Source organism: Paramisgurnus dabryanus, chromosome 4 (genome assembly GCF_030506205.2).
Source record: "Paramisgurnus dabryanus chromosome 4, PD_genome_1.1, whole genome shotgun sequence".
NCBI classification, from domain to species: Eukaryota; Metazoa; Chordata; class Actinopteri; order Cypriniformes; family Cobitidae; genus Paramisgurnus; species Paramisgurnus dabryanus.
This window is the reverse complement of record NC_133340.1, coordinates 11,007,727-11,072,344: the sequence shown is the minus strand read 5'-3', so window position 1 is coordinate 11,072,344 and position 64,618 is coordinate 11,007,727. Positions and strand designations below refer to the sequence as shown.

At 38.0% G+C, this 64,618-nt stretch overlaps 2 protein-coding genes and 1 long non-coding RNA gene across 18 annotated transcripts in view; 1 reads left to right on the top strand and 2 right to left on the bottom strand.

Annotated features, from left to right (window-relative positions):
- Window positions 1-9,077: 9,077 nt before the first annotated feature.
- Window positions 9,078-49,052, top strand: frem3 (Fras1 related extracellular matrix 3). The gene is made up of 24 exons (XM_065295735.2): window positions 9,078-14,230; window positions 14,368-14,457; window positions 23,186-23,332; window positions 34,173-34,403; window positions 34,561-34,686; window positions 34,991-35,242; window positions 36,882-37,031; window positions 37,179-37,388; window positions 37,468-37,665; window positions 37,774-37,938; window positions 38,054-38,236; window positions 38,443-38,573; window positions 39,251-39,409; window positions 39,499-39,802; window positions 39,995-40,126; window positions 40,236-40,567; window positions 42,332-42,524; window positions 42,725-42,829; window positions 44,986-45,113; window positions 45,222-45,356; window positions 45,486-45,612; window positions 45,708-45,895; window positions 46,100-46,246; window positions 46,353-49,052. Exons 1-24 carry the CDS (start codon window positions 9,202-9,204, stop codon window positions 46,878-46,880), a joined length of 9,390 nt encoding a protein of 3,129 aa, XP_065151807.1. The 5' UTR covers window positions 9,078-9,201; the 3' UTR covers window positions 46,881-49,052.
- Window positions 25,514-27,213, bottom strand: LOC135786219 (uncharacterized). Its single transcript, XR_010546907.2, has 5 exons — window positions 27,169-27,213; window positions 27,024-27,076; window positions 26,870-26,943; window positions 26,727-26,790; window positions 25,514-26,589 (listed from the first exon to the last, which is right to left on the bottom strand). It is a non-coding gene; the product is annotated as an uncharacterized lncRNA (long non-coding RNA).
- Window positions 49,053-51,560: 2,508 nt separating the features above from the next.
- The window catches only part of gab1 (GRB2-associated binding protein 1), a 165,140-nt gene continuing 152,082 nt past the window's right edge, over window positions 51,561-64,618 (bottom strand). For 13 of the 16 annotated variants that reach the window (XM_065295743.2, XM_065295742.1, XM_065295744.2 and 10 more), the window contains 4 exons: window positions 60,145-60,238; window positions 59,563-59,680; window positions 53,705-53,833; window positions 51,561-53,433 (listed from right to left, as the gene is read on the bottom strand). In XM_065295743.2, coding sequence (XP_065151815.1) covers window positions 53,275-53,433; window positions 53,705-53,833; window positions 59,563-59,680; window positions 60,145-60,238 — 500 coding nt within the window. In that variant the 3' untranslated portion in view covers window positions 51,561-53,274. Of the gene's footprint in view, window positions 53,434-53,704; window positions 53,834-54,621; window positions 54,698-59,562; window positions 59,681-60,144; window positions 60,239-64,618 lie in introns of all 16 variants that reach the window. The other 3 variants (XM_065295739.1, XM_065295745.1, XR_010546774.1) reach the window with 2 other exon arrangements.

Sequence of the window (64,618 nt, the reverse complement as noted above, 5' to 3'; positions counted from 1 at the left end):
AATAATATATGCTTATGTTAAACTTTATTCTTGTAAAAACAGATGCTGTAAGCCTCTTCAGTTCCACTCATGCTCATACATGGACATTTAAAACAGTATAATTCACTTTTTATGTTGTTCACATCTTACAAATCATGTTTCCTGTGATAAAGCAAGCAAACGCCACGTGATCCGCCATGCCTGACATAAATGCAGCAAACTACGGGAACCAGCATGTCCAACTTCACGTCTCCGTTTTCAGCTCCTCCCCACCTGCACGCAGCTAATCTCGCCGATTGATTACATCCAGCCGCAGCCGATTTCGAACACACCTACAGTTAAGTTAAGATTTAAACAGGGGTGGTGGGGGCATGTTGGTTTGGATTTTGTTTTCCCTTCATAATAAAAACATTCATTTAAAAACTGAATCTTGTTCTCACTTGTGTTAGCTTTTTACTAATATTTAAGTTTGTTTAATGATCTGAAACATTAAAGTGTGACAAATATGCAAAAAAATCTGGAAGGGGCCATTACTTTTTAACATCACTGTATTTTAAGGAAGGTTTGTAACCAAACCAATCAGAATCCCCATTGACATCCATATTAGGAAAAACAATACTGTGGAAGTCAATGGGGCTTCTGATTGGTTTGGTTACAAACATTACTCCAAAAATCTTCCTTTGTGTTAAGCAGAACTATGGTAGAGAAATGTTGAGTGTGTTATCTTACAGATTAGTATTATGTTTTATATAGTATGCTTTTAATATGTTTCATGGTTAAGGTCTACATGAATTAAGTTTTAAGTTGTCTCTCTGTTGCTTGAACATAATTGTGTAGGTCCATAGCTGGGCCTGGAGGAGAGAAGGGTGTCCTTGGTAAGGATAGCGAAATAGTTGTATGATGTGTTAGAGAACAAAGACACTGAGTTTTACCACCCATGGGAGGATTTATGTACCAGCTTGGAATGTTATAGAGATAAAGTCACAGCATCACCAGGTTGTCATGAGTTATGAGAAGGAGCTAAGGGGGCTAAAGGCAGGAGTCTGCTGAGCATTGGGACAGTACAGAGTGAAAGAAAGGCAGGGCTACTGGACCACTATTGGACCACTATATAATATACTGAAAAACTCAGAACGGGGTCATTGTCATTATCATTTTACCAGGTGTACACCCTATGACCAGTACTGTGTTTCAAGCTGTCTGACACAATTCTTTAATAAAATACTTTGAAGAGAATTTTACATCTCTACCGTCTGTGATTCTCCTGAAAAAATCCACGACAGAACAAAGAAATGTGTATGGGTTTGTAACAACATGATAGTGAGTAAATTATTAATACTGCATGTACTCCATTTCTTTCTAATCTGTTGTAAATATTAAAACCTCTTATATACAGTATTTCCACCAGGTGCACAGTAAAACAAACCCTGTGTGCTAAAAGACAGGAATAAGTTGTCACCACAGAAAATTCTTTTCAAACACCTAAACATCAGAGGCCCCTGACTTGACATCTCTATAAAAACAAAATGAAAAGGTTATTTTTATCATTCATCAAAATCATGAGTTGAACATGAAATGTTTTGAGGCAAAAATGGATACCGGTAAGTGCAAAACTCACAGTAATTTATTTCGTGGAACATAAAAAATATTTTTGGGACATTTGGCAGATGCTTTTATCCAGAGTGACTTACAATACAGCACATTACAAGGTATACATTTAATTAGTTTGTTAATGTAGTGCTTTAACCAATTATGTTACAGGAACAGACATGCAGAAAAGAGATGCAAGCCTTATTCAAAAAGATGCTTTAAAAGTAAAAGGTGACTCAGGATAACATTATATTGAGATGAAATTTGATGTTACAGGAGAGAATGAATAAATATCCATTTTTTTCCATGATTCTTGTATTCTTTTTAAGTGTTACTGTGATATTAAAAAAGTACAATAAACAATATAACTTTTAGAAATTATAATTTCCTGTACTGAACATGTTAATGAAAGAGCCCCCATGGTGGGATTCACGATTTTACATTTCCTTTGGTGTATTAGTACATGTGTTACTGAGTTATCGTAAATCCAAAATAAATCTCTTCTCTTGGACTACAACAAACACACGGTTTGTAGGCAACAGTTTACTTGCTGGGATTGGTGATGTAGACAAGACTGACATTATCATATGTCGACCACATACGTCAATGAAGGTTATTATTTCATGTTCAATTTCAGAAAAGCAACCATTACATTTTAAAGGTGACATAGAATGATTGAACACAGTATTTATCCTTGTTCTGTGATGTGACATGTAGACAAAAAAATTTTTGTTTGGGTCTGTAATGCCTTAGAAGTGTCACCACCAGGGGCTGGCTATGTTAACTTAAAGCCACGCCCCTTTGCAACTCCCACCTCGAGGAGGTCCCCAAAGCCAACCCAATGACCAGACAAACACGGGAACAGGTAAGTAAAATTTAAAACAAGCTTTATTTGATTTAAATACTTAAAAGAACTGGGGAATTGGGGAAAGGGGAAATTAAAACTAATGGGCTTCTTCTCCTCCCTCCAGGGAGACTACAGCCACGGGCAGACAGGGGCAAGGGCAACAGGGGGGCCAACCACCATAAGCCGGGGGAAAAAGGGAAACGTCAGGCTCCGGCCTGGACCCTGCTAACCGTGGCGCCCTCCTTCTTCTTTCCTGGAGGCAGAAACAATTTCGGTGTGGCTGGTAGGAGTTTTTCCACTGTCTGTGTACCTTTCTTCGTTTCGGCAGGGGGTCCTCGCCCCGCGTGCCTTCACGTTCCCCGTCGTACGTCCACCCTCGTTCTTCTTGTTCTCCACAGGTGGTCACTGCGACACAGAAGCACTGTTAGCTTGGACTTTATGTATTCCTCACCGGCTCTGCTGTTTACAGCTCTCGGGGTAGGTAGCACGTTACACAGTCTGTTCTCCAATTGTTCACTCTCGTCTTCCTTTCTCTCCACAGGCGGCCACTAAGACACAAAGACACTGTTACTTGGACTTCGAGTATTCCTCACCGGCTCTGCTGCTTACAGCTCTCTGGGTAGGTATCACATTACACAGTCTGTTCTCCAATTGTTCACTCTCGTTTTCCTTTCTCTCCACAGGCGGCCACTAGGACACAAAGACACTGTCACTTGGACTTCAAGTATTTCTCACCGGCTCTGCTGCTTACAGCTCTCTGGGTAGGTATCACGTTACACAGTCTGTTCTCCAATTGTTCACTCTCGTTTTCCTTTCTCTCCACAGGCGGCCACTAGGACACAAAGACACTGTTACTTGGACTTCGAGTATTTCTCACCGGCTCTGCTGTTTACAGCTTTCTGGGTAGGTATCACGATCACAGTCTGTTCTTCAGTTATTCACTCTCGTTCTTCTCTCTCTCCACAGGTGGCCGCTAGGACACAAAGACACTGTTACTGGACTTCGAGTATTTCTCACCGGTTCTGCTGTTTACAGCTCTCTCTGGGTAGGTATGGTTTCCTCCGTCGGTCAGCAGAGGGGCGAAGGTCACACACCACCTCACCGGGTCGAGCGCTGCCCTATCTCCACTGCCCGTAGGGCGATCGAATCCCGGACAGGGGCGCCCCTTCGTAGAGACCGCGGGGGCGGCGGACCCTTTCGCCTCTGACTCTGCGACAAAGACAGACACAGGTAAGTTTACACCACGAATATTTCCAATATTTTACTCACAGTCACTGACAGCTCTTGGTCTGCGTTCCTTCGTACTCCGAAATAGCACACTACGTATGGTAGCAGTAATTTCTGAGGTCGTTAGCCTCTCCGTCCTCTGCCCAGTAGAAGAAATGGATGATGCGGGGCTTCGTCTAATAAGACACACAGCAACCCACAGCAAATACACAGCACCACTCCAACGTGAAAAGCTTATTAATTGCAAGTCTCACTCACCACACTATAAGTGCAACACAACAAAGGAAGCGCCCGGTGTCCTCCACTGCGCTTGGGCTGAGATAGGGGCGATGGAAAATACGACCAAAATAAAGTCTCGTTGCTGTGGCTGTTTGGATTTACACTTCTAACGGCTCGCCCACCACACTATTGTAGGGGTAGGGCCGCCCTCCTTCTCCTGGAGGTTTCCAACGGTTACACAGGTTAATTTTTGCAAGTTACTCCACACCAAAAGGGTATACTCACAGCGGATAGCCTTTGTTTACGTTGTACAACAAGGTCAATTTTCTTCCTGCTTTACTCCTTCAAAAGTACTGGTTAGACCAAGGTTCCTTTTTACCCATAGGATTTTCCGTTTTCTCCAGCAGGTCCACCGTAAACTACAACGAGGGAGGGAGAGAGAGAGAAATACAGACAGCCACCACGTCTAACAATGAGCACAGCTCCGTTCCTCAGCACACACTACGACCCTCAACTGTGATCTAACTGTGCTTTTTATACTCCTCTCTGTACTCCAGTTGTCCAATCGCCCGGCGATCTCTTTAACTAGGCACAGCTGTGCCCAATCGGCTGATTACAGCCTTCGCGAAGCTGCCGGATGTCCGGTGTTTCTGTTCTCCGGTCTGGACGGAAACATCCGGGCGGAACCAAACTTCCTCAACTTTTGGTTCCGCCCTGAAAGATCGTCACCCCGTGACAGAAGCTTCCTAAAAACCGGTGGCGGATTTTAAACAAGTGGTTTTGCACCTATTTGGCTCCCCCTACTGGCTTAACTTGCAATCTCATTACTGATTGGCTGACTTTGCTACCACTCAAAAAATGTAGCCAATTATTTTAAAGTGGAGGGGCAGTGAGATGCCTGTGATGTCATAAGCATCAGTTTTTCAGATTGGGCTGTTTTCTGGCTGACATTTCTAAAAGAGGAATTTCTATGAGACTGAGATGTTTAGCATGTCTAGCACTTTTTGTATGTTTGTGAATGGGTGTAGACTACCATTATTCAACAAAGACAAGGTAAAAATGGTTTTTCATTCTCTGTCCCCTTTAAGGTAAGAATGAAACTACGATTGTATGTCTTGTGTTTTAACTGAAATGTGAGAACCTTGATGACGTGTGCGGTCGGCAAATACAACTGCTGGAAAATGCACCCGAAATCCTGGCGAGGACGCGTCCAGAAAGAATGGCACGTATGGTCACCCTATTCACATTCTAAAAAATATTGGCTTGTTTTTAACCCAGGGCTGGGAAACTATTGGACAGAACACATTTCTGGGTTAAAATTCCCCAAATAATTGGTTGTTAACCCAACTTAAATCAATGGGTAAAAACAATGCATTATTTGTGTAGTTTTGTACAAAATCTGTGCATTTTAGGAAGAGCTGGAAATCTGGAGCTACAAAAATGTACAGCAAAATAATGTTTTTGAACCATAAACCGCACAAACACACTGTATTATACCAAATACACAAAATAACGTTGTTTTTTAAGCAATGAAATAGGTGTCTTTTGAGACATTAGTCAGCAGAGACAGTGTGGTCCATCAGTAAACCAGCATATCACTGTATGGTTTCTGTGGTCAGGTGCTTGATCCAGGGGGGTAAATTATCCCATGACCCTCTATTTATATGATGTGTATATTTACTGTGGTGGATGATTGGGATGCTGCAATGTGCGAAAGCAATGTGAATATGTTAGTGTCCATTCTGGGAAGAAGTTATTCTAAGACAGAGAAAGTTGGCAAAAGCTGGTGAAGCTGAATAGCATAACTGCCATGACTTTGAGTACCGTATTTTCCGGATTATAAGTGGCTCTGGAGTATATTTCGCATCAGTCAAAAATGCGTCATGAAGACGGAAAAACATACATAAGTCGCACTTGACTATAATTCGCATTTATTTAGAACATTATTTCACACAATCCAAGCCCAAAAACAGACATTTAATCTGAAAAGGCAAGTTATTCAAATAAACAATAGCACAGAACAGCAGGCTGAATAGGTGTCTATACATGTTAAAGTAATATTAACAGTTATATACACAAAACACAATAGCATACTAAACATACCTAGGAGGCTGAATAGGCTAAATTAACATCATAAGCCAAATCAAGTACACCAACCTCCCAAAGTCATTCCACGTCACTGAATCCATTGAATTACATAAATACAGGAGCAGTATATAACAGACTCTCGGGGCTCTAGACTATAATAGTTTTTTCTTGGTTTATAAGAATTAATTTTGACATATAAGTTGCACCTCATTTATCAGTCGCAGGACCAGCCAAACTACGAAAAAGTGTGATTTATAATCCAGAAAATACAGTACTTGTTCCACTGAACCTGCCTTGAACTAAACCAACCAAAGTTTATATAATGTATAATGATTACTTCTGAAAAAAAGTTTAGGGACGAGGTTGTCCCTTGACAATAAAATCATAATGTACTAGGGTGTACTTCACCATACTACAATACAATGTACAGAACAGCAAATTGTTTAAAACTCTCAGGTTATATAACCTTGTTATAAAACAAATCGTTGTACTAAAGATTGTTTGCTTTGCTTTAAAATGACAGAATTTATATAAGTGCTGAGTGAGATGCATGTGTCTGTCAACATTTCTATTTTATGGGGAGACATGTGGAGGCACCCTTCTTGTGTTTGCCTGTGACAGTATTGACATAGTAGCAGGTTGTCTGTTAGCATGCTTGACTTACACTATGGCTGAAGAGGTGAAGGGTTGAGTGCTGGTAGCGTTGTTTGTAATTTATGTATCTTGATATATGATATATGGTCACAACTGCTGTGTGCAGCCGGATGTAGCTATATATATATGGTAATATTTATTGCATACTGTAAAGCTGTAAAATGTTCAATATAGGATCTTAATGATTTCTCTTAATAATGATTATATGACTTTTGCCTCACAAAAGATTGATATTTAACATTAGAATATTTTTAAATAAACTGTGCATACATTTTATTTCAATTGCTAAGTTTAAATTTATAATGCAGAAGGCTGATTTCCACAAACCCTACTAGAGTCCACTTTAGGTGCTAGAGTATATGTCAGTTATGAGCACACCAGCGTTTATTTTAGCAAAGCGACAAAATAGAAACATACTCATCAAACACCCATGGTATGCTGGGTATTCAGCGTATACTAACAGGGGTTTTTCACAAGCGTTGCTAAGAATGGTTTAGTGTTGTTCAAAACATGTATCGGAATAAACAGAGGGCCTTCATTTTGGTTTGTGTTATTGAAGGCATCATTCAATTCATTAGCGGAATGGTAGTTTTACAACTTGCATTGTTACTGTAAATGTGTATATTTATACTTTGTGAAGATTTGTAAGCTTTGTGTTCTCCAAGGGATTTCTGATGCACAATGTACTGAAAGGCTCCGGTCATATAAATTATACAAACCCCTGCATGGGTGGGATTTCAGAACACTTCCTATACATCTAGACCTGGCGAGGGTCAGAGTACAATATTAAATCTTAACACGTATTGGTAAAGGATATTAAATTCATACAGTACAGTATGTGAATAGTCATGCCTTTAGTCGCATATATTGTTTCTAGGTGTATTATTTTGAAAATTATTTTGGATACTGTGATGAACTCTGTCCAGGAGCATAGTTAACCATCAAAACACATGTATATATCTTGTTGTGTGTAAATGACGTGTTAAGACTTATGTATAGTTCATTTAAATGTATCTGTTCTAATAAACTAGGAATTGTCAGGTATTTGAGAAAACGATGAGCAAAACAAAAATATTATTGGTGATTCAATCGGATATGTGAGGTGGTATCAATTGCCATATATCCATTTGAAACACTGCTCCATAAATGGAAAGAGGGTATTTATATCCAGATGCGGCCACAAGGTTTCCATACACAGTATGTATTCTCAAGTATCTACCATGATTCTCACTTCAGCTAGGTCATGCTAAGCTAGGACACAACATATAAATGTAAAATAAAGAATCATTTCAAAAGCTCACCTTTTTGAAGTTGGCAATTCTGTAAGAAGAGAAATAAAATAAAATAAAATCATAAATAATTAATATCCTTTTTTTTTCAATTTATGGCTGCTTGAATTTGTGTGTTAAATCATATGTCATATTTAGGGATACACTTAATGCATTCATGACATGGGGGATTTCCATCCTCATCCGCTGAAGATATTTAAAATCTCATCCCCAGTTACTGCAATCGCAAAAATATATTTTTGGACTCTCTGGAAATAAAATTATATGAGGGGATTTTTTTAGACCGGCAGCAGGACATCACGCCTATTAGGATGATCAAGCCACATGTCACACTATGTTGATGGTTGAAAAATTAAGTGGCATATCTTTCAACAGCTTAGCGCTGCAGATAATATACAAGGATGCTTGTATAACTGGAAAAATGAAAGATTACTTAAAAAGTAAGACCCTGCAGAATTTATTGTTTTTAATACATGGTCCTTGGGTGCCCTCTGTCCACCTGTTTAACCAACTGGACTGAGAAGTGTGTTGCTTAACCTTTTAGCAGTCCCATAAGATGACCCCCCCCCAAGTTACAGGCATGTGACCAGACGATAGTAAGTACCTCAAACACATAAATTTATCAAAAAAAAGCATTAGACTATAAACTGCATAAACAAATCTATTCTGAAGTCTCTGTGAATCCAACAGAAGGCACTGTCGCTGCTTTGTCAGCAATATCTTCAGGTTTTAATATTTATTAAAATAATATTAATAAATACCAGAGTAAATGGTTCATGAAAAACTGTTTATGAAAACCAAAGTTCATATAAATTGACAAAAGAATCACTGGGCAATCATATTTCTAAAAATATCTGTCTCAAAGAGCATCACACATACATGTTTTTCCTATTTTTCCTTTACCTTTCAATTAGTCTTCAATTTTAGTTCTCTTTAAGATATCTAGATATCTTGTCAGTAATCCTTTTATAAACAATTTTTAGGTGCTGTCTTTGTTGGGTTAAAGGGAGAAAAAGGGGGAGGGTTATAGTGAATGCAATGCTTTGGGAGGCTGTCCAATGTACTGCCTTAAATTAGCAATGAGAGAGGTTGGACTTAGGGTGGAGCTTCGCACTGTCACTATCTCTCTTGTTAAGTATTACCTGCAGAGCTTCAGTAGGCTGGCAGCACTGTGCTGTGTGTGAGGGGGACTACAAGAGCAGAAAACACCAGGCATTGGGAAATCAAGGGGACCATCTTAAATTTTTATACCAGGACATTGTAGTGCATCTGTTTTCCTTTCCAAGTGCAGTGCAACTAGCTATAAATATGGCTGGTTGTCTGCAAAAAGAGAGGCTGAGTACAGCAAGAGCACTTCTGAAGTGCCTTTTTGCATTGTTTTCATTAGGATGTTGTCTCTCTACAGTGAATGCAGATCCTTTTGACAGAGTTTTTCATCATAGGCACCAATCTGGACCTAGTGCTGAAACAATCTTGGTAGCCAACGATGGAATTAGGGTTCCCTTTGGACGCTCTGTGTATCTGGACCCTGTCAATGACCTTGTGACTGAAGTGCATACAGGAGACCGCTGTCACATTACAGTGCTGGACAATGACCCACTTGCACAGAGACCTGGAATGTTAACACCTAAGAAGTTCCCTTGTGCTTTTGGAGCAGAAGAAGTAAAATACACGCACTTTGGTTCCCGGAGCCCCAGCAAGGACCACATAAAACTACAGTTGAGGTATGACTCCCACACAGACACTGTGGTGGTTCCTTTCATTCTTGAAGTAGAGGTGGTTTTTCAGCAACTGGAGATTCTCACACGTAACATACCTTTAGTTGTGGACAAGCTTAATGGGCTAAGCAACCCGATTGACAAAAAAACCTTGGAGTTTGCTTTTGAAGATGGTGTCACAAAATGCAAGGTGACCACACTAGCTGGTGCTGGCAAACTTCCCAGGTATGGCACTCTTACTGATAACTCAATTAATGGCCAGATGATTGATTGTGATGATTTTCTCAAGAAGGGAATTCAATATCAACACACTGCCACCACCAATTCTCCTAACAGAGACTACATTCCAATGCTAGTGGAGGTACAAGACAATGATGGTAATACAATTCAACAGGAGCATTTTCAGATAATGGTTAGAATCAAAGAGGGTACTGAAAATACACCACCGAAGCCTAGCTTTATATCTATGATGATGATGGAGATTGACCAATTTGTGATGACAGCTATTACTTTTGATATGCTGGCAGCTGAGGACATTGAATCAAAATCTGATCAGTTAATTTTTAACATAACTTCTCCCCTTGGCTATGAGCAGGGCTATATCATCAGCACAGATGATCAAAATCAGCCGATCACATCTTTTTATCAGAGAGACATTAAAGACCTGAAAATCGCTTATAAGCCTCCCTCTGAGGATTCAGATATAGAACGGATTTTCCAGATTGAATTTAAAATTGTTGATACTGATGGAGCTGTTTCTGATCCTTTTGCTTTCATGATTGTTGTAAAACCAATGAACACTTTAGCCCCAGTGGTAACAAAAAATACGGGGCAGCTGCTTTTTGAGGGTCAATCAAGATCCCTATCCAGCTCGCAAAATTTAGAGATTAGTGACGAGGACAATCTTGATAATGTGAAGATTACTGTAGTTGATGGATTAAAACACGGGGAGCTGACAGTGTTGGGGTCTCAAAGAAAATTTTTCACACCTGCTGATCTGGATGCCGGCATTGTGGTATACCAGCATGATGGAAGTGATACATACAGTGATAACATTATATTCAGAATGACTGATGGCAGTAATGAGGTAGAGTTTTTATTCCCCATTACAATTGCCCCCACCGATGATGAACCCCCCATTATAAATGCCAATACTGGGATTGTCCTTTTTAAAAATGAAGTGATGCAGATTTCCCCCTTTATCCTGAGTGCTACTGACATTGACTCAGAAGATTCAACTATTAAATTTAAATTAGAAGAGCCATACTCTGCAATTGGCGAGCTGATCCTCAAGCAGGCGGAGCCTCCACTAGACCCATCTGCATGGAAATTCAGTGCAACAGATGAGATGTTTGAACAGGTAGTGACAGAATGGTTCCAGCAGGACATTCTGGATGGAAAGCTGTTTTATCGTCACAAAGGACCTCACAGTACAACCACTGTGATTGACCAGTTTGTCTTTAGAGTCCAGGATGACAATGACCCACCAAATCAATCAGGAGAGCACGCATTCACCATTAAAATCCACCCAGTGGATGACATACCTCCAGAACTTTACCCTGGCACAACACTACACATGACAGTCAAAGAATATGAGCTGACATTTTTTAAGAAGACGTTTCTACGTTACACAGATCTAGACTGTGACGACAGGGACCTTAAGTACACAATTATCAAACCTCCTACTGACACAGATGAAAACAACCCGATTCCTCTTGGTGCCATTGTACTGACTGACAGCCCAGACATTATCATTAGTGAGTTTACGCAAGCTCAGGTCAACCACCATAAAGTGGCATACAAACCCCCAGACCAAGAGCTTGGTATTACTCCAAAAATGGTCCAGTTTACATTCAGTGTGGAGGACACTGCTAGCAATTCTGTTGATGGAATTTTTACAATCATTTTACAGCCTGTTGACAACAAACCCCCTGTAATTATCAACACTGGTTTCACTGTTCTGGAGCGAAATACCTTTATAATTACCAAAAATGAATTAGATGCCTCTGACCAGGACACTGAGGGTGAACATATTAAATTCACAGTGACCCAGATTCCAAGGTTTGGACAGCTGCAATATTTGGGAATTGACATGTCTAATGAAGAGACGTTTGTGCTGGAGGACATTGAAAACAGTCGACTGGCCTACATCCACAGTGGTGAAGAATCTCTCAGTGATGTCATTAAGCTGGACATTAGCGATGGCTTCCATGAAGTGCCAATTGTTATTAAGATTAGCATCAAACCTGTCGATGATGAATCCCCAACCATTAAGTTACCAGCCGGTTTGTTAGGGGCCTCCATTGATGTACTTGAGAACGGTGCAACAGAAATTACCAGCAATGTCATCCAGGGTCATGATGAAGACACAGATGACCTCATGCTCACATTCATAGTTGAGGAGCATCCTAAGTTGGGAGAAATAATGGTGAGGGGAGCTCGTGCTGAGCGATTCACTCAACAAGACATAATTAATGGTGCGGTCGTCTATGTTCACACAAGCGGTGAAATCGGCCCTATAAAAGAGCATGACTCCTTCAACCTCACTATATCTGACATGTCTGATGAATGGGTTGTTGGTGGCAACAAAGTCCAAGGCGTTCGTGTCCATGTCACCATCTTACCTTTAGACAGTATTCCACCTATTGTTAGTGTGGGCAGCCAGTATGTAGTAGTAGAAGGAGAAAAAAATGTTATTACATTAGAGCACATTCAAGCTGAGGATATTGACACTGATAACGATGATATCTTGTGCACTATTATTGTTCAGTCCACATCTGGCTATGTAGAGAACATTTCCCCAGCTCCAGGGTCTGAAAAATCTAGATCAGGCACTGCTATCACTGCTTTTACTATTAAGGATGTTGGTCTCAACCACATCTATTACGTCCAAAGCATTCACAAGGGTGTGGAGCCAGTGGAGGACAGATTCACTTTCCACTGCTCTGATGGTATTAACTTTTCAGAGAGGCACTTTTTTCCCATTGTCATCATCCCAGCCAACGATGAAAAGCCAGAGATATTCATCGGTGAGTTTGTCGTCATGGAGGGAATGAGCTTGGTAATTGACACTCCTATTTTAAATGCTGCTGATGCTGACATCCCAGGTGATGAATTATCTTTTGAAATAATAAAAAATCCCAAACATGGAAACATAGTCCAGCAGTTGAGCACTGGGACAGTTCCAATAGTGAAATTTTCCTTAGAGCAGATCAATGAGGCATCTAATATTGTTTATGAGCATGATGACTCTGAAACCAAGGAAGACATTTTTGAAATTAGGCTCACTGATGGAAAACATACTGTTGAGGAAAAGGTTGTAATAATTGTGATTCCTGTTGATGATGAAACCCCAAGAATGGCAATCAATGATGGCCTGGAAGTAGAAATCGGAGAAACCAAGGTAATTAGCAACAAAGTCCTGAAGGCCACAGATTTAGATTCCGAGGACAAAGATCTTACTTACGTTGTCCGCTATGGCCCCGGCCAGGGCTACCTCCAGCGAATAACCAAACATGGAGTTGTCATCGGCAATATTAGCATTGGAATGAATTTTACTCAGGATGAACTAGACAGACAGTTGATTCAGTATGTTCACACAGGCCAGGAAGGTATACGCGACCTGCTAAAGTTTGATGTAACTGATGGAATTAATCCACTCATAGATCGTTATTTCTACATTAATATTGGCAGCATTGATATGGTATTCCCTGATGTTATCAACAAGGGAGTGACCCTTAAAGAGGGTGGTAAAGTCACCCTAACCACAGACCTTCTCAGCACAACTGATATCAACAGTCCAGATGAATATTTAAGTTTTAGCATTACTCGTGCTCCAAGTAGAGGCCATCTGGAATGTACCGATCTCCCAGGTGTGCCTATTTCCACCTTTACTCAGCTGCAGCTAGCCGGCAACAAAATTTACTACATTCACACATCTGATGATGAAGTAAAGATGGACAGCTTTGAGTTTGAGGTAACGGATGGCTACAACCCTGTGTTCCGCACCTTCCGTGTATCCATTACTGATGTTGACAACAAAAAGCCAGTCCTAACCATCAACAATCTGCTGCTGGAGGAAGGAGAAAGCAAGCTGATCACACCCTTTGAACTGACAGTGGAGGATCGTGATACACCAGACAACTTCTTGAGGTTTATAGTGACTCAAGTGCCAGTTCATGGTCAACTTTTGTTTAACAGAACTCAAGTCATTACATCCTTCACCAAGCAGGACCTAAATGAGAATCTCATTACCTACAATCACGATGGGACAGAGACAAATGAAGACAGCTTCTCCTTCACAGTCACAGATGGAACTCACACTGACTTTTATGTCTTCCCCAATACTGTATATGAAACTCGTAAGCCTCAGATGATGAAAATTCATATCAACACAGTGGACAATGGAGTGCCTCAAATTGTTGTTAACAAAGCAGCACCCACTCTCAGAGTCCTTCACACTGGGCACCTTGGATTTATGATTACCAGCAAAGCTCTAAAGGCTGTGGACAGAGACAGCCCAAACAAAGTGCTTAAGTATGTGGTGACCGAGAGCCCTCTCCATGGCTTTATCATGAATAGTGCTTCGGGCAATGACAGCATCAAGTCCTTCTCACAGGGTAAGAGCTTACTGTATGTAATTTTTGTCATCTAAATATATAATGCAAAACATGTCACTTATATATTAAATATAATACAATAGGGAATTGTGTCTTAAAGAATTAATCTCCAACTTATCTTTTCCCTTTGTTATTAGCTGATATTGATGATATGAAGATTTGTTATGTGCTTCTGGATGGGTCCAATGCCACAAGTGACATATTCTACTTTGTAGTGGAAGATAATGGTAAGAATTTATTTTTCTTGTCCCTCTAACTGAAAGTGTCATGTGTCATTATAGCTGTGTTGGAATTCCAAAGCTTTTAGTTGCTCATTTAAGTCAATTGCGCTGACGGCAATTCCGTTTGCAGTTATTTAGGAGACTGTTTCTTTGTCAGACATCATAAAGTAAATAAAACTTTACCACTTTCTGAGTTCCTAGAACCTAAGCTTCTAAGTCTTATTTAAACTCCATGAAGAATGTTTAGACAAGTGATATGTCTAAAAAATACTGTCTGGTTTTCCTGACAATTCCACCATTACCCATGACTATAATCATTCTTTGTAATAAATTTTTCTCATTGCAAACAAATATGGAGGGAGTCTTTTTAGCAGGAGACACAAAAATAAGATCCTAGTGCATGATGTAGGACAGCGACTCAAAGAGAGTTTATTTAATCTAAGTGTACATAGTAAAATATTTTTTGTATTAGGTGGTCATTTGTTTTTGTGTAACGTGTTTGCATAGGTTTGGTTGTACTTGTGAGTTACAATTTTTGTCCTAATAGAAGGGCCAAAAACAATGGGTTGAGGTTTGAATTTAGGAGATAGAAGCGCTATGAGATGTCTCCCTGATATAGTAAAACAAATGTGTGTGTTTAATAGTTTGACCAATATTGTGAGGTAATTGGATGTAGAAAGATTTTGGAAAGCCTTAAAATGTTGGAAAGCCTGACATTTGCTAAATTAAGTAAAGAAAATATTATTAACTCCGTATTAAAGCGAAACTGTAATGTCAAAGTCAATATAAAGTCCTTGTAATTATAGAAATACCAATGTGTGTGTAAGAGAGAGATTTGGGCATTTTTACACCTGGTCACTCCATGTGTTTTCTTTGATCAGATACAGTAGCTATCTGATTTGTTCCATTTACATTTTTCCCACATAAATGCGTCTTGGCAAAACGGATATGAATCTGATCTTCTACTCCCATGCAAAATGCAAATACACTATTCATTACTCCGCCTTAAAAAACTTAAGACAACGCTTTAGTGGTCAGCAGCATGCAGTATAAACATATGGATTAAAGGAATAGTTCACCTAAATATGAAAAATCCATAATAATTTACTTAATTTACCATAATGCCATCTCAGATTTTTATGACTCAACAAATAATATCATACAATCTAATATTGGAGCCAACATGCAAAGCTAAAAAAGCAATTAAATTCACCAAGTAATCCAAATGACTCCAGTGGATTAGGATATGTTTTTGAAGAAAAACAATACTTTAAATAGAGAAAACTATTAATATTAGGTTAGTAAGAAAATAATGCTAAGGTTTTTTAGCAAAAAAATGAGTTATTGTAAACAAACAGATTGGTGCAGTAATTTTGAAAATGGCAGCATGTCAATAACATTGAATCTCTTTAGTTCTTATGTGATTTTGTGTGTCATATGCATGTTAAGTTATGAGACATGCAAGAAAGAGTGAGATTCGACGTTGCTGACATGCCACCGTTTTGAACTTATCACAGTACTCTGTATGTTTACATAATATGCAACACACTGATAACTAAATAAGCAGAACATATTAACTGATTATCATCACAAATGTATTAATCCACTTTAATGTAGTTTGAATAAAAGCTAATATTTTAAAAATGCTTTTAAACCAATTAAAATATGCTGATACAAATAGAGGTTATACAGTACATTTAGGATAAAATACTGTAAATAAGCCGTTTTTAATGCATTTGTGATTTTTATGAAAGAGACTCAGATATTGTTTCTTGAAGGTCATGTTAGATCCTAAATCTAATATTTTAAAGCATCTGAAATACCCATAGGCTATAGTGAATGCATAATAACAGAGCGGGTTTATTTAGTGAAGTCTGTCATTTAGTCTATACACTAATACGGCACTTAAATGACATTGACATTATTTTGAATACACAGTTAAATAAACCATAAAGCCCTACCATTTCATAATCTTTTCTGTACTATATTTTTAAGCAAGTATTGCCATCCACTTGTATAAGCAGCAGACAATATCAGACAGAGCACAACTGGGGGTGTATTTCGTCATGAGTCATTTTGTAACCACCACTAGTTTTAACTTTTTCGACTGTTTTCAGGGGTTATGAAGAGCAATATGAGAGAGAAAACCTAACAAAAATCCATTATAATATTATTATTATTATTTGTTTATATATTTCTAATTAAAATATTTCTAACATTCAGAAATGCGCTCTCCGCTCACGAGCTCTGATCGGAACAAACCGTCTGCTGAACTTGCGCAGAAACATCAAAATATAACCAGCTTTTTAAAATGGTTTTAAAACTAAACATTTAGACTATTTTAGCACAAATTATGAGCTTATTGACGATTTTTTATAATTCTTGACATAATGCGTCTCTGTCCACAGCACATTTCAAAACATTTTAATTCATAAAACTAAATAATGAGAACATGAACTTCATCACTGCATTTGCAGGAATTGTAAAATCTTTTTTCTTATTAACTCATGAAGCAGCCGTACGCAATATTTTTACTCCCGACATTTTATATCTTTCCTGCACAACGAAAAAACACGCAAGAATTAAATCTTGAATGGCAAAACTATATGGCACAACATTTCAACTTAAACATAAATATGAACAATGGATTGATTGCAAAGTTAAACCATTACAGTAGAAACCGTTTTACTGCTGCTTTTAAAGTAATAACATTAACTTTACACCGCGATGCTGAGCTACAGTGAAATGATAGAAAAGACAGATGCATTATGTGTTAGGCACTTAGCCTCATTTGCGCAAACTGACGCGCCCGCGCCTTGCTAAACGCCATCGGCATTTATCATGTGTAACTTCTGTCATTCTCAGTGGTGTGACTGAGACACTAACTCTGCTTGTCATCATAAACAGATAATCAGATTGTTATGTTTATTCCCGCTTTATTAATATGCGGCTGAATATGCTGCCTTCCATCGTTTCGACACATAGCTCCATAACCATCTTGCATGTCTTGATAGGCTTTTACTCGTGAGGAGTAACCAGGTCTGTAACCAATCAGATAGCGCAGTGGGCGGGACATTGAGCAAGGCTGCGTCCGAAACCGCATACTGTATAGTAGGTACTGAAAAATATGAAGTACCTACTTACTTGGCGTTAAAACAGTAGGTACTGTATAGTATGAATCCGGGTAGTATGAATGAGATTCGGACGTACTACATTCGCCATGTTGCTACATCACGTGACATACGTCGTCATCACGTCATGTCATTTCAGCGCGAAAACAGCCGCGTGCCTCTTCTTCTTCGTTGGATAACTCCTCGTCCGGGGCATCATGGGATAGTGAAGCGTCCATCGTATGCACACTGCAAAATCTAACCGGAAGTAGTAGGTCATCCGGGTACTTTTCGCATACTGTTTTTCGAATACTATGTATTCGGACATACTACTCGCCTCGCCTATGTATTCGGACATACTACTCGCCTCGCCTACTGCTTTTCGCGTACTATATAGTATGTTGTAGGCAGTTTCAGACGCAGCACAAGTCTGCAGAGTGGTGAATACAGAAAGGCTGCGCGGCAGCTGTATCAGAGCCAGCCAAAGTAGCGCATTTTGAAACAAAATTTACTTTAATCAAACCACGGGTCCGTGATAAGTTTTGTGATCCGTCTCGCCACTAGTGTAGTAGCACTAATCACTTTGAGGGGGGGGGTAAATTTATCCCCACCGGGGATAAAAATAATTAAGCAGAGGCAGGGATGCATTGACCAGAAAGGGGGAAATCCCACGCATCCCCCCGGCAAATCGCACCCTGGGTGTATGAATATGCAAATCCTCTTTACCTTAAGTGATGAAAACACTAACTATGTTGTAGTATTATGGTGCTATGATACAAACCAGTAACGATTCCTAGTGATATTCTGGTGTTATATCTGCACTCCTGGAATATCTCTCTTCCAATCAGATTTCAGTACTACAAACTAATTGGAGTATAAAATTATATACAGATTTTATGTTCTTAAATAAAAAATTTAAATGAGTTAAATTTCCTTTGGTTTAAAAATAGTTTAGGCCTATAAAAACAATCTCAGTGTAGATATTAGGAAGTTAGATATGCTGTTCATTAGGGACATGAGGAGCTATGTTACATGATCATTAATTTAATGGTGATATGCATTTCCTCTGAGTTTTACAGCTCCAGCTACACTGACACAGTGTGTCTGTGGAAATCATTGCAGACAGGTATGTGTGTTTTAAGGAGCAGAGATCTGCTGACAGATCTGCTTTCAAAGCTTCCTTTATGCCTGTCTGTAACCCAAAGCCATCACAAGACATGCTGAACACCCAAGGGCTTCCCTTTTCCTAGTTCTTCTTTAAAGATTCAGAAGATATTGTAGATATACTCATGCACGGTGCCAGTGGCCACCACAGCCACACTAAACACTGGAGCCACCTTTCTATTGCCCTAGTCCCTCCGGCTTGGAGATTTATGGGATTTTGTATAAGTGCTGGAGGATATGATGTATCTAAGGTTATTCTTATCGCTCACAGATGGCAAAGTTTTTCATGTGCCCTGCGATCTGAGCTTTGAGATAACCCTATGGTGCCTCTCCGTAAGAGTACTTTCTCTTGATCTCTCACTGCCGACCATAGACAACTTGGATGACTGGTGTCAAAAAGGATGTGCCAGGTCTGTCGTGCCATAATTCATCACCCTGCATTTTGGGGATCAGATGCCTGGCTACCGCAGATGTCACGTGGACAAGTACAGTACCTGCCAGTGTCCAGTTGTCAAATATCCCCTTGTGGAATGCCTGGAATTACATGAGGCGCCTAACATAGACTTTCAAGCTTGGGGCATGTGAGAAGCCATTATTAGATGCAGAGGAAATGGCCAAAGCTCCTAAGGTCCTACAGATGACCCATATTTGAATTTAAACTGTGATGATCTGAACTCCAGTGCATTGTTATGAATTTTAAAGTTTGGAATATTTAACAGGGATCTGATACTGAAAAGTATAAAATGAAAAAGACATCAGTAATAATTAGGATTGCTATTTGTGTATAGACAGTTTCATCGGACACACGTGTGTTGTCGGAGTTAAGCGCCAGAACCGAAGTGAACTTCCGGTCGATATATATTTATCGGTCCGGCTATTGATTAAACTGATCTCTGAAACAAATGCCTTAATTAAATGTTTTGGTTTGCCAAAGACGAGTGGAGACGACGAGCATAGGACACAACTTTGCGGAGAGGTTTGGCAGCCAGGCCAGAAATCAAAGACCTGTAGCTAATTGTATACATTAATATTAGGGTTAGGGTTACTAATGTAATTTACTTGTCATTAATTTCCCTTGTTATCAGAAATAAACTACTGTAAAGGACCCTGTTGATATTGATTCCATGTGGAAGTCTACCGGAAGTTGTGTTCTGTCCACAAAAGCCGTTTGTTGTTGCTGCTAAAACCATCTATATACCGGGCCAGTTTAGTCTTGCAATAAATCTCTAGCAGTGAATTTTGATATTCTCTAAGCAATCCCTCCCATGCCTCAGGCTCTAAACATACAGCTACTGTGTTGAGCAGTGGTGCTGAGGTGAAGATAAGCAGAACTACAAGATCATGACCACTAATTTTTTTATAGGGAGCTAATAAAATGGTTACATTTATCCCGCTATGGTAATGCTAAACTAATTTTGCTTTGAAAACAGCTGAAATTTTGACCGTTGTATCCACATTTCGAATTTAGTTGGTTTATGTTTTTAGTGGGTCAACAAAGTTGCATTCTAATGTATAATTAATTAGCTAATTCGTTGGAAAAAAATATTAGTAGCAAAAATGTCAGTTGGAACACATTATTTTCGGAATTGTTTTATTACTGCTAGTTCTGCCTTTTTAACTTATTGTCTGCAAAATCAAAGCCTGAGCTGCCCTGAGTAAGTGGGAATGTGACCATTACTTTGCCCTATACATTCTTTGTGTAATTGCAGTCATAAATGCCTTCAGAGCTTCCCTGTAATGCATGAACCTATTAGCACCACTCACTGATGCATAAAATCTTATTTTAAAGGAGGAAATGAGCTTCAGATTTGGTTATAAAAATCCACACCAGCGGGTTTGTAATTTGCAGACAACAAAAAAACATTGCCATCGTAAAAATGAGTAGATAAACGTATGTTTTCCATCGTCAGTTGCACTCCTGTATGAGTCTGGCAACCTAGAACGGGGGCAGGGAAAAACATATCCAATATTTTGAGTTTCGGTACCAAGTTTTCTACAAGTCAATGTTACAAACAGCTCCTTTAAATTAGATAAAGTATAATAAAATTGCTGTGTTATCCCAAATTCTCATAAATAATATTAAAATGTAAAGGCCATTCAGATAAAAAATAAAACACTCATGAGAAAACATTCTGGTTTCAGAGGGATGCATTTTGTGTTGATTGTTCGTTGTAGACACAAGTGTAGAAAGAAACCACGACAGTGGGTTTGGGCCACCCAGACTGTGCCTGCTGTCTGTCTCAGTTGTTGCTCCCATGCATAGATAAAAGCTGACAAAGGTAGAACAAGGGAGGGTATAAGTGCTGGGAGTGGGACTACAGCTGTCAGTCCCCTCTCTTTGTATCTAAAAACTATTAGAAACGGTGTGAGAAAAATGTGAAAAAGTGCAGAGTCAAAAGCCTGAGGTAGTCGCTCTTGAACAGCACCAGCCTTTTAATGGCCACTTCACACTGGTCAGACAGACTCCAACAGACGCGTCTGTTGGAGTCTGTCTGACCAGTGTGAAACCCCTGTTGGCAGTTGTTGGATCAAAGTAAATGAGACTTTAGAATGTGGTTGTCTGTTGGTGTCTGTTGGTATCTGTTGGTGTCTGTTGGAGTTGGTAGTTGTCTGACCAGTGTGAACTGGCCTTAAAGCAATAGCAATAAAACTATTTAGTAAATGGCCCCAGGTTAGTTTCAGCTTTGATGGCAAAATTTTCTCTGGAAACGGCATCTGTGTTAATTGTTTAGACATCAGTTATCTTTATATTTAACATGTCATTTAGAATTATTCGATTATAATTTGTATAAGAACAATAACTAATAAAGAATAAGGCGTTGTCCACACTAAAAAAAAAAAAAACGGGTGAAACTGGGGTGGACTGTGAAAACAAGAGGCTTTTCGAAAACGATGATGTGTTTTTAGTCAGGTGAAACAGCTACAGAATGTGACCCATTCAGCCCAAAGTAAGATGCTGGACAACAGTATACAGCAAATGCTTTGGCTGCTGTCTATTTTGATAGCTTTGCCAAAGATAATGTCATACCCCAGATTACATTTCAAAGAGGCAGAAAGTAAATAAACATGTGATGTAAATAACGCATCTTAGATGTACTGAAACATAAGGATTTGTAGATTCAGTGTGGATATTGATAAGCTTTTGGAAAACGCTTTAAACTGTTATTGTGGATGAAGAACATTTTTAAATAAAAACACAATTTTCAAATGTATCTGGATTAGTGTAGATGTAGACGGATAAGTATCTTAGAGTAGGACACTGTCTTTGTTGCAAATGGAACTATTCTCCATAATCTTTCAGACAAAGTGCCCTTATCCAGACCCAGCTGACCGCTGGATGGTTAACTGAAAGGGAGCTTTCTGTCTGCATGTTTTTCGTTTGATAATCCTTTGATACAGCCCTACTAAGCTCAGTATCAGCTCATACTCAACCTGGGCAGTGTGCCTGAGAAAATTGTCTCCCGAAGAAAGAGACACTTGGCTGAGCTTCGATACGCTTTGCCTTCCATTGAGCCTTTGAAACATGCTTTATTTTCTTCATTGTGTGAACATTTTGCATTTGTAAAGTGTTGTTTTCAATTCCATTTAAATGTGCTCAGTTATACAGTTTGTACATCTTGGTGGTGGTGAAATATGAGTGTGTCTGAAATGTGCACAATATTCACACAAGATGGTGAAGTAACTGTTTAACATAAACGTTGGTTTCCTCTTCTTATGTTTTATTAAATGAAATGATAGCTTTTTATGATAAACTTCTCATACATGGTGATGTTTTTGATCTGATACTGTACTTGAGTATTATATTTCAGTTGTACATATAACCTACCCTTGACCACTAAAAGGCTTTGTTCTCTGTTACATAGTGAGGTCAAATTAATACCATCTAATGACATCTAAAGTGACAACAAGTTTCCAGGAATGTAGTGGACCTTTTAACCCCTTAAGGGATAATCAGAGTCACAAGGTAGCAAAGGTTTGCAGCAGCATGAAGATCCTCTCAAAGTCATTATAGTTCTTCAGTCAGTCCAAGATTTAAAATTAAATCATAGACTCAATCGATTCTCAAACAAGTGTTTAAATACAGCATTCGCTGACTAATCCAGTAACTCCTTAAAGTAATCATCTGACTTGCGATGACAGTGATAGCTAGTGATGACAGCGGTAACTTATCATTTTTTTCTGTTATTATGCACCACCATCCTGCACAACTTTGTTCTTAACACTACAGTTATGATTAATAAGAAAAAAATAATAAGGGTGAATGGTGCCAGTAGCACAAGAAACCTTCCACAACATCCAAAACCCAGGATGAAGTTTTTTTTATTTGATCCCTCTTTCTATAACATTTTTTTAGTTTGAAAGAGAAAAAGTCCTTAGATAAAAAAAGTTTCTGAATCATGTTTCCCAAGGTAATCAAATAGTCTTTATCCAATTAATTTGCTTTACTCTGTTTGTAAAAGGGGGAAACAAATTGAAGCCACAACCGTTCCGTCTGAATTGGGCCTGGATATCTCTGGACAGGGAATACTACATAGTGGATGAGGATGCTAAGTTTCTAGAGATCACACTCAAACGCCGTGGATACTTGGGAGAGACATCATTTGTTAGTAAGTATTTTTCAAGGTAGACAAGACAACATTCAAATGCACCAAAAATAAGTTTAAATGTAAAAAAATAAACAGGTCAGCCTGTGAAGGTTTGACAGGTTGACATCAAAATTTATTAAAAATGCCAGGCTATTTTCAAGCAGGCTATTTTTAACCCTTGTGCATCAATTAAAAAAGTTACACATAGGTTCACAGGGGAAAAAAATGTCCATGTCCAAAAAGTGTCATAAAAATATTATAGATTTATATTTTTTTCCACTTTCACTGATGCCATTTTTTTAAACAGCATCAGCTCTAATCACAATGACCAAACATTCATTAATTTTCAGAATTTTAACCCTTTAAATGCTGGTTTGTTTACACAATGCCACTGCTGTTTTGTTTTTTTTTTAAAAAAAGAAAAATTTTAATTATTTTCAATTTACTAAATGCTAAGCAGATTTTTTTTCTTTGAGTATTACAGCCTTGTATATGTCAATGATTAACAACAACATTAATTTTTATGCATTCATATTTTTTATGCAGTATCAGATTTAAAAAAAGTTACCTCTCAGGTCCATAAAGGACAAAAATGTCCATGTCAAAAAAGTGTCATAAAAATATTATAGATTAATATTTTTTTCCACTTTCACTGATGCCATTTTTTAAACCAGCATCAGCTCTAAACACAATGACCAAACATTCATTAATTTTCAGAATTGTAACACTTCAAATGTTGGTTTGTTTACACAATGCCACTGTTGTTTTTATGAAAAAAAAACGACACCTCCTTTGCAGCGGTTGTAGTTTTGTGATTTCCAGTACAATATTTTTTTTTTCATTCAAACTGTTCACACACACACACGCACACACACACGCTCACACACACGCACACACACGCACACACACACACACACACACACACACACGCACGCACTCACGCACACACACACACGCACGCACATTCTGGTTTCCATGTTTTGTGGGGACATTTCATAGACGTAATGCATTTTATACCATACAAACTGTATATTCTATTCCCCTTACCTACCCCATTCTCTAACCCCAGCCATCACAGAAACCCTTCTACTACTTCACATTTTCAAGAAACATCATTCTGTTTGATTTATAAGCTTGTTTTCTCATGGGGACCTCAAAATGTCCCCACAAGGTCACAAAAATACTGGTATTCCTATTTTTGTGGGGACAATTGGTTACCACAACGTGATAATTACCAGGTACACACACACACACACACACACACATAAAATTTTCAGTACAAACATACAAACCACACAATTATAGCTTCATAATATATCTAATTGGCTTTATAATATGCATAAGCAGAAAACAACAATAAAGCGTTACTTTGCTTTATATGCCAAACCTAAAAAAATGGCACCATCTGGTAAAAAATAGTAAAAATTAACATTTTGAAGCCTTGCCAACAGAATGAAAGCCTGTTAACAAAGATTGCATCATTTTATAGTTGAATGGCACCGGGATAAAAATTGCAGTTTTAATGGGTTTCAATGGGGACATTTTTGTCCAAAAGGTCCTGAGAGGAAGCATTTTGTGTACCTAGTAGAAAATAGATTTTTTTAAAGGAAATGAAGGTGAAATATTAAAATTCCAACAAAAATGCACACCTGTGGCGAATTTTATGCAGTTAGCATTAACGCAGGCAAAGTTATCAAAAAAACAAAACTGAAAAAGATAAAAATGTCCTCAAGGATGCACAAGGGTTAAACAATGGTTTAAAACAACCCATCATTTTGGATTGAAACAACCAAGCATAAGTTAAATTAAAAACCAACGGGTTGGGTTTGTCCTTTTAATTTGTAGATGCAGGTCATGAAACATTTGTTCTTCTGTAAACATTGTTAAACATCTTGTGTTTTACTGTCATACTTATCACTGACTCTTGAAACTTTGGCAAAAACATGTCCCACTAAGAAAAGTGCTAATTCTGTTGGAAATTAATAACATTTTCATGAATAAAAAGAATCAATGTTATAATCAGGGGGTCCTTTGCACATGTAAGGTTCTTTTATAAGTTTCTTTTTATTTTTTTTATTAATTTAATGATTATATATATATATATATATATATATATATATATATATATATATATATATATATATATATATATATATATATATATATATATATATATATATATATATGCTGGCCCATTGCCTACAAAATCAGCTGTCCTCGGTTAAGAGATAATCATTTCAACTTGATTAAAAAAGCCAAAAGTAATAATTGAACAATATATTTACCACATGAAAGAGTACATTTTAATATGTATTAAAAACTACAAACAGTGAGTTTTGAACAATATTTACTATTATTTTGTGATTGCTCAAAAGGTGTCCCACATATTCGTCACCACCGTCAGATACTTATATAAAGCAATAAAATCAGACAACTAAAGGGTCAACTGCATTCCTGAGGAGCCCATTTTCAAACCTTTAGCTCTACTGCATGCTTCAAGATCACTCAAGCTCCTGTATGTTTGATATTTTCTCTTAAACGTCTTCATATTTTTGGACACTGCTACTGTGACAACCATAACATGTCAACACCGTCATCTTTGTGTAGCACTACGCCACCCCTTCCAATTAATTTGAAAGAGAATACCTTGTTTAATGTACAGGCACAAAGTCAAAACCCTTTGGACTACTCAAAGTACAACATGAAAGGTTTATTACAAACAATAGGGCACAAATAATATACACAATTAAACATAGAAATGAAATTATTTATTTAAATAACTCATCCAAAATTAATCTCAGCTCTCAAAGATGTTAACCACCAGCAAAAAAAGCTCTCTATAGTAGCTGGTTCCGTTGTGTGTGGCAAACCTTTAAGGTGTAAGGAAACATCAATTTTATAATGACAGTAAAAAGAAAAAAAACAACAAAATCAATAGAAATAAACACCACAATTCAATCAGAACAACTCAAAACATAACCCTTCACTCATAACTCCAAAGAAAACCACAGCAAACATGGATCCCATACCCTAAAGGGATGCACACAGAATACACAATGCACAATGCACAATGAGTTGAGCTAATGACTTAAGGCTGGGAAGATGGTCATCAAATAAAAAAAGAAACAAAAAGAAAAAGATAACAGAACCCCAGCCAACCGGACTCGTACACTAACAGTTCACAATGTACACTTGCTGCCACCATGCAGCACACTTCTGAGACCGGCCGACCAGGGAACTAAACAAAAACAACACGGGAGAAACAGCAATCGACTTAACTAAAACAGAAAAACAAACAAAAATTAACAATACATCATGTATTTTATTCAAACATTAACATTTTCTTAAACACAATTACCAACTGCCCCATTTCATTTATTAGCTTTAAATTAATATACCAAAAACACAACTTTACCTTTATCAGCTACCCAAAAAGCAGCCAATCAGCATTCCAGCTTTTATCCACATCATCTAAAACACTACTAAAACACTAAACATTTAAAACCATGGTTACCAACTGTACACTCATTTTTATTTAAAAACATTAAATTCATTTACCTTCATTAGCAAATAGCAGGTATAACAATCAGTTGGTTTTTGAACATTTTTCCAGGTCAGAGAGTCAAAAACACCTTTCCAAAGAGAAATACAAATGAACCCTTTCATGCAATCTTATTTAAAAAAAAAACTAAGACAAAACCCATATATTTACCTACACAGGCAGCGGGCAACATACCCAGTTAGCATTGCGCAACTCATCTGCATCTAAATAAACAAACAGAATTTTCCCATACAATCAAAATAAATCCCCATAAATAAACAATTCAACCAAAACAAAAATAATAAACTTGGCCTACCTCATCTGGGGCAAATTCAAGGCCCACATTTCAAGGCCTCTTCTACTTCTTCTTCTTCTTTCTTTTTTACCGGCGGTTGGCAACCAGCTTAATGGAGCATTACCGCCCCCTCTGTTCCGGAATATGGACCTGATAATAGGTCTACTCTCTACTTTTTAATGACATATATATATATATATATATATATATATATATATATATATTCACACAAAAAAAAAATTAATAAACACAATTCTAATCCTACATTACCTCCCTCCTTTCCCCTATATCTATCTCAAATCCTATTATATAGCCCTGTCTCCTTCAGAAAAGTCATCAATACCCTAAACTGTGTCCTATCATTATCACCCAGCAAACTTTTTAAAGTGAACTCCTGTTCTCCTATCTCCCTAAAGTCACTACTCATTTTGTCTCTTTGTTCTATATAACTCGGACAGTCTAATAATACATGTTCTACTGATTCCTCCACTCGACATACTTCACACAATCCTGTTTGATGTTTGCCTATCATCTTAAGAGTTTTATTTAACATACAATGACCCAACCTTAACCTTGTTATCACTATTTCCTCTCTTCGATTACCACCTACCAACCTATTTCCTTTGACACTATTCTGAATTTGATATAACTGTCTCCCCCTCTCCTCTCTATCCCACCTTACCTGCCACATTTGATTTATTCTCTCCCATACTATGCTCTTAACCTCTGATTTACTAAGGCTAATTTGCATTTCTATAGTTTCTTTCAATAATGCCATTTTTGCTAGTTTATCTGCCCTCTCATTACCCCTGATACCCACATGAGCTGGAACCCACATAAACTTGACCTGACTGCCCTTGCTGACAATATTTGTGCTTAGCTGCAAAACATCATACAGAATATCTTGTCTACTTTTTGATAGAAACGATCTTAAGCTTCCTAAAACTGAAGACGAGTCCGAGCAAATCAACGCCTTTACCGGTCCCTTCTTCTCCAACCACCTTAATGCCTCCAATATTGCCAACATTTCTACAGTGTAAACCCCTAACTTGTCCGATGTTCTTCTACTGATTTCCATCTGTTGCCCTGGTATTGCTACTCCAAAACCTGTAACTCCTGTCTCAGGATCCTTTGCCCCATCTGTATAGATCTGAATAAAATTACCATATTCTTCTCCTACTCGATTCTTAAATACACTCACTAAATTAATTTCCTCCCTCGCTTTCCTTTTTTCTTCTAAAACAAACCAATCTACCTCTGGCCACATCATCTTCCATGGAGCTAATTCTGGGAAAACTACTGTAGGACTTAGTCTCACATTGAGTATACCTAAATCTTCAGCTATTTTATTTCCAATCCTCCCAAAGTTTTCCCTTACATTTCGATCATTCTCCCAGCACTCCTTCAATACTGCTTTTGTGGGATGGGTGTCATTGTGCCCGTTCAGACTAACCCAATAATTAGCCATCAAATGTACCCTTCTTAAATCCAACGGCATTTCACCCATTTCTATTTGTAAGGCTGGAGCTGGTGATGTCTTGAAAGCTCCGCAACATACTCTCAGTGCTTGAGTCTGTACCACCTCCAATTTCTTGATCAGGGATTTGGCCGCTGATCCCACTACTATACTACCATAGTCCAATACTGATTTTATTAAAGCCACATAAATACTTTTAAGAGAAGAGCAACTAGCTCCCCATTCTCTTCCTGTTAAACATCTCATCACGTTTACTACCTTCTTGCACTTTCCCTCCACTCTCCTAATGTGCTCCGCAAATGTTAATCTTGAATCAAATGTCACCCCCAAAAATTTAAATGAGCTTAACCGTTCTATCTCTCTACCATATAACCGTAACTTCTTGTCTTCTTCTATTCTTTTCCTGGTGAAAAAGACTGTTTTTGTCTTATCTATTGAAAATCTAAACCCCCAATCATATCCCCACTCTGCAACTTTATCAATCTCACCCTGCACCTTTCTTATAACATATTCTACATTCCTTCCCCTTTTCCACACTGCCCCATCATCAGCAGATCTACCAATATCTTCTTGTCCCTGTTCAAATACATCATAAACAACAATGGACTTATAACACTACCTTGAGGCGTACCATTTTCAATCGTATACTGACTTGACATCTCTACCCCAATTTTCACCTGAATTTTCCTTTCAAACAAAAAATCTTTAATCCAGTTAAACACCCTCCCTTCTACCTCCAACCTATTTAACTTGATTAGCAAACCCTCCTTCCACATCATATCATAGGCCTTCTCTATATCGAAAAATACTGCAACTACGCTCTCTTTATTAGCTTGAGCTTTTCTTATCTCAGTCTCTAATCTTAAAACAGAGTCCAGTGTATTCCTTCCCTTCCTAAACCCACTCTGACATCTATTTAAGACCCCCCTAGATTCCAGTTCGTATGACAGTCTCTCCGTTATCATTCTTTCCATAATCTTACATAAATTTGATGTAAGAGCTATAGGTCTATAACTATTGGGGTTAGTAGGATCTTTCCCAGGCTTCCTGATAGGAATCACTACTGCTTCTTTCCATTCACTTATAATTTTCCCTCCTTCCACACTTTATTATATAACTCAAGCAACTTTAAAGGTGATCTTTCTCCTAGATATTTTAACATCACATAACATATTCGATCTTTCCCTGGAGATGTTTGCTTAGCTCTTTTAATCGCTCTCACCATCTCTGCCATTGTGAATGGCTCATCAATAACCTTTTCTGACTCCTCTTTTTTGTCTAACATTTGCGAATTCTGATTCATAGTTATTGCCCTCCTCCTTCTCTCCTCTTCCGACAAGTTTTCCGAACTATGAATCTTACAGAATGATTTTACCATGACCTCCACCTTTTCTTTATCGGATATTGCTATATTCTCCTCAAATGTTAGTACGGGATAATCCCATTGCCTCCTATCTCCACCCATTCTCTTTATCATACCCCATACTTCACCCACAGGAGTAGACCTACCAATCTCATCACAATATTTTCTCCAACTTGACCTCTTAGGGGCCAGTCACACCAATAGCGTTTATGGCAGTTGCAGGCGCCTTTTTTGAATGATATTCTATGGGCAGGGCGCGTTTGCGCGCTGTTTATGCGCGCCGAGCGCCTTGCGGTTTTTTGCCGCCTGCCGCGCACGCGTTTTTGAAGGAGCGCTGAGAGCGGAGAAGCGCCCGACGTCATTCGTGTCTTTCCATTGTCCAATCGAATGAGGGGAGAGGCGGGCCTTACGTTGTGGTGAGGGAAGTTTAGTTGCTTTGAAGAACCGGACACCACTCGCTCACTCTCTCCTGTGTGTTTGTGCACCTCTCACCCTCAAACAAGGTCAGAGCAAGCGTCCTCTTTTTAAAGTTTCTGCTGATATGACAGTTAACAGCAAAAGGGCGCTCACGCTTCAATATTTGATTGACAAGACAGCTGACTCGGTGGTTGCTTAGCAATATGAAAAGCCGCGTCGCACTGCTCTTTTTTTAAAAAAGGCAGTGCGTCGCGCCTTGCGTTTGCAAGCGTTTAAAGCGCTTTTGGTGTGACTGAAGCCTTAGCCTGTCTTATAGTTCTTCTAACCACTGCTTGAGCTTTCTTATATTCAATTAAATATTGATAATTGAGTGTTCTTTTAACCAGTCTAAATGCTTTATTTCTTAACCTCACCGCCTGCTGACAATCCTCATTCCACCATGGCACAAGTCTTCTAGTACCTTTACCTTTCGTTTTTGGAATGGCTTCCTCTGCCGCCCTGTTAATTGCTGAAGTAAATTGCTTATTCACTTCTTCTATGTTACCAGTCATATCTATCCTAGTAACTAATTCATCACCCAAATTCTGAAATTCTTCCCAGTTAGCTTTTCCAAATATATACTTAGGAATCCTTTTCTCTACCACATCTTCCATTCTCCCACCCACTGTGCATAATACTGGATAATGATCACTCCCCACCGTTGATGCTGATCTAACTTCCCAAAAACTACCCCCAGATAAAGTATTAGACACTAAAGTCAAATCCAGTACTGATTCTTTCCCCGTTAGTAGATTAATCCTAGTTCCTCTCCCATCATTCAGACACACCAGGTCCTTTTCATCTATCAACTCTTCAATTATTTTTCCATTTTCATCTGTCTGTTCACCGCCCCACAATGAGCTATGGGCATTGAAATCTGCACACCAAATTACTCTTATCCTATCTTGCCCTTGTATCTTTAATAAATTATCTAAAGATAGCCTTCCACATGGGTTATAATAATTAATTATTCTTAACCCTCCCACGCTGTCCCACACGTCCACCACCAAGTACTCCTGATCTATTTCCTTGTTCTTTAACTTATATGGGATTCCAATCTTTATAAACGTAGCACACCCTCCACCCCCTCTTGTAATCCTATCATTTCTTAATCCAATATAGTCATGAATAACAAATTCTAGATGTGGTTTCAACCATGTTTCTTGAATACATATTACATCTGGTTTTACTTCTAACTCATTTATGAAATGTTTGAATTCCTGGCCATTTGCCATTAAACTTCTAGCATTCCATTGTAAAAGAATAACCATTAGAATTAACCAACCCATGACACTTCTTGGCTTGACTGAATAGCAAGGTTCTCCCTTACTTCCTCCCATGTCAGTCCTACTAATCCCAGGTGATTAATTGCAGCTTTTACCACCAGCTGAATTTTATCATTTTTAGACTTCACTTCTGCTGTACTATTTATTACTCCTGCTATGAATGTTACCAGGTCTCGTTTTTTCACATACAACACATCTTCCGACCGTTGTATATGTTTCATTATTCCCACATTTTCTATATCACTTGAATTAACTTCCCCCTTCTTAACCACTTTAACTGCATCTGCATAAGATATCCTTCTTTCCACTCTTATCTTTTGTATCTTTGTCTCTTTCCTCATTATTTCACATCCACCATAAGCCACACTATGATCTCCTCCACAGCTACAACACTTTGGTGGGGTCCCTGTTCCACAATTTCCATATTCATGATCACCACGGCACCTAGCACATCTTCTCTGTCTATTGCAATTTTTTGCAGTGTGTCCAAACCTCTGGCATCTATAACATCTCAAAGGCTTTGGCACGTACATCCTCACTGGATAGCTCATGAATCCCAAAAATACCTTCTTTGGAGTATTTTCTCCCTCAAATTCTATTGCCACTGATTCACTATCTCTTAGTACTCCTTCTTTATTTGACTTCAATCTTTGGACTTTCATTACATTACCCCCCTTAATCTTCTTTTTTAATTCCTCCATGCTAACATTTGTTGGTATTCCCGTGATCACTCCTGTGCATCCTCCTTTTCTCACTTCTCCCACCCTCCCTACATATTCCACTTTACATTTTCCCATCTCTTTAATACTTAATGCTCTCTCCAATTGCTTTTCATCAGCACATTTCACCATCAGATTTCCATCATTAAGGACCTTTGCATATTGTATGTCCCCTATCTTCTTAGACAAAATTGTTGTTAACATAAAAGGGTTAACTTTCTTCATGTTTTCCTGATCCTTCTCATTAAATCGTATTATTACAACATATTCTTTATTTCTTTCTTTCTGGACTGTCTCTAATTCTTTTTCACTCCCAGAGCTATCGTCAGTTTCATTTCTGACTCTCTTTTTCCCTTTATCTTTTTTACTACTCGTCTGAGCCCTCTCATCCTCCCATTCACCTTCTTCCTCTTCATTATAATCCATTCTTCCCCACTACCTATTTCTGATCCATTCACGGAACAGTCATGCCCAACCGCCTACAGATCCTATTGATTGAATTTTAGAAATGCCGCTCAGAACAGTTGATCGCCAACAAACCAGCGTCCACGTGTCGCCACCGGAAACTGCTATATGCGCGTGCACCGAAGTCCCACCACCGGCTGCGCGTCCACGTGTCGCCACCGGAAACTGCTATATGCACGTGCACCGAAGTCCCACCACCGGCTGCGCGATATTAACTGTCATGTCATTTCAAGGCCTCTTGCCCAGTGCCTGCTTAAAAAGTCTTGGACTAATTAGCCAACCACACACCCCTACTGGTAAGCCTTGCCTGGCTACATTTGTATAAAAAATATTAGATTAGATTATTAAATAAATGTTTCATTTTTAAGAAGAGGTCTGAAGTAGCTAGCAACAGAGGGGAAACAAGATGGCTAATGTCAACAACTCATCTATTTTTTTTTATCTATTAGGTTTTTGTCACCACCGTCAGATGTCACCACCGTCAGGTTTTCTGTCTTTTCTGTCAGGTTTTATGTATTTTAGGAAGTTATGATTTCATATTTGTTCATCACAGTGCTCAGGATTGTTATTTTTTGGACCAAATATTTACATAAAGTTTAAGCAAGAAGCCATTGACTTGAGTGGTATACATTTTGGAATAATGAGGCCAATGTCACCACCGTCAGATTAGTGTCACCACCGTCAGACGGTGTTTTATTTGTTTTAAATGAATATGCTTACAATATGTTTCTTCAGTGCTGTTGAGTTATTAAATTAATATTCTCTATTAATACAAAAATATGTTTATTAAATAAAAAAAATCATTACTTTTTCTATTTAGGCTTAAAGTAAATGTTGTATGAGTAATAACTGGAAAAAACGCCTATTTTATGAAAAAAATACGAACAGGGGAGGTTGCACCGGTAAATTCCTGAACAGCCAAGACCTTGGTCTATAATGATATATCTTCAGATTTTGTAATTGAAATAAAATTCAATTGTTTTATCCAAATTCCCAAGAATCACTGTTATATGTGATGTTTATTTGCAGATGTAAGAAGTTACTGCCCCTGAGTTTGGCATTTTCACAGGCCTTAAACTGTAACCCAAATGTATTTATTATTCTTAAATTATACCACATTCTTTCACTGCTAAGTTTTAGTAGTTTGGGGAGTTAACTGCTCACAGCTATAGTTTAATTCTTTCAAAAAACACACCACATACTATTCACCCAATTTCAGCTAATGTTTAGGTCTCTAAGTTTTCCTCTTTACTTCAAAGGCATTGCCACCAAGGATGGCACAGCAAAAGTGGACAAAGACTTCCGAGGCAAAGCTCAGAAACAGGTGCAGTTTAACCCTGGCCAAACGACTGCAACCTGGAGGGTTAAGATATTCACTGACCAAGAGTTTGAAACTTCAGAGATGTTCGAAATCCAGCTCTCAGAACCAGTGATGGCTGTTCTTGAGCACCCTGATACAGCCACTGTGGAGATTGTGGATCCTGGTGATGGTAATTATTCCACGATTATAAATACAAAATATTGCTTCCAGAGTTTACAGACTATTGAGGATCTTTATATCCTGAGAATGAGGTTTTCTTCAAATATTTACAGTATTCCAGCAACATACTTTGTTCTTGTAAGCATTTTGGATTAATCTCTTTTCAGAGTCTACAGTATTTATCCCTCAGGCACAATATCGTATAGAAGAGGATATAGGAGAATTATTAATCCCAGTCCATCGATCAGGAGATGTCAGCCAGGAACTTATGGTGATATGTTATACTCAGCAAGGTGAGATTTTTATCACTGTTATAATATAAAATAATATGGTTTTTAAGTACACGGCTCGTTGGAATGCTTGATTCTTATTGGCCAGTCGCGACAGTTGCCGTTTTTTTATTTCCAGATAAAAACATTATACATTTTGTAAATAAATATAAATATGTCTTTTAATAACATATATTACATTATTTTAACAAATGATTAAACCAAATATTGTGTTTGTAACATTTGAGCATCTTATCTTAAAACCAAAATTAACCAATAGCATTAACCCTGTAGTATTTGAATTAAAACAATATATAATTCTATACAGGCAGTGCAACTGGCACCACCCCCAGCACAGTGCTCTCCTATTCTGACTATATTACAAGACCTGAGGACCACACCAGTGTTCTGCGCTTTGACAAAGATGAGAGGGAAAAGCCATGTCGCATTATAATTATCGATGACTCCCTCTACGAGGAAGAGGAAAGTTTCAATGTGTCCCTCAGTATGCCTATGGGGGGCCAGGTGGGAGCCAAGTTCCCCAGTGCCAAGGTAGTCATCTTGGCTGATAGTGATGATGGTGAGTTGGCTTTCATACAGACACAGAGCTGGGCATATTATCTGTTAATTGTACATTTGTACATTACATATTACATGAAAGAAAATGTGGCTTTTTAAAGAATCAGAATATCAAGGAAAATATTGTATCCCTTAAACAGGTTTTAGGAAATTTATCAAGATTGTCATATTCCACAGTACCAGTACATGTGTCTAAGCCTAGATAAATTGCGTAGCTTTCCACAGCTTCCTGTGGGTTTTCAAAACATGGTTCTGGCAAAGTAGTCTGTATATAAACCCAACACAAACCAGACAAAAACAGACTTTGGATAATACATATTGCAATACAGTTGGTACTGAGCCCATATATACATACATTTCTAGTGACTACAAACATGTCCCTTCAAAATAGCAAAGTGTGAATGTGTTTTCTGTGGTTGTGTTAATGTGTCACACCTGTTCGTCCTTTACAGTTGTACTGTTTATAACATATACTTTGACAGGATAGATATCCATGGAACAATCCATCTTCATGTTGTGGTCATGCTAATGCTATCCTTGACTGTGTGGTAACATGATAACCCATAACAATTTGAGCTAGTTCGATTGAAACCCTGTGACCTCTGTAATGACCCATAAACCTCAGTATGGGCAGTGAAAGAGCTTTGTGAACATCCTGTACATGCAGGTTCAAGATTTGTGTGTATTCTTCAAAGGAAACGGGGCATTATCCAAACAAAGGATATAGTCTAGCCTGTCAAGTTGTTGTGTTTAAAGTTCAATTCAGGAAAGTGCCTTTAAAGGAAAGCTTTTTGTACTAAACTAAATTTTTATTTTACCAAATGCGTATACATAAATATTACCATAGTAGTTTTCTCTCCATTGATATAATCTATTTTTTAAGTTTATTGTTTCACTCCATCCTCCATAATTTGGAACCTAACCCATAAAATATATTTATGTGTAAATAATGTATGTACATTCCTAGACCTTATTAGCAAAGATTAATGCTCATGTTGTAGTTCAGCATCTTGGTGGGTCTGGAAAGGCCCAGTAGTATTTTTGAGTCTGGTCACGGGGGGAGGGGGGGTTCGGTTGGATTGACTTGTCGTCTGGATGCCAGCCAGAGTTGGGATCTTTTTGTTGTGTCTCTGTTTTCTATAGAGGTGTCACAACTGTCTGTCTCTTTGTACACCCCCTCAAACTTACAGCCTCTACCCCCACCCTAAAAGCATTTCCCTTCCGCACGTGTATTTATCATGAGCCACATGATGCTAATATATCTCGTGTGAAGCTTGATCAGACCCCCAAACATACACAAACATAAACACTCAACTGAGTGCATCTTAACTGGTGTATTAGGCTCAATTTTCTGGCTTCCTCATTTTGACAGGAAGTTGGAAATGATGATTTGAGTAAAACTCTTTGTCTGATGCACTAATGGCACAGAGCGTCCCTGTTTAACATTAAACATTACAGTCATGTGGACAATAACTTTAAATGTTATTTTAAGCAACTGGCAACTCTCTGCTTTTGTTGTGTCTAAGGTACATGTATATAAAATTTCATATTAGCCTATTTCCTTTATAATGGATGTTTCAGGAGTACTAAAACATTAAACAACTTGAGTGGAAGTTGAATAAGCTTTTCCTCTGGTACAGAGCCATCTTTCTATTTTGGTGAGACTGAGTACACAGTAGACGAAAGTGATGGTTACGTGGAGGTGAAAGTGTGGAGGACTGGCACTGACCTTTCGAAGACAGCCACCGTCACAGTGCGGTCCAGGAAGAGTGAACCTGTATCAGCTGAAGGTAAAAAGAGAAAACACAGTCAAAAACAGAAGAGAGGAAAGGTTTTCAGTGGGAACAAAGCTTTAAACATTTTGAGTAAATTATTATATTTTTTTTATGTATATTGTTTTCATACTCTATCACCCCACCCGTGTCTCTTCTTCACAGCGGGTCTAGATTATGTTGGAATTAGCCGTAATTTGGATTTTGCTCCTGGTGTGACCATGCAGACTTTCCGTGTTACTATCCTGGATGACCTGGGCCAACCAGAGCTGGAAGGGCCAGAGACATTCGAGTTGGTGCTGCGTATGCCAATGAACGCAGTTCTTGGAGAGCCAAGCAAGACTGTCATTACTATAAATGACACAGGGACAGATTGTAAGTAAAGGGTACTTCTGCTGTTTCAGGAGATAATTTGTGTTACTACTTCCAATTAAAATGAGTTTTGTGCTGGCAGTGCCCAAAGTCCAGTTTAGGGAGGCAGAGTACAAGGTGGATGAAGCTGATGGAGAGTTGAAGGCAATGGTGCACCGGAGTGGTGACATCAGTCAGAGATCCACAGTCCGTTGTTATACTCGCCAGGGATCTGCCCAAGTCATGATGGACTATGAAGAGCGGCCCAATACTGATGCTTCCATCATAGTGTTCCTACCAGGTCTGACCACCCAATCCTTACTCACCACTCCTCTCTTCCTTACTCACACTTTCATTTATTCAAGGTCTCATGATTAACCCACATCTGCATAAACCTAAACGTTTACAGGTGAGATTGAGAAGCCATGTGTAGTTACTTTAGTGGATGACACTGTTCATGAAGAGGATGAGGAGTTTCGCTTGGTTCTGGGTACGCCAAAGAGCAAATCAGCATATGGAGCTGCAGTAGGAGAACAAAAAGAGACTCTGGTCACCATCACTGACCATAAGGATAGTATGTATCCTTTTGCACAATTTCACCTTTGGCAAAAAATATACATTTTCTTCCTGTACAGGGACCAATGCGTAGATATTAATGATTATATGCATTATATTCTTCTCTTTCCCAGAATCTATTATCAGGTTTGCTGAGATTAAATACAGCATTAAAGAGCCACAAGTTCCTGGTGAGATTGCTGTAGTGAAGATCCGTGTCCTGCGTCAAGGTGATACCTCCAAGGTCTCTGTGGTGAGAATTCACACCAAAGATGGCTCTGCAACGTCAGGAGAGGACTACAATCCTCTTTCTCAAGGTCAGCAGGAGCCACATGAAGTACAAAAAATAGGATCCTATAGCATTATACTGCATTTTCAGATGTCATTTTGTCACAATCAGTAAAACTTTCATCATGCAAAACCGGAGTGGACATTTGACATCTCATAATACATCCTTTATTACTCCAAATGCCAGTTATTTAGCAGGCTCCTCTTTATACTTTGTTTATATATGTTCCTTTAGATGTGGAGTTTAAAGAGGGTGAGACAGAGCATGTTGTGGAGATCCAGATTCTATATGATGGACAAAGAGAGATCCGTGAGGCTTTCACCGTTCACATGAAGCCTGATGAGTATATGGTGGCTGAAACACAGGTCAGAGAACATCATTTCTATAAATAATCCCGGAGTCGCCATATCCCGCACCCATAGACACTCGCCAATGTGCCTCTTGCTAAAATAGCCGTGAGGCAGCTGCCTCTGTCAGCAAGGGGCAATCACTGTCTCCAGTCTCTTTCAGAGGAGTCTCTGTGATGTAAATGAGCCTCAGTGGATACACTGACCTAAAAACAGAGTTATACACTGAACAAGGCTTACATATTTATGGTGTTTGGTGGGACTTTGGTGAAAATTTCTCATAAGAGAAGATGGGGAATAATATTTTGAGTATAAAGGAAAAGGAACCCAAGTCAGATTTAAACTCGGGTGTGACGTATTTCTTATGCTGCGTACATACCAAATGCGAAGCATTGCATTCCTCGCTTTAGATTACTCGCCAGATTTAACTTTGTGTCATGCAAAGTTTTTGCTGGAGTTGAATTTTTTCAGGTTTAAGACAAATAGCGTATGTTTTCATGACAATCTCGCCACCCAATTCGTGTTATTCGCATTGCCCCGAACGAGTTTGTGTATTTAGGCCTAACATAATCAAATTTTAATAGTCATTTTACTGCACTTATGTTATAGTATGATTGACTCAAAAGATTTACACTATTCTCCAAAAAAAGGATAAAATGACCTATATGGTTGACTTTTTCTTATACTTTTTGTAGATGAACAAGGCTATTGTCTACATTGAAGAAATGAATAGTGTGGCTGATGTCACCTTCCCAGCTGTACCTCAGGTGGTGTCATTGCTATTGTATGATGATACAATTCGGGCTAAAGACAATCCTAATCCTCAAAATGGATATCCTGTTGTGTGTGTGACTGTAAGTAACGCCAATAATCTTCCCAATTATTTAATGAATGTGTTTTTTTTTTCATATTTCTAAAGCCTTATTTGTGTCTATTGCATCAGGCCTGCAATCCCAAATACTATGACTTTGACAAGACTGGCTCCATTTGCTCAGTAGAGAACATCAATGACACACTGACTCAGTACAGGTGGTTGGTTAGTGCCCCAAGCGGGCCGGATGGAGTTACCAGCCCCATGAGAGAAGTGGACACCAACACCTTCTTCACTAACACCAAGTCTATCACCCTGGACTCCATCTATTTCCAGGCTGGTTGCCGAGTGCAATGTGCTGCCCGAGCAATTAACGCCAATGGTGACGCTGGGCTAGAGCTCAGCTCACCGATTGTGGTCATCAGTCGAGAGGAGGGTGAGACTGATGTCATTAGTGCAATGTTGATTACTAAATGATTTTTTATTTGTTTTGCTTCTGTTGTACATGGGAAATTTAATAATTCAAAAGATACTGCATAAAAAAACCCATATAGATTAACCAACAAGTGACATTATAACTAACTGATAAATGGTGAATGTGTTTTGATTATTTGTCTTCCCTTAACAGGTCTTTGTCAACCACGTATAGCTGGCACAGTGGGTGCTGAACCATTCTCAGCTAAAATCCGGTACACTGGCCCGGATGACCCTGACTACCCCAATCTGATCAAACTTACTGTCACTATGCCCCACATGGATGGTAAGTGAACACCAATCACAAACAATGTAATATTAAAACAATGTTAACCTAAACTATATTAAACTGAACTACAGATTACATTAACACCACCTCCATTAATTTTCTTCAGGCATGCTGCCTGTTATCTCCACACGTCCACTTACCAACTTTGAGCTAACCCTCAGTCCAGATGGGACACGAGTAGGGAACCACCGTTGCTCTAACCTCTTGGATTTCAACGAAATCCAAACAGCCCATGGCTTCATTACTGATGCCACAAAGAACCCAGAAATTATTGGCGAGACATCACCATATCAGTACAGTGTGGCCATGCGTAGCGCCAATTCTCTACGCTTCTACCGCAATCTTAACCTGGAGGCGTGTCTGTGGGAGTTCAGCAGCTACTACGACATGTCAGAGCTAATGAATGATTGTGGGGGATCCATTGGCACAGATGGACAGGTAAGGATTGCAGGCGCATGACTGTTAGAAATTTAATAATATTCTGAGTGATGTAAAAGTCTTTTAACGTAGTTAAGTAATTTTATTTTACGTGGCTTAAAGTCAAATGAAGTCAGACTAACATTATCCGTAAAATGGTATTTAAAGTGTGTGTTGCAGGTTCTTTTTTTTACGAATTTGTGCAACTTGCTTGTGTGTAATAACCATTTAAAGTGTTATCCATTGTATTTTATGTTGTTGGGTATCACAAAACCCGAAAAAGTATGAAAAAGTACAGCGGTTTGCAATGATTCTCCTTTCCCCCACAACGCACTGTATGACGTCACGCTGGGGAGAGAATTTACCAAAGCCGCATTGAGAGCATTGAGAATGACTATAGAAAGATGAGTAAAGTACAGTTCTGATAGCGCAGATTATAGATAGATAGATAGATAGATAGATAGATAGATAGATAGATAGACAGACAGACAGACAGACAGACAGACAGACAGACAGACAGACAGATCGATAGGCTAGTATAGAGAGATAGGCAGACAGCCAGATAGCGTAACGTTAGCATATCTTCGTGTAGAAAGTAAACAAACAATTAACATACTCATGCATGCTGGCTTGAGGGGGTCCATAATCCTGCCTGAAATGGGTGTAACTTTATGCGATCTTCAGCACAAACGGTTTTGGCAGCATGTCTCTAATCCAGGAAGGTGAGTGAGGCACGTCACATCTGTTCGCGGGGACCAGCGACCCAAACGCACTCGCTTTCTTACAGCCAGTAGCGGAATGGCAATCGAGAGAGTCAGGACTTTCCCGGTGGGTCGATCTGATAATAGTTATACATTTCGAGTTAACAACACCGTCTGGCGGCGTGATGTGCGTCCGGTTCCCGCAGCCCGCTGGTCAAAGTGCAGCCTCTCTGCTCAACAAAGTATATGAAAGTGCTCAACCTGTTCGGCAGGTCCAAACATGTACAGGATTTATAAAAATACGGTGATCAATGAGCGGTTCCTCCTCAAATGGCATAGTCTGTCGTGATGTAAAAAGCCGCCGAACGCCTGTTTATTACAGTATGTATGCGGTCGGATCCGAGTGTGCTGCAGCTGCTGACTGCTGCGTATAAAATGATCGTGTGATTCGTTATAATCGCATAAACAATATAACAAAGCATCCTTTTATTTCACAAAACAATATATTTGAGATATTATTTGATAGACTAGTAAGTGTGGATTAAGGATGTTTAAAAATCTCTAGCCTGGTGGTCAGGACATGAATGGATCAAATCAGCAGATTTGCGAAGTTTTATTTATCTCCAAAGATATCATAAACAATATTTAGCATGGTATCTTTGCAGTATAACACATTATATATTTCCTACGATGTATATATGATTTCCAAATTGTATACGCAAGTATTAAACAGCAATAAATGTCTCATCTATCTCTATGGCTCTGGCTGAGGCTTTCTCCACTTCTCCCCAGCGTGACGTCATCGCAGAATTGCGTAAAAAAAAACCGTTAATACCAAAAACGTAAAAAAGTGTTCTTTAAGACCATTTTTGAGACATTTTAAAAATTATACACATATCTTGAGTGATTTATGTACCCATTAATCGACAGTGGTGGTTAACCTGCAACACGCCCTTTAACAACTCAAATTATCATAAGCTAACTGTTGCGAATTGGGGTAAAGAGACAGATATTGATGTATACTTCCATATAACTATCAGTATTTAAATATAATTTAATCTTATTCTTTAACCTGTGTTTGTAGGTGCTGAATCTTGTTCAATCCTATGTTACACTGCGGGTGCCTCTGTTTGTGTCCTATGTCTTCCACTCTCCTGTTGCGGTTGGCGGCTGGCAACATTTCGACCTGCGGTCTGAGCTACGGCTCACATTTGTGTATGACACTGCCATTTTATGGCAAGATGGAATTGGAAGCCCACCAGAGGCTGAGCTGCAAGGTAGTACATAAATGCTATGCTGCCAAAATTTGTATATGTTGGAAGCCCAGCTTCTACTTCTAGGGATTTTAAATAGTTATTTATACAGATTAGACTGTTTTTACCGTGGATATCCAATGTTGAATATGTGTTGTCTACAAATAAATCCAAAGTCATGTAATCTCCTTGTGATATTCTTATTTGTGCATAATTTTTCATAGGTGCCATGTATCCTACGAGCATGAGAATCAATGATGAAGGCCGTCTTGTTGTCAACTTTAAGACTGAGGCTCGATTCAGGGGGCAGTTTGTCATGTTGCATCCAGGTAACCCAAAATATACATACAAGGCAGGCCCTCCCAAGTTCCAGCCCTCAACTGCTAAACTTTGGCCCAAAGACATAAATCAGCTATGTTTAGCATAGCATAAAAGCCTACTACGCTAGCTGTTTCTGCTGTATATAGTATGTGTACTGTGCACATTATGCAATTTTCTATGTATAGAAAATACCCTCAGGACAAAATGAGCAGTATTCAAAAGCGTTTCCCAAGTGTGTTCCTTGAGGCACAACACCACATTTTGGATGTCTCCCACATCTGACACATTATGATCCCATTATTCCCCATCTAGGAATTTCTACTAATGAGTGGATGTAGCAGGTGTGTTTGAATAGGAAGATGTAGGGGCGGTTTCCCGGACCAGGATTAGCTTAATCCAGAACTAGGCCTTAGTTTAATTAGGAAATATAATTAGTTTTAACAAACATGCCTTACTAAAAAAAAAACCTGTCTGCATTTTGAGGTAAAACAAAGGGCACTGATGCATTTTAAGATATGTAAGTGCAAGTTGTTTTCAGTTTGGAGAGCTCTTAAAACTGTTTAAGTCTAGGACTAGTCTAATCCCTGTCCGGGAAACCGCCCCGTAGTGTTGGTGTGTCTCCAGCTCGGTCAAGAAACAAATAAAAGCACTTTGCTGCCCTCTTCTGGTGACGCTTTAAACTTGCTACATTTGTAGCAAGCCTTTTTTACTTCTTATTTTCGAATTGAGATTTTGTATAATGCGTAAAGCCTCCTTTATATGGATTTTTTGTAAATGTTGAAATAGACCGTGGACAAACCGTGTTGGCGCACTTTTGTTTATTAATTGCTCAAAAATTATAGGGCACTTATTATCAGGGGGTCCTTTGCACATATGTAAGGTTCTTTTATAGGTTTATTTTTATTTTTTATTAATTTAATGATTATATGCTGGCCCATTGCCTACAAAATCAGATGTCCTCGGTTAAGAGATAGTCATTTCAACTTGATTAAAAAAGCCAATAGTAATAATTGAATTGAATAATATATTAACCACATGAAAGAGCACATTGTAATATGTATTAAAAACTACAAACAGTGAGTTTTGAACAATATTTACAAATTTTTTGTGATTGCTCAAAATGTGTCCCACATATTCGTCACCATCGTCAGATATTTATAAAAAGCAATACAATCAGACAACTACCGGTACAACTATATTCCTGAGGACACAATTTTTTCAAACCTTCAGCTCTACTGCATGCTTCAAGACCACTCAAGCTCCTGTATGTTTGCTATTTTCTCTTAAACTTGTTCATATTTTTGGATATTAGATAAGATTATGAAATAAATGTATATTTGAATTGGTCTGAAGGAGCTAGCAATTAGAGGGGAAACAAGATGGCAACAACTCTATTTTTTATCTATATTAGGTTTTTGTCACCACCGTCAGGTTTTCTTTCTTTTCTGTTAGGTTTTCTTTCTTTTTTTGTCAGGTTTTATGTATTTTAGGAAGTTATGATTTGATATTTGTTCATCACAGTGCTCAGGATTGTTATTTTTTGGACCAAATATTTACATAAATTTAAGCAAGGAGCCATTGACTTGAGTTGTATACATTGTGGAATAATGAGGCCAATGTCACCACCGTCAGATTAGTGTCACCACCGTCAGACGGAGTTTAATATGTTTCTTCAGTGCTGTTGAGTTATTAAATTAATTAATAATTTCTATTATCTCTATTAATACAAAAATATGTTTATTAAATAAAAAATCATTACTTTTTCTATTTAGGCTTAAAGTAAACGTTGTATGAATAATAACTGGAAAAACGCCTTTTTTAAGAAAAAAAATACGAACTGGGAGGTTGCACCAGTAAATTGCTGAACAGCCAAGACCTTGGTCTATAATGATATACCTTCAGATTTTGTAATTTAACTAACTTTTTTTCAAAATTTAAACCTGTTTTATCCAAATTCCCAAGAATCACTGTAATTTATAAAAAAAACATAAAAAAACGTATTGAAAATAGCAAACGCTTTTATTATGAATGAGTGGTTGATGTTCTAAAATCTCTTCTTTTTTGTTTACCCTTTTGTTTATATTATTAAAAGTATTCACCATTTTGGTAAAATAGTAGCCTACCCATTAATGTGTTGTCAACATAAATATTTGCTGGCTTTCAGGAACCACTTTGACCTCCATGGTAATGTCAGCTGACCACCCTGGACTCACATTTACTCTCACCATGGTCAGAACCGAGCCAACTTACAACCAGCCCATGCAACAGTGGAGCTTTGTTTCTGACTTTGCTGTAAGTTTAGTCAGACTTGTTTTACCTTTTCCTGTTTCTTTTAGACATTGTCGGTCATTCTAATTACAGATTTACAATTTAATATAATTTAAAACCTGTGTGTGTTAGGTGAGGGATTATTCTGGTACCTATACTGTGAAGCTAATTCCATGCAGTGCTTCACCTAATGGGGAGTTCAGCATTCCCCCTGTGTGTCACCCTAGGGAGCCCTTAACCTTTGACATGGACATTCGCTTCCAGCAGGTTTGTTACGGACCCCTTATTCTGGCCATCTACTGTATATGAAAGTATAAAGTTAACCTACAGACATCTTAAACTGATGCCATTTAGCACTGCAGTGTAAACATATGAAATTATTGTGCTGGTTTTCAGGTGAGTGACCCGGTTGCAGCAGAGTTTAGTTTGAATACCAAGATGTTCCTGCTCTCAAAGAGGGAGCTGTGGCTGTCTGATGGTTCAATGGGATTTGGAGAGGGCACAGACGTTGCCTTTGGTGAAGGTATTAATATTAACTAGCTTTTTTATGATTATAATTTGTTAAAATTTTAATTACCACAATAAACAGAATTGAACTCATTCCTGTTTTTCTTCTAGGTTCTAATATCTATGGACGTGTGATGGTGGACCCAGTGCAGAACCTTGGTGACTCCTTCTCTTGCAGCATAGAGAAGGTATTCCTCTGTACAGGTGCTGATGGCTACGTACCCAAGTACAACCCTACCGATAAAGAGTATGGGTGTCTGGCTGATGCTCCATCCCTGCTTTATAGACTCAAGATACTGGTATGTAACTTTTCATATTGTATGAACATTTATTGATGATCTTACCACTATCTTGAATTGAATAGAGTGTGTTGTATGTTGGTTTTAATCACAACAGTTTACAATTGCAGAAGTTCTTTATTTTACACAAACCATCTTTTCTTGTTTATTGTCAAATTCAAACAAGTAATGTATGATGTAAACTATTGGGTCTTTGAACTTCAGGACAAAGCCCAGCCAGAAACCCAAGCCACCACTTTTGGAGATGTACAGTTTCATGCTACCCTGGCTTTGGATACCCCTGGAGCCCTTTCCTTGGTTCGGCAACCTGGATCCGATGGCTTCACCATGTCGTCATCTCCTCTTTTCCAGGTCAGAGACTCACCTTTACCAGTCTTATAATTAAAGCAAAACTTATATTTTCCGCACATTCAACTAGAATCATGTACTTTTATCTCTGTAATGTTTCATTCCACAGGTTGCTGCTGGCCGTGAGTGGTTTATCCACACTATCTACACAGTCCGCTCTAAAGAAAATGCCAGCCGTGGTAAAAGAAGCCTTGAGTACCATCATGCTTTCTCATCTGCCATGGCTGATCCTGGCACACAAAGCCGCAATCGACGTGCAGTGCCTGACCCAGAAGTTTTAGAAATTGGTACTGAGAATAGTAGAGGCACCAACATCCAGCATATTGCCCTTGAACGCTCCAATCGACTGCGGGTGAGCCAGCCATGGGGCCGTGAATCAAATCTGGAGCACCCCCTGGTGGAGGGGAGCCTGGGTAAGGGGACAGGTTCAGAATTCTCTCTTCCTGCTGGTATGTCCACATTGCTGTGGGTGGCTGGGCTTATCCTGCTGGTATGTCTGGTAGTATTACTGGTGGTTCTCTTGATGCGGTGCAAGAGGAAAGAGAAAAAGTATCCACCTTATTCAACTTCGTCCTCCACGGCCTATAGCAGAGACACCTCAAGCATGAGGATCCCTGGAGACAGCTCTGAGGTTTAAACAGCCCACTGTTTCCAAAAAACCTTTCTGGTTCATTCAAACATTCACACCTAAACTGAATGGTGCTCTGCTCCCAAGAAAGACACAGAATTATTCAGTGTGAGGAAACAGTGCTATCATTTTAGGCCTCAGTTAAAATGACACCATATTATGTGGCTTCATATGCAGCTAGGGCCAAGTTAATTAATTACAATTAAATGTGAACTGCTAAATTGTTAACAAACAGGCAGTGAAGACATCTTGCCTCAATAGATTTGTAGTAGCTCTCAGTCAAACAAATGGAGGTTGCTTGTTGAGCTTTGAAGTACTAAAGCTATTGCAGTGTGCTACTATTGATGGATCTATGAACCAGTGCTGGCTGTACTAAACCTGTGCTCAGACAAACAGAGTAATTCTGTGCTTTGCTGTTACTTCCTTCTCAGCTTGTATCTAAAAATTCATTTAATGTTAGCTCCATTAGTAGTACATAAATGAACCCATTTTTGGACCCCACTTTGGCATGAGTATTATATTGGGCAGCAGTGGTCTCAATCGGAAGTCTCTGCCATTTAAATATTGTAAGGATTTCTGAGTGTGATTTTCTTTTTATAACACAGTCTGTTTTATTTTCATTATATATGTAAACAGTATGCACAGATTAGTGATCAAATGAATAGGCGCAGGAACTACACGTTATTGTAAAAATTGTATCTATTTTTATATGTTTCATGACATTAACTGCTGTGTACAAGAGCACAGATCAGTTGCAAAGGGAGCATGTTTAATTTTATTAACTAAAGTTCGTAAATAGTCAGAATGTATTATTTTTATACATTTTCTAAAAATGTGGTTCAGAATGACACACAATTCTATGTACACAGCTGCCTATTTATATCTGGTGCTGAAAGTAGAGAGAATTAACAATCACTGTTACAGTACACATTAAAGGGGAAGTTTCCTGGACAAGGTTTAGATTAATCCAGGACAAGGCCTTAGTTATAATAGGACATTTTAGTTTTTACAAACATGCCTTACAAAAACATAACTGGTGTGCATATTGAGACAAAAAAATGGCACTGATACATGTAAAGATATGTCAAAGACAACCCCTGTCCGGGAAACCACCCCTAAATGTTCCTCTGACATGTAATAATTTTAACTATGAATTACAAAGAATAATTAACCTGTTAAAAATACTTTCATACTTTGGTGCTTGCATTTTTTTTTTTTCAATTATATAACCCTCTGAGACCCCCTTTGATTGTTTAATGTTAGGCATTGTTTAATACATTTCAAATTGCCTCATACAAACTAGCCTTTTTTACAACAGTGGATAGAAAAGAATCATGAATCATTATTCCATTTCCGACATATATTTGTATGTGTCCTGTATTGTCGGTAATAGCTGAACATTACAGTAAATATCACATCATAAAAGTTACTAGAAAATACAGAGAATCCACTGAAACAGCATTATCCTTATTGTAGACAATTCAAGAACAGCTTGCCTTTTATCATATTTTTGGTACTTAATTTGTGTTTAATTTAATTTAACTGCCTCATCTGAAGAATTCTTATATACAACAGGTAATGAATGATAGTTTTCTTTTCTGTAATTTTAGTGTTTGTTTTCTGTAATGTCTTGTTACGATATTTGTTTTATCATAAAGTGCATCTGTTTAAATGAGAAATTAAAATGCCTACTTCTATATAATTTGTGGTGAGTTTTAATGGCACTTTTGCCACGCAGTCTGCATGCTATACAACATACTTTCATCATTAATGAGCAATTACAGCGTAAAATGACAAATTCTAAGTATAGACGATTTTAGTGTCAACAACATAAACATAAACAAACCACTTTTATGCCCCAAACTCAACTTCCGGCATGTTATTTCTCTACGAGCTTACCCTAGTGTCTGGAAGTAAATGCTTTCAAACACACTGTCGTAAAAACGAACTGTTGTTCCCCCTTGCAACCCAGCTTATCAGCTGTCAACCCATCTGAGCAGAGGAGGATAAATAAATAATATATATATATATTTATTTATTTATAATTATATTATTCTCATGGCAATCTCCCAAAAAAAACAAAACACGAAAGTAGTAGTTTGCCTCGTTCATATCGGTGAACTTATAGATCTTACTAATATAACTTTAGACAAATATTATCCTTCTATATCAATCTATCTATTATATATATGGTGACCATACGTGCCATTCTTCCCGGACGCGTCCTGGCCAGGATTTTGGTATGTCTTCCGGAAGTCGTATTAGTTGACCGCATACGCCATTCAGTTAAAAACATAAGACATGCAATCGTAATTTCATTCTTACCTAAAAATGTAACGTTTGCTTTTCTGTAATAATAATAATAATCCTGTATGACGTATGCGGTCGACAAATATGACTTCCGGAAGATGCAACCGAAATCCTGGCCAGGACGCGTCCAGAAAGAATGGCACGTATGGTCACCCTAATATATATATTAGGTCTGAAGCTCTATTTCTTTTCTTGTAATCTTTCGTCAATGGTTTTTGCTGCTTCTTCCCCGGCTCTGCCATTTGCAACAATTGCTAGCTGTTTCGTTCGCCTGCCTCTGTGTTGTTTACCGTAAAGTGATCCTTCTTCTCGCGATATCTGAGACTTTGCGAGACTGAAGGACACCGGGTCGGATACAACGAACGTGCAAGTGGGGTATTCTTCCTACAGGCGGTAGGGGCGGGCGAGAGAGTCTTCATTGGTCCTGTTATGAGTCATTTAATCATCTGCCTTGTGTCCCTTTAAGTAAATGCCAATGAAGCTTTTGCTTTGAAGAAACATATCATGAAAATCTGTCTTTTTTCATGTTTAAGTGCTATAATTGAGTTTTATCAACCTAGAAAATATAAAAAAGAAAAATTCTTAGTTTTGGTAACTTAGTTTTGGTAAACCATTCTCTGCAAGCATGTGAAAAAATAGGTCATGAAATTTATCTTCCCCTGTGATGTCAGAAGGGGATAATACCGCCCCTTAATCTGCACTATCCAACCACGGCACTGCCATTTAGTGCAGACATCACCTCATTTGCATTTAAAATGACACACCCCAAAACAGCACATTTTAACTTGCTATAATAAATTTTCTACATGCCATTTTGAGCTAGAAATTCACATTTACACTCTGTGGACACCAAAGATTTATTTGACCTCTTTAAAAAGTCTTGTGAAATGTCCCCTTTAAGTTAAAGTTAAAGGCTTTAACCAATAATCTGATTTTAAGTTTGCAGCTCCAGGGCCATCCAGCAGGCCTACAATAAAGCCCAAAGTATACTTCAGCTGTCCCTGTGCCACCTGCATGACGTTATTTTTGTCATCAGGAGTGCCTGCAGCCTTTTTGGGAAACGGACTATACGCCTACAGCACATTAGCGAGAACAATGTTAAGACAAGGAGAGTCCACTATTAACAACATACACAATGGCAATACAAAGCAATAGCACACACCATCGTCTTTGCGTCTTATATTTTCTTTTAAGAACAGAAGGCTAAGAATTATTTCCTTCTCCATAATGTTTGATTCTTGTTCTTTGTTTTCTTGTTGTTTGATCTAAATTTGTTTGGAGCAGTGGATCCGCTTCTTTTCTTCATCCATCCTGAATGGAATGTCCTAGCTGTAAATGACGCTAATCATGGCCTATTAGAGTGAAGACGGAATGTTAATAGTAATCATTTGTATAAGAAATCAGTGAGTAACAGTACGTAAAACCATATTGCATGAGAAACACTGGATGGCAGATGAGGATCTGACTTAATAACAATATAATGGAAAGGGTTACATAAAAAAAAATAGCGATTCACCCATCAGGTATACTCGCGGGTACCAAACTGTGTTTGTACAGAACTCTGGCATGACGGTAAGGGTATTTGATACTATTGTCTTTGTGTCTCGTGTCTGAGATTACAAACAAGAATCAAAAGATATGGCATTTATTTTTGCTGCATGAGATACCTGTCTGTGATGTAATGACCTGTTATACTTTGTTTCTGTTTAATATTGATGGTTTCTTCTATCAGTGGTGGAGTGGTACACCCAACTAAGGTTGAATGCTCTGTGTTATAGACAGTGACATAAGACTAACTAAATATGCAAGACTTTTCTTATTTTCAAAATGGGGCAGTTGTGAAAACATTGTGAAATTTATATTATCAAACGGGACAAATATCACAAGACTTTTTTAAGATGTCAAATAAATCTTTGGTGTCCCCAGAGTACACATGCAAAGTTTTAGCTCAAAGTATCATAGATAATTTATTATAGCAAGTTAAAATTGTCACTGTATAGGTGTGAGCAAGATGTGCCATTTTGGGTGTCATTTAACATGCAAATGAGCTGATCTCTGTACTAAATGGCAGTGCCGTGGTTGGATAGTGCAGATTAAGGGCGGAAAAATCCCCTTCTGACATCACCAGGGGAGCCATATTTCAATTACCTATTTTTTCACATGCTTGTGGAGAATGGTTTACCAAAACTAAGTCACTGGGTTGATCTTAGTCACATTTTCTAGGTTGATAAAAGCAATGGGACCCAATTATAGCACTTCATAGTCAGATTTTCGTGGCATTTAATCAATGTTTAGAATTTAGAAGTGGGTATTCCCGTATACCTGCGTAAACCCATTTAAATAAATTTAAAACGCAGCTTAAAAATACTTAAAAATAAGTAATCTCCTCAAGTTTAATTTTTATTGAGTTTATTGTAAAATGTACAATTCTTTTTGATTCGTTAAAAAAGATAAAAAGCATCAGGGTCTAAGGACTCGAAAAGAAAAAAAAGTTTTAAGTAGAATTGAAACAATATAGGCACAGCTTTAAATAAAAAAAGACATGCTTAAAAAGCCTGTATAGGTATATGCAGCTGAAGCCAAAAGTGGTGTTGCAACACATCAACAGTGTCGTCTTGGCTTAAGAAAGGTAGTTAGTAGAGCTATTTTTGCCCCCACACACACAGTAAAGTTCTACTTGGATGTATTCTGAATAAATGTATTGTGACATGAGCTGTAAATCACTGAACGGATCATATTTACAACATATAAAAAAGTTACAATGGTAAGGCAATTAGTTTCCAAAAGTTGAGGAACTCCATCTGAAATAAATTATCAAAGTGGCAATAAAATGCATTGATACATCAGTCACAGAAATGCAGTCGATTAAAATTCCTGAAACTACTTGTCCGGCTTTTTCGCCATCTTGATGAAGGCATCTTATACAGCACAAAGCCGATAATATCTTGCATCATAAGCAATTACCAAAGGTTTCTACTGTATGAGAACATGTGAACTGCAATACTAAAGACATTATCTATAGTTGCAAAATAAAATAAAATGAAATCTGTGTTAAACCTTACAGTGAGTACCTGACCTTGCCGCTTCTGTAAATTGATACCTTACTTTAAAGAAAAAAAATACATATAAAACAAACAAAAATGTCACACAAAAAAAACTGAAGTTCTCTGTTTAAAACGATCACAGTTCCTGATTCCACCAATAACATTTCTGATACCATCTCAGACCGTGTAAGACTTCTATCCTGCAGAATCCACACATTAGTCTTAACATGCCAGATATTACATACAAATAAAGGACACTTTAATTAATGTACATAACACTATACAGTCTGTCTGCTGTCTCAAATGTAAATGAATTCATTTATAAACAAACTCTTATACTGTATAAGATTTGCTGCTTAAGCAATTCAAAACCTTTTGATTGCACTAATGAATTACACTTATAGCCCCAAAAAATAAAACGAATGGTAAAATGAAACCTGACTGTAAACAGATTTCAGATTATCATGGAACTTTACAAAAAGAATGGCTCCCAAAAGCATTCTGAAAAACTTAATGTGGCAGTTTTGTGAAGGTAAAATTGAAGAAAAACTTCTCAGTTGTTCTAGTTAGTCAAATTTTAGCAAAGTTAACAGACATGATGCACCTCAAGCATGTGAAATAGTGAGCTTTGATACCACAAATGGGGAAAAGAAGTCCAAAATCCAGACCTGAGTGAGGGGCGCGGCAGTGTGTATGCTTATAGTAAGAATAATGCTGCTGTGTTATTTCATTGGGCTTTTAGCCAGAAAGACTGCAAGTTCTTCAACCCCTGTGTGCACATTACAGTCTGTCCCGCTCAAGTCTGTCAGCTTATATTTGAGGTTCCCTCAGATCAGCTCTCCCATGCCATGGGTGCTGTCATCTAGCAGGAAGCAGTGTAAACTAGCTGATCTGGGAGCTGTGCCCTAGGTGCTTTTACACAGCTGTATCTAAAAATCAACATGGAGGTCGAAAAGGAGGCGGCTGGAGGTTCGGACTGCCTGCAGCGTTCTCTGTTTCTCAGCCTACCGCGAGTCCCGATCAAGCTCGAAGGAGGAAAAAGATGGGTGTCATTTAGTCCCTTTGCTGGGGGCGTCCGTCTCTGTCGACTGCCGTCCGTCACTCCACGCTTCACGTGTGCTTTTGAGGGCTTGTGTCCGCTGCTGATCCACCACCACATAGTCAACTCGCTCATCTGATGCTGAAATGCCAGTTCCGTTACTCTTCTTCTGCAACGTGGACATGTGGAAAACAGAAGTCAATATAGAGGGGTAGTACCAAGTTAATAATAAAAAATGTCATTACTGACAAGCAGCTCCTATTGCTTATGTAATGGGACAAAGTGTGTGAAATTATTAGACCTATTTATTGATGTGAACACAGTGGGTTATGCCTAAAAACCCTCATACAGACATGCATTATGCCCCCAATTAACATGCAAGATATAGAAAAAGCACCATTAACTGTTCCTAATACCTCAATTGTTCTGTTGTGCCCTACCTTGCGAGGAGGAGTACACTTCCCAGGGTCCAAGTCGAGGTCCAGGTACTCCACCTGTTTGTCTCCTTTGGGCTTTACCATGGGACTCCCACCTCCATCAGCATTCATTGGAGCACCTAGCTTCATGTTCTGAGATACCAAAGCATGAACATAACAAACTTTTAGCCCATCTATGTTAACAATAAGCAATAAGACAATAAACAATAAGACAGAACTGCAGTCAGAATTAGTAACTAAAATATTTATTCTATTGATATATTAATCTATGCTGATACTATGGTAAATGATGTAAGTAAACAGACGAAAAGATTGTAGCCTATGTTTCGATATCTATCAGTAAAAACTGTAGTCTATCTATCAGCTGAACATGGTCATTTCCATAACATTCATGATAATGATTCAATCGATACAGTAATTGTGCATCCTTTCAAAGAGAAACCATACCAAGCTCTCAGAAATGCTACAATCTGAGATTGTAATAATGCATAAAGGAAAAAATATGGCTTATAAACAACTTATTTCTCTGCAAATATAAATACAAACTCTAGAATTGCTGCTAGCTGACCTCCATGATAATTAAAAAATACACCAAAGCCTTCGCATTCTGCAAGACTACTTCAATACAAACAACATTTTTAGGAGTGACACTGCTAATAAAATGCAATACAGCAATACCATTAGGCATATCTAGGACATTTATTAGCTTTGGGCTAAACAATCCGCCCTAAGCATATCTTGAGGAGTCATCTATGTACAAAAACTCTGAATTATTTAGTCAAAACAGGGCCCAATCATGCTGAACTTGAATGAACAAGTTTACACCAAAAACAAATCAAAATGAGGAAGAAATGTGTCCTTTGTTGGTTTGCTTAATATCCCAGCTCAGGTGTGCAAAAACACACATCAACCCTGCTCACCTCCTCCAGCTGGTCTAGACCTGACACTTCTCGCTTTATAGGGGTGATGGGAACTGTACAGTAGAAGGACTCCTCTCTACAGAATGGAGGTACATGGAAGAAACAATCAAAGAGGAAAAGGAAACAGATGGCAAAGAAGAAAGTCTAGAAATGAAAAGTGCAGAATAAAAATGAGAACAAATAAAAGCAGCCAGACGAAAAGACACACAACAACAAAATGCAAGGACCAACGAAGTGCAAAAAAGTAACGGTTAGTTTGGTTAAGAACATAAACACTTGCTGTGATGGATATTTCTGTTAGAAAACAAAACAAACCATGCATTAGAACCTTTATTATAAAAATGGCCTATTAACAGAAAAAAGAAATGCACTTCAAATACAAAAATGGAACAGCAAAAGCGGCTCTTCATTTTTAGATCAAACCAAAAAGCCAGAGAAAGAAATGGATAACACAGCAGAAAAAAATAAGAAAAACCTGAAGAAAAATGAAAAGTGAAGAAAGGAAAAGCAGCGAGGGGGTCCTTCTATTCCGGTTGCCACATAATGCTGTCCTCTACCTATATTGGACATCTGGAATTTTATAAATTTGTAAACCTATCCTGTAATTCCTCCAATAAGTGACACAGATCTGGTTTGGGATCTGTGATCTATATTTACCACAATTTACATTATTGTTAATATTAGGCTAATTAAACAATATTGATAAAAACATTGTGCTTTTTTTAATAAATACGCTTTATTCATTTAAGAACTTGGTAACTTAATTAAATATTATTTTATTTATTTATTTATTCATTCATTTAGCTGACGCTTTTATCCAAAGCGACTTACAATTGCTATATCCACCTGTTTCTTCACGTAAATGCGAGCGACGCCATCTTTGAGCTTTCCGGTTTATGACTTCCGGTGAGCCGTTTTGACTGGCTGTTTAATGTTTATTATGAAATCCAAAAAGACTTGGGGTTGCAATAATAGCTAATACAAACGCAGTAAACCTCTACAAAACATTTGTTTTAACCCAATGCACAAGAGCTGAATGTGTGGCGCACATGCAATCATGATCTGTATTTACCAATCCATCCAAAACCTTTCATAGAAACTACCAGTAAACAATAAATACAATAATTGTTTTAAAACAACTAATATTATGCTGATAAAAATATGCTGATTTAGCGGATTTATTTATTCTGCTCCTATATATATTATTACAAAAATGCGATTACAGTAAAGACTATATACGACATAATCTGCTTAGTTAATGTTTATAATAGTTTGTAATGTGTAATGCGCGTACTTTTGTTATGTTTTAAATCAAAAAGCAAATACTTTAAAAAGTAAGCAAATAATTTCATAAGCTCATGTCTCCACCTGCGTAAGAAGCAATGTAATAATATTTTCATAAAACGAAAACAATACTCAATACATGGAGTAGTTTAATATGTTTCCTCGATCGGACCATAATATTGTTTCTATCAGATCTGTGTATGTTCCGGCTGTGAGGAAGCAGCCGCCAACAATAAGAACAGTCAAAGTGTGGTCCGAATCAGTTTATGAGGCATTAATGGACTGTTTTGAAACTACGGATTGGGAGCTTTTATGTAAATCGCATGAAGAGGACATTGATAGTTTAACGGACTGTGTCACAGAATACATAAATTTTTGTGTTGATAACACAGTACCCACCAAAAAGGTAAAATGTTACTCAAACAATAAACCATGGGTTACCCCGGTGATAAAGTCATTACTAAATGAAAAAAAGAGGGCCTTTTTAACTGGTGACAGAGAGGAACTGAAGCGGGTCCAGAAATTATTAAAGGTTAAAATTAAGGAGGGAAAGGAATGTTATAGGTCAAAAATGGAACAAAAACTCCAACAAAATAATGTGAGAGGGGTATGGAGTGATCTAAACATGATGTCTGGACATGGAAATAGAGTACATGGATCTACTACCTTTGGTGGACAAATGTGGATAGATGAAATGAATATATATTTTAATAGATTTGATGGTGTTGGCCCAAAATCTTCCTCATCGGATGGTCTGAGGGGAAGCTCTTGTTTAGACCTCTCCTCAGGGTCAAATTCACCACTTTCTATCACAAGTGAGGCTGTTCCTTTGTTTACTATACCTATGGAACAAGTAAGAAGTGGTTTAAAGAGAATTAAAATGAGGAAATCTGCAGGCCCTGACGGTATAAGTCCTAGAGTTCTTAAAGTTTGTGCTGATCAACTTTGTTGGGTGACTCACTATATTTTTAATTTAAGTCTGCATTTGGAAAGGATACCTGTCTTATGGAAAACATCATGTATTGTACCAGTTCCCAAGAAAACTAACCCTACTGAATTTGCACATTACAGGCCAATAGCCCTAACGGCCCAGTTAATGAAGGTATTTGAGAGACTGGTTTTAAATTACATTAAGCAGCTATTGTGTGCTTTTGATGATAAATTGCAATTTGCTTATAAAACTGCCGTTGGTGTTGATGATGCAATTATCTATCTTTTAAACAAATCTTTAAGTCATTTAGAGACCTCTGGTAATATTGTCAGAATTACATTTTTTGACTTCTCTAGTGCTTTCAACACTATTCAACCTGCTTTACTTAGAAATAAGTTAGAAAATGCCGGATTACACCACAGTATGGTTAGCTGGCTAACTGACTATCTTTTAAATAGACCACAGTATGTAAGGGAGAACAACTGTGTGTCTCAAGTAGTTACATCTAGCACTGGTGTACCTCAAGGTACGGTTTTGGCACCATTTTTATTTACTTTTTATACATCTGATTTTCAATATAATTCAAAGAATTGCCATCTTCAAAAATTCTCTGATGATTCTGTTATTGTGGGTTGTATAAAAGATAATGATGAGAGTGAATACAGGGAACTTCTAAAGAACTTTGTGGATTGGTGTGATATTAACTTTCTTAGGCTAAATGTTAGTAAGACCAAGGAATTGGTGGTTGATTTTGGCAGACATTCGTATCATGCTATGCCAGTGAATTTATACGAGTCGGATATTGAGATTGTCACATCGTATAAGTACTTGGGTATATATCTGAACAATAAGCTTGACTGGTCTGACAACACAACACAAATCTATAAAAAAGGTCAGAGTCGTATTCACTTATTAAGGAGACTGAGATCATTTGGTGTGTGTCAAGCATTGTTGAAGACTTTCTACGACTCTGTTGTATCATCTGTGATTTTGTATGGTGTCACCTGCTGGGGAGGAGGACTGTTGGAGAGGGAGAAAAACCAACTTAATAAGCTAATTAAGAAAGCAGGTTCTGTTGTAGGGTGTGTGTTTCCCACTATAGATGACATAGCCCAGGTTAGAATGACTGGCAAACTGATTAACATGATGAATCATGAATGCCATCCTTTTCACGAATTAGTGCATGCTTGCGAGAGTTCTTTTAGTACAAGATTAATTCAACCAAGGTGTTATAAGGAACGTTACAGAAGGTCTTTTTTACCAACAGCCATTAGATTTTATAACCAGTGCTACACAAGATAATTGTTAGTAAATTGATGGTGTAATTGATGTGGAATGTGTACCTTATGCTTGAAACTAAACCAATGTGTGGTATTATGTAGTTGCTCAGGTCATTGTGTACAAACTGTTGTAATTGTTTTGAAATTTTATTTTTTTGTATTTTTATACTATTTATTATTGTGTGTGTTGAGCTTGCTGTGGCATGTGAATTTCCCTTTGGGGATTAATAAAGTTAATCTAATCTTTATTATGGTTTGTTCAAATAACTTGCAATGTGTTGAATGATAAGGCTGACTGTGTCGGACCGCGTGAAGCTCGACGTGTCGCAATAAACAAGTCCATTATAAATTGCAGTTTAAAAAAAGCTCACACCAGAGGGACAGTTGTGACATTTTAAACCACCCCCTGAAAAGTTAAAAACACGAAGTGTTGGTAAATTCCATGTACAAACACTTGAATGACTTTCCCATTGTAAAGATACTGGTATGTCTCTGTGCTTTTATATTTGCTCATTGTCACCTCCAATCAACAACACGAAATGATTAAATATATCTTCATATATCAAGCCACTTAATTTTATCCTCACACTGGTTCATACATGGCAGGTGTAGTAAATATTAACTGTTTATATCATGTTTTATGCATGCTCCCAGTACGCTCCTCTACCGGCTGGCAATTAAAACGGACGTCTCGGACCGGAGAGGAATTACATCACATCACTTACTTTCCCGTTCGAGAAACAGGTGGATATGTCAGGTTGCATGCCTCTAGATCAATTAGGGGTTAAGTGTCTTGCTCAGAGACACAATAGTGTGTCACAGTGGATTCGAACCCAGGGCTCTCACACACCAAAGGTGTCTTATCCACTGCGCCACCCACCACTTCGTGGTGGGTTATTTAATTAAAACTAAATAATAAGTTTGAATTAAGATTAATTATTATAAATCATTTATAACTTCAACTTCATTTGTAAATATAATTTGGTTACTGGTGGATTCTGATTGGCCATATCTTCCCTTTATTCATGATATCACTTTCATTGTTTTTTGAATAGGAACATTCTAAACACTTTTTAAAAAAACATTCAGAGTGGGCTGAAGAAGTTGCAAACACTACCTTGTGTTGTATATAAATACATATACACAAAATACAAATATAGTACCTTACATCTCAAATATATACACTGTCAGATAAAAAAAAATCGTCACAAAATAGTCCCCTTTCAAATAGCACATATTGGTACCGAATGTATATCTGTACCAAAATGGTACATATTAGGACCTTTTAAAAGGGTACTGCACCAGTGACAGTTGGGTCCATTTTTTTATCAGATTATGTACACCATAAATAAAACATTCGGTGAAAAATCGTCTGCTTCCAATCCTGACTGCAAAATTAGGATATTATTTGAGTGGAACAGTAGCTGTGGTGTTGGTTTTACATACTGGTTCATCTGCATTAGTGTGCATGGTAACATAATTCTCATCACAGTCCTCGGAGTCGGTGCTGGAAGCAGTGCTATGCCCCGAGGGCGGTCTGGGAGGCATGGGAAACCTAGAGGGGCTGAGCAGCAGGACAACATTTACACTGTCGCTCATAAACACACAAACACACACACAAAAAACATGATCACAAACTCGCTGTCTGGAATAGAACATGGTCTGAGCTGGACCTCCTCAGATGATTGTGAGGCTGATAGTGCGTATTAGATTAAAAAACACACCTCGCTCACAAACACTTTAAAACTTCACAGCATATTGACTGATTACTAAGGAATACAATTTAAAGCATTATTTTAATTCCATCACTAAAAGTATTACTATTGTTAGGTATTGATGACAGTCAAATTTTGCGTGATCACAGTTCATGCCTTCTTTTTTACTATTTTCACTACCATTTGTATATTATGGGATGTTAGGACAAAACTACAGAAATGCATGAATGATTAGTTATTTAGCCTGTACAGTCTTAGATGGAGGCCATGCAGAACCATGCCTAAATGGTGATCTGTTTCGGTTGACACTTACTCCCTGGTAAAGGACCTGGTTACGGGTGAACGGACTGGTGCTGTAAGCTCCTCCCACTCAGACACAGTCTTTATCTCCAAAGGGGCTGGCTTACCTGTAAGAGAGGCATCAGTTTAATGAAAATTTTTCAGGATGTGTTAATAATGTGTTAATAACATATCGTCAGTACATTACATATTTCATAGGAAATTAAACAAAATAGTTTACATTCATTTATCATTTAAAGTTAGAAACACCAATTGATGGAATTACTCTCTAACACTATAACACTTTATGATACATTTAAAAATAAACAGCAGAAAAAAACTCACTGTGAAGGAATATAAAATAATTGGGAAATTCCATTTGCAGTTGACATTCATTATTTGGCCAGTAGATGACACTATTTATCATTTCTACTGACTGGCAGCCAAAGATACATATACAGACACACACACGCACACGCACGCACACACACACAAGAATATACTTGAATAAAACACAGCATCAGATTAACTGATATTACTTTTAAAGCTAAACAACAAAAAAGGAGGGCCACTACTCAATCAATGAAGTGCAAAACTGAGTGATATCCCAAACATACACACACACACACACACACACACACACACACACGCACACACACACACACACACACACACACACACACACACACACACACACACACACACACACACACACACACACACACACACACACACACATATCTTTTCCAAACCCCCTATATTAACAGCATCTAATTCAGTACTCGCAGCTGGCCCGAAACTGCTGAGCTGAGAAGCGCCCAATCTGGCTTACAAGAAGTAGCTGTAACTGGCTGAAACACTGACCAGCTGGTGCCAGTGTGTGAGGAAAGAGAGCACAGACTGGTAATGTATTTCAAGGCATAACTGAACTTTCTGGCCATGTAATAGGGGAGAACGGGGCGAAAGTACAATTTTTATGACTGGAACTCCTGACATTTAAACCAGATTTACTCTTATTTTGAAAAAGTCAAACTTCAGCTCTGTCAAGGGCAGGGATGGGCAGTATTTCAAATATATGTATTTAAAATACGTATTTGAAATACAAAATAGTATTTTGTATTTTAAAGCCTTTGAAAAAAATGAAATGTAATTTGTATTTAAATACATTTAAGATGAGTATTTTTGTATTTTTAAAATACTCAAAATACTTTGAGCCAGTCAACCAGTCGGGGTGCTGTTTTCATGCATCAAATAGTTCAGACCAGACACCAGAGTTCAGGTAAGCAAATAGCTATATCTGTGCAGCTTTTAGTGGGCAATAATTGAAATGTTGGAGTGGGAAAAAAGGAAGGGCGATTGCGTTATTGGGTGTGATGTGATTTGTGTTATTATAACTGTCGCGAAAGAAAATTCTAATTCACACTTGCACATTGGCAGGCAGTTAAATGCATGACTGAGAGAGTGTGAAACGCTGACAAACAGGCCTACATGTTTGACTTAAAGGAAAGCCACCATTTTTTTATATTTTACTTTGCTCTTACCTCAACTTAGACAAATTAATACATACTATAACTATCTTTTTCCAATGCATGGAGGAAGAGCCCTTAGTTTGCAGCATTTTGACCTCAGCGCACAGTAACATCTTCACAGGACTGATGATGTTACTGCGCCAGAGGTCGAAGTGCTGCAAACTAAGTGCTCTTCTGCCATACAATATAGTTCTCATTTTTATCCACTTAAAAATCACCACGTTTTATTTTGTGCCACCATACTTACTCGTGTAACTACTCATGTAACAGTCTTTAAATAGGGAAAACATGTAAGTGTTTGGTGGCTTCTAAATTCTTCCCTGTTTAGATCCTAAGGAATAAATGGGACTAGGCTAAATGCTAACACATTCATGACACGCTGTGCAAAGATGAAGTCCACATATTGAAAAAAGATGGGTATGTATTCATTCATCTAAGTTGAGGTAACAACATAGTAAAATATTGAAAAACGGTGGTGTTTTACTATAAAGGCCCTTTCACACATGACGCGGCAAGTGGTGGAATCAGCACACAGTTGCTGGTTTCTTTTTAGCTTTGTGCAGTTGAAGCCTGGTTTACACTTTTGCAATTCGCATGGCTCTACTCTACGGCGTGAACCTGCGGGCTCCTCAGTAAACCTACAAGACTTTTATGCTTGACATGCAATAGTTGTATAATTCTGTAAATGACAGAGGGTGACTCGTGAGTAATTGTTCTCAAAACCATCAAAAAGCAGCGATCAGAGGAAGTAGTTTGCCAAATAATTTGTCAAACACTCGTCTTGTGAGAAATTTGTAAATACGTGGATTTCTTCAAATATAAACTGATTAGGTTGTGGGTCATTTTGACGACACATGAAAAAGTTTTTATGATGTTTTTATAAAACATCACTTTACTTGAATGGGTGTTCATAAGGCTGACATGAGACGTGTCATGAATATAAAAGAGATTTTATGAACGTTTATGACTACTGTCATTAAGTGTCATTTGTTCAATTATGTCATTTTTATTGCAAAGATGACATTGTTTGAGATGTCTTTGTTATGACAACTTGACATTACCAAGACAACATAACTGACCACTTTTTACCAGTGATACAAATTTAATATGTCATTAAAATGTCATTAAGTGTTAATACTCTGTAAAATAGTTTTATAACAGCATCATGAATATTCTTCAGTTCATAATGTTTATTTGAGAGGGTATTAATAATATTTGCCATAGTAGTAACACTTAACTCTTTCACCGCCAGTGTTTTAAAAAAAAGTTGCCAGCCAGCGCCAGCGTTTTTCATGATTTTCACCAAAGTTTAATGCCTTCCAGAAAATGTTCTTCTTTAAATATATAAACATACAAAATACCAAATGAAAGAACAGACCCTCTGCTTTCAAACAAAAAAACCCCGTTTCATCCTACCTTTAGTGGTTCTTTTGCAATCAGCTTTTGAAGATGGGTAGGTTTTTGCAAAAACACCATATTTTGAGCAAAAAGCAGAGATAATTCCATTTTTGTGACAGACTTTTCATAGAGATCCGATTCAGAGCGATCTTTAAAACAGACACGGACACGCAGCAGCTTGCCATAGGGCAATACTTCCGGTTTTAAAAAGTTGCTGAAGGGCAATAGCGGTATTGCGGAAAGACGGAAAATCTCGTCATTGGCGGGGAAGCGTTTTCTCTTAATTGACGAGATATCTCGTCAATGGCGGGGAAAGAGTTAATGACATTTAAATCACAGTTTAATGTAATCCACAAAGCTAGGTAGTTTCTTAAGTTTGATAATTATTGTTTATGATTTATAACAAGTTGTGTTGTATTGGTTTATGTCAAGTTGTCATAACAAAGATAACTCAAACAATGAGGTATGTAAAATAAAACGAAAGTTTCTAAGCAGTTGCACACATCTAAATGCTTTTTGGCATTCAGAAATGGACCCAGATAGATTTCAGCATAATAGGGATACTTGCACTGAATCACCAATTTCACATGTATTTTGTGTATTTTTAAAATACAAAATACTGTATTTGTATTTAAATACATTTTTCCACACAGTATTTTGTATTTGTATTTGAAATACATTTCCATGTATTTATGCCCATCGTGCTAAAGTTGCTGTCATAGTTGTAGGAATGCAACTGTAATCTTTGCACTTTGTCCCGCGTTTCTTTCGCCCCGGTTCTCCGCTATGGCTTGAGGGAGTTATCACAAATCTATAGTTTTACTCCAAACACAAGCCTCAGACAGGTCTCATCTACCATTTCAGGTTCACATGACCATCTTTGTTTTGCAGTTCTACAGACTCACTCAGGGGATGGATCTTGCATGCGTTTTGGTTGGTCTATTTATACTCGTCAGACATCTTTGGCAGCATTATCATGGTGTCTCGACTGACACACACACACACACACACACACACACACACACACACACACACACACACACACACACACACACACACACACACACACACACACACACACGGTTCATAATGGTATTATAATGGAAACCTTTGTATTACCATTGTATTAAATCCATTAGCATTTTTGTAATGGGTTCTATTGCATATTTATCAAGGCTTGACAACCAGCTAAACTATGACCTCTTGGTAAACAAGAACAAAAAGTTAATGCAGCCAGACCAATAGGTGTCAGTAAATAAACCATGACCACTCTTGTATTGATACCAAGGAAACTTGCCCATTACAGGAAGGGCTTTCACTAAGTTCTTGGGATGTTTCTCAATTCGTATTTGTGCATCCTTGTTTCCTTTCCTTTCTTTGAAGCTTTATGTGAAATGGCATATCCTCACTCTCTATATAAAGTTTATTCTCTAAAATCAAATATGAAGTGCATTCAAAATATTAAACAATAAAAATGTAGGTAAATCTAGTTTATGTCAATTTCCTAAACTTTGGGTTTGGGATATATTTGTGTGTGTGTGTGTTTGATGTGTGTGTGTGTGTGTGTGTGTGTGTGTGTGT

Coding starts and splice junctions, on each gene's coding strand:
- frem3 (XM_065295735.2), top strand. CDS start 9,202: ATGGCTGGTTGTCTGCAAAAAGAGAGGCTGAGTACAGCAAGAGCACTT. Junction 38,237..38,442: donor CTACAATCCTCTTTCTCAAG/GTCAGCAGGAGC, acceptor ATGTTCCTTTAG/ATGTGGAGTTTAAAGAGGGT. Junction 45,114..45,221: donor GCTTTGTTTCTGACTTTGCT/GTAAGTTTAGTC, acceptor TGTGTGTGTTAG/GTGAGGGATTATTCTGGTAC.